Source organism: Talpa occidentalis, unplaced genomic scaffold, assembly GCF_014898055.3.
Source record: "Talpa occidentalis isolate TD23 unplaced genomic scaffold, MPIMG_talOcc4v2.1 talOcc4.8, whole genome shotgun sequence".
Lineage (NCBI taxonomy): Eukaryota > Metazoa > Chordata > Mammalia > Eulipotyphla > Talpidae > Talpa > Talpa occidentalis.
In genome coordinates this window covers 21,574,696-21,646,319 of record NW_023605194.1, presented here as the reverse complement: position 1 = coordinate 21,646,319, position 71,624 = coordinate 21,574,696, and the positions used below count along the sequence as shown (strand labels likewise).

Sequence of the window (71,624 nt, the reverse complement as noted above, 5' to 3'; positions counted from 1 at the left end):
GAGTGTTAATACCACTCTGGCATAACATAGTCCTCTCTACCACACACCCATGAAGAGAGTAAATGACTTTGATAGCTTTGCAAAACCTGCTTCAAAAAAAAAAAAAAACCAAAACTTGTTTCTAAATAAGAGTTCTGTGCTTTTCAGGATGGTCCTTAGGCTTCATGATTCAAAATCAGGAGACTACATAAACAGAGATAAGACAAAAGAGACAGAAGGAAAAGAGGAAGAGAATAAAGTACAAGGACCAAGGTTGTTGAGAGACTTTCAGGACAGGAAAAATGGACAGTGAGGGGTTAAGAGAATGAGAAACTCCAGAGCTGATGAGATGGAAGAATTATTAAGGAAAGGAAGAAGAATTTAAGAATTATTCCTAAAGCTTTTGCATGGCATGCTTTTTTTTTAATTTTTTTTTTAGTTTTTCTTTTTTAAAAAGATTTATTTATTTATACAAGAACTGGGGTACAGTCAGAGGCACGAGAGGGTGAGAGAATTCACCAGAGACAGCGGGGAGCAGAACAGGCCAACGGACCGCAGACACTGCTGAGGGGAGCAGCGGGCAAGGCAGGAGAGGTCTGCCACGTGATGTGGGTTTCTCCCTGGCAGGCCGGGAATCGAACCTGTGCTGCAGAGGCTGAGGACAGCTTCACAGCGCAGCGCTCAACCCACTGCACCACCGGGGAGGCCCATGGCATGCTTTTTAATGTTCTGAGAGGAGGACAAGCTAAATGTTGAGTCAGTTTCAAAATAGCTTTGATTGCTAGACTATTTTTTCAGTTCATTATTACTTTGAGCCTGGGCCATGTGGATGCCCAGCTTATATTTAGGTTACACATGACACCTTCTTCTCCCCACTTGCCACACCTAAACAGTTGCCAAATCCCGTGAGTCCCCCCTCTTCCAGCCTTATCACACTCTCCTTTCCAGCAACATCACACACTCCACATAGACTTCCTCACATCTCAAGCTTTTTTCCTTTGTACTGTGGCTCACTCTTTTTTATAACCAGAATCACTGCCCATTTCCATTGTTTTAAATTCTTTCCATGCTTACAGCCCAATTCAAATTCCATTTTTTCAAGACCTTCTCTGTTGATATTCTACATATTCTACATTCTCTTCTGCCTTTCAACAGGCAATTTTCCTAAATAATAGTAACAGTGATGTGATGGTACCAATAACTGGTGCTTACATTGAATTCATTATGTGAATTGCTTTTAGGCACTGTTCTAGGTGCTTTTCACATATTATTTCATTTAATTCTCTCAACAACAGTATGAGGTAGTACTATGGGAACTAAGACAGAAGGGTGAGTGACTTCCCCCAAGTTACAGTTATAATAGTCACAAATAAGATTTGAGTCCAGGCTGCAAAGTCTGCAGTATTTGCACATTAATACTTCCCTATAAACCTGAATATATCCCTGTCATTCTCTATGTGTACTGGCAATTTTCATTTGTTACTACTTCCCTGTTTGTTGCCTGTGCCCCAATTCAACACTATCAAATAAAAGCTTTTGCTTCTCTCTCTATTGCCAAATTTGCATAGTCACTTACCAGGTCCCACTAGTATCCAAATAGAGGACATCAGCATATGCAGGGGGATTGGACTCACAGAGAGTCCACTTTAGCTTAAAGTTTTCAGGGACACTTAAGCATATGTTTATAAATCTTACCTTTGAATTTCATCTTCTTCCTCATAATGTCTTTGACATGTCAGCTGTAAAGCAAACCACAGGATAGCCATACTTGAGTGAGGCAAAGATTTAATGCTGCTTCTCTAGTTCAAGTGGCTGTACCTAGGACTCGAGTTGTTTTGCCAGTCATTGTGAAGTACACACACAGTGATTTAAGGCAGCTTGGTTTATATTCAGATGCAGCTCTGTTCTAACATCTTGGAGTGAGGAATGGGGTTGCTATTAAAGCAAAGAACAATTCACTTGGTCAGGAATAGGGCTCATGTGAAGAAAACTGCAGCTTTAATTGAGAAATACATAAATCAATTCTTTTTTTTTTTTTTGTGGGACCCTTGCGGTGGCCAGGGAACTAACCAGCGCTGCAGAGGCTATGGGCAGCCTCTCAGCCCAGTGCTCAACCGCTGCACCACCAGGGGAGGCCCAATTCTTTTTAATACTATAAAATATGGAGAGAATTTTTAGATAAAAATGTGTTATAAATTTTAAATGTAGGCTTCCACTTCTGGCCAAGGTTAAGGATTGGTTAACTCTTATTTGATGACCAAGAAAAAAAAAAGGCAAAATATATGAAATGACCATTAGGCAGGAACTGCATATCAGACAAAGAAGGACAGTGGGCCTAAGAAATGTGAAACAAGTGAAGGGGAAGTAAGCACTACAATTGTACCAGCTTACTCAAGAGAGCTTCCAGGCCATATCACAGAGAGGAGGGCCCGGGCAAACTCAATGAATTGAGAATACAAAATCGAGAATGTGATGAGGCCCTGACTACTGGAGTTCTTAGGACCAAGTACAAGAAAGAGAACTGCATGGAGAGGAAATTCTGGAGGTTTGAAGATGGTTCCCTCTTGAGTCATCAGTTCAAGACTGACCAGCACATACATATAAGGGAACTATCTGGGGCCAGAGAAAGATTCATGCAAGGACTGGGAATTGGTGCTCATATAGGGCTGGGAATTGTATCTGTTCTCACCAGCCAGACTTGAAAACCTCAAGATTCATGGCTGAAGGCACTGGGATAGAGTGGGTAGGAGGATATGGCCTCAGCAGTAAGCACTAACTAGTTCTACTCCTGTTTTACAAATCTTAAAAACAAAACCAAAGAATCAAACTGATTCCAAGTGATTTAAGTAAATGATAGAACAACGTTCCAGAATATTTATAGGAATATGGAGCTACACAGCCTCTAATAACAACAAAAAAATATTGAAGTGCCCAGAATTCAATAAAAATTACTAAGCATGCCAAAAAGCAAGAAAAAACCAATCCATTATAAGGAGATAAAAAGTCAATTGAAACTACCACAGAACAGTTATAGATGTTAGATTTAGCAGGAAGGCTATTAAAACATTTTTCAACTATGTTACTTGTGCTTCAAAACTTAAGTAGAGACATGAAAAATATATCTCTTTTAAAATATCAAAATCAACAAACAACTATGAACCAGAGACACTCTATGGGGGATGGGGGGCAGGGAAAGGTGGGATTGGGGTTAAAATAAGGGGGTTGTAATTGTATGGGGAATATAAAAATAAAATTTAAATTAAAAAAATATATCTCTTTTAAAAACAACAATGCCATCTGTTTTTTCATCTAATTACATGGTTAGAAAGAATGTTTTTTAATGGAGGAAAAACAGTATGTTACTTTTACCATAAATATTTTGGCATTATAAATAATTTTTTACTTTACTATTTATTTTGTGTTTTGTGGTGGTTTTGCACTTTATTATGCAGTTTTAACCACATCCAGATAAAAAATTCATAACATAAAATTTACCACCTTAACTATTTCTATTTAACTATTTCTAAATGTACAATTCAAAAGAAAATAAATATACAGTTTAGTAGTGTTAAATATATTCACAATGCTGTCCAGCCGATCTCCAGAGCTTTTTTGTCATGTAAAACTAAAACTCTCGATCCATCAAAATACAACACCCCATTTCCCCCCCTCCTATGAACACGGCTATGCAATTTTCTTCTTGCTTTCAATTCTTTAGATATACACCCAGAAGTGGAATTGCTGTACTATATGATAATTCCATTTAAAATTTTTTGAGGAACCATAATACTGTTTTACATAGTGACTGCATCATTTTTACATCTCTATCAACAGTGCACAAGGGTTCTAATTGCTCCACATATGTTATTTTGATTACCATAGTATAATATAATTTCAAGTCTTGGAGTGTGATACCACTACTTTTTTTGGTCAGGATTACTTTGGTTATGCGGGGGTTTTGGTGCCTTGAAATTCAGTAGCGCTACTTCTATTTCTTTAAAGAATGTCATTCAAGTTATGACAGGAATTGCATTGAAGCTGTGTGGTATGGCTTTGAGTAAGAGGGCCACATTTGGACAATGTGATTTTTCATTGTACAGATCTTTTACCTCCCTTGCTTAGTTTGATCCCAGGTATTGAATTCTTTCAATGTGATTGTAAAAGGGAATGAGTCCTTGATTTCTTTATGTTGTAGTTCATCTCTTGCATACAGGAATACAACAGATTTTTGTATATTGATTTTGTAACCTGCTACTTTGCTATATTGATTTGTTGCTTCTAATAATTTCTTAGTGGGGCCTTCCTGGTGGTGCAGGCGGTTGAGCGCAGCGCTGTGAAGCTGCCTGCAGCCTCCCGGTTCAATTCCCGCTGGCGACGTAGCAACCCACATGGACAGCAGACCGCTCCTGATTACTATAGTAATCAAAACAACATAATATTGGAATAAAAACAGGCACACTGATTGATGGAACAGAACTGCTAGCCCAGAAACAAATCCACACTTACATAAACATTTAATTCATGACAAAGAACTCACGAGTACACACTGGAGAAGGGTATACGGCCAGGGAGCAAGGATCCCCATGGAATATAGTAGAAGATTATGGGTGTTTGGATGGTGGAAGTTCATAGTCTAAGGGAGAAGTAAGTCCACACAGAGTTTTCTTACCTACAGCAACTGTTACAACAGAGGTATTCCATTCAGTAAATAGTTATTATCAAGAATTTGCAAGTGTGAGGCACTAGGTATGTTACAATGAACAAAACAGACACAATCCCTAACTCAGCAGAACTCATGCCCAGTGGGAACTCCCAGTCACATGGGACACAGAAGAAGGGCCCAAATCCAAATGATCAGAAAAGGTCATCCCAAGGTCCTGAAGCTGCTGTCCAATCTTCAAGCCCAATATCACCCAGGCCCAAGAAAAGAGGGTGCTTGAGGCAGGCGAAGCGCATGGGCAAAGGCACGGAGGTATGAAAGAGCAGGGCACGGTCAGAGGATTGGCATCGCCTCCTGGGCTCTGGGTGCCAAAGCCCACCCTTTGACATTTATCTAATGTGTCTTCCTCCCACACGCTCCAGGCTCCAGTCAGTCCACACTTCAGGGTCCAGTCAGATGCACAGTTATCTTCAAGAACAAAACAATTCTGAGGTAGTCTCAGGCCAAGAAGCCTCCTCGCTTCTTCAGACCCCAAGCCCACTGCCCAGACAAGCCTGGAAACCACTTCTCTGCTACTGCCATTAAAAAGGGCCTCCAGGTGGAGCCCTCTCACTCAATTTTCTGCTCTTGCCAGACACACCCATTTTAGGTTCCCACCTAATTTCCTGCCCGCTGACTTTCCTCCCACAATCCCCAGGTCTGGAATGGTAGTCGTCTTTAACCTGAGGAAGAGGATCACAGGAAGCGTGCGCCACACACAGACCCGTCGAGTGGTTTGGTGAGCCCTTGCCTTGATTTAAGCCGTGCAGGGGTCATTCTTAGCTCCGTCCTGGCGCCCCAGCTTCCCTGGAGGCCCAATGTGCTCCCACCCAGAGGACTTCCCCACTTCACTTACCGTGAGTCAGATGAGCCCCACCCCAAGTTAAATATTTCTTTCTACCCAGACAACGTGTTCTCAGAGAACGTGCCCCAGATAATTTGACATCTGGGCATGGAAGAAAATAAATGTTGTCCAAAAAAAAGTCAAGACCCAACTTGCCAATCCCCATTCCCTGCTGTCTACCTGGGAGAGAATCAGAAGGATGTTTCCCTGGTTTCCCTGTGGAAGGGAGGTGACTTTGGAGAACAAGCTGCTGACTCTCCCACAGAAGAACCCCTCAAACCTGTTTGAAGCATGCAATCACCTGGCAATTACTTTCCCTTATCATTTCTCCTCACCACCTCAGGCCTCTCCATTTTTCCAGTCATGTTTAACAACCAGGCTGGAAAATAAGAACCTGGCAGAAATATAAGAGGGAATTGTCATCAGTGCTCCTGACAGTAGGAGTCTTGTGCAACACCTGCTCACCCCTGTGGAGTCCAGCACAGAGCCCTACCAGCTCCAGGCACATTACTTTGTAACACATATAAATGCAGCAAAATTAAGTGATGGACTTCAGCCTACCTGCAGAATGGAAGCTGTGGCAGTATAAGGCCAATTTACCCTAAAGTCCACAGAGATAGTCACTGCTTTCCTGCCTATTTCCACTAAGACTTATGGGTTAAGAAGGTGATTCAATTGCTCTGTCAGACAACATTTCTAGGTCATAACCCTAGCTCTGCCTACTAGTTCTGTAACGATGTGACTGGGTAAGAATTCTCATAATGCAAATCAGACTTAAGGACTTATCCTGCCAATGACTTTCATATCTTCTCTAACGACTCTTCCTCAGCCTGCTGGCCCACCACTCAGAGACTAACACAACTGCACTTGATTAAAAATTAAAGATAGCTATCATTTTTTGCTCCTTTTCCTGCTGTGATATGGGATCTGATTCCTCTTACTTGAGTCTGGCTGGCCTGAGTGACTTGCTTGACCAGTGGAATGTAATGAAAGTGATGTTCTGGGATTTTCAAGACTAGATCATAAGAAGTGTTGCAGCTTCCACCCACCCAGGCCTCTTGGGACAATTGTTCTGGAGTAAGCACATGAGAAATCTGATTACCCTGAGACCACCTGCTGTTAAGAAGCCAGAGCTACTCACTTGGTGGTGCCTTACCCGCCAGCCTCAGATGAGTGAAGAGCCAGCAGGTAGACACAGCCTCAGCTGCCATCTGATAGCGACTTAGTGAAGGAACCCACCTGAGAACCAGCCAACTGATGTCATCAACCCTCAGAACCGTAAAAGGTAAGGATAAAGTATTTGCTCTTAGATACTACGAATTAAAAGCTAACAACTATACCATTAGGTGAGGATATTATTCTGGGGGGAGCTGGGTCAAGGGTATGCAGGAACTCTGTACTATTTGGAAACTCATGTGGTTAGTCTAAATTATGTCTAAATACATTATTTAAAAAACAGAACACTAGTCCATGGATCTGGAGAAGATCCATTTTGAGATTTTGGTTTTTTTTTTTTTTAAGATTTATTTATTTGTCATACAAGACCTGGCCTGGGGTGTAGGCCAGAGGTGTGGGGACACAAGAGGATTCACCAGAGAGAGTGGGGAGCAGAACAGGCAGATCCACTGAAATACACTGCTGAGGGGAGCAGTGGGTGAGACAGGAGAGGTCTGCTGCGCCATGTGGGTTGCTCCCTGGCCAGCTGGGGATTGAACTCATGCTGCAGTGCTGGTGACAGCTTGATAGTACTGTGTCTTTAACTCCTGTGCACCAGGGAGGCCCAAGAAGATCCATTTTGAAAGAACTAAAGACAGTGCAGGTTTCCCTGAGCCGGTCCCACACGCTGACAAGCAGGTGTGTGTCACCGTGGCCCTGAGCACACTTGCTGACTTGAAAGCTCAGGGGAAGGCTCTGCACCACAACCCTCCCCATCAGTGACTCAGCTTCAAGTCTAACTCTTCACTCATCACATTCGGGTCTCCTACCAGGGAAACACCCAGCTTGTCCCTTTGTCTTGTAGGGAAAGAGACTGCCTTAGCTCTTTATTTTTCAAAGACTGACATAACTAAATGAATAGGCATGGAATGTCACTCAGCCAAAGGCGAGAGATTTTCTCTGCTAGAATTTTTTTAAATACCCTTTTCTTTGGTTCAGAAAGAAAAATCTCACAACAAACAAGTGAAATCATGTCCTCACTCTGCTGTGCTTTAGAGATATTCTCCCTCTCCAGCCTTTCAGGGAGACCATGCCCCTCACAGGTGGTATCCCCAGAAAGAGACACCAGCCCACTCCCACAGTATAGCTCTCATCACAGCTGACGTTTCCCCTCTGTTTTGCAGACTAGTAGTTCCAGACAAACAGTTGCTTTGAGCAGAGACCAGGTGGGAAATAGGAAAAAAGAATAGGAAGGAGAGGGATCAAAACAGGGGAGGGAAAAGCACAAGGGACAATGATGATGGTGCACAGGTGAATTGGTGGTGGGAATTTTACGGGACTACACCTGAGAGGAGAAAGCATACATTATACAAAAAGGAAGAATGATGTAAAATATCTATAAAATATAAATTAATAAAAAAAAAGATTTGACAAAGTCACTAGAGCAACCCACAAATAGTTATTGCTAACATCTAATTTATTATTGGTGCACCTATTTTTTCTCAACTATGAACCAGGCACTGTTGAGGTATAGACGAGTGAGACCAAGACAAAAGAGTAGCTATTTCAAGTATCTAGGCTGATGTCCCTGTTTTGCCAATCGCAATATGGTCTTGGAATGACTTCTTACTCTCTCTGAGGAAACAAGAAAAATTCTTCTTACCAACCTCAGGACTTGTGAAAATGAAAAATGAGTGAAGTGCTTTGTCGACCACTGGGCCAGTGAAAGCTATTATTATCGTGTACCATTGTGTGTAAGAGGTCAGAGAAGGAAGAGGACTAGGCAGGAGCTGTCAGGGAGGACTTGATGGAGGACACTGGTCTAAATGGACCTTGGAGGAAGGAAAGCATTGGGAAAGGCAGAAAAGGCATTCTTCCCAGGGGGGACTAAGGGAGGGATTTGTATCCTGTGGGGGAGGGGTGAAAGTAAGGAAACTTGACCTACCCTGTTAGTGGGTTTTGATTGAGGAACCATATGGAAAATAAGTTTAGGGAGATTATGAAGGATCTAGAAAAAACAAAAATGTAGACGAGGTAACGATACTGAGTAAAGGATGCTCACCAACTTCTCACCCACACTGTATCACAGAATATATGCAATCCTTCTAGAGATATTGATTGCTCTGGTTCATACTGCAAAACAACCATAATGAACGACATTGAGCAAAGGAACCTAGGATCAAAATAATAATATACTCAAACAGTTACATTGGTGGATGGTATATACAGAAAGGATGCACATTAGAATTGATACAGTATGCCCTCAGAAAAAAAAATGACATTTATCCAGTTACAATGAAAAGATGCAACAAAACACCTTCCTAATTAGAAGGTACCCTCCTTTTCTTTCCCACACTGGTGTACCCCAGTACTGAGAAGAGGCATAGCATCCATCCTTACACAGTCCTTCACCAAGATTCAGTCCGGCTAAATCCCACAACTCCTGTCTGTCATATTTCTTGGTGATGGTTATCTTTCTACCATTTGTGGATGGGAGTACTCCAGGTAAGCAAATCCTCTTGTAGAGAAAAGTACTTGTACATCATTCATCCAACAAGGGGCTAATATCTAAACTCTACAAAGAATTTGCACAATTCAACAAAAAGAAAACAAACAATCCAATTTTTGAAAATGGGCAGAAGAGGGGGAAAAGTAATTATAATAAATTAAAAATCAAAATCAACAGGCAACTATAAATCAGAGACATTCTGCTGGGGAGGAGGGAGAAGAATCAAAACAGGGGAGGGAAGAACACAAGGGACTATGGTGATGGGACATGGGTGAACTGGTGGTGGGAATTTCATGGGGACTGCACCTGAGAGGAGAAAGCATACACTGTACAAAAATGAAGAATGATGTAAAACGTATATAAAATTTAAAAATAAAATAAAAGATACTTCTCCGAAGAAGACATGCAGATGGCTAACAGGTACATGAAAAAATGTTCCTCATCACTTGTTGCCAGGAAAATATAAATCAAAACCACAATGAGAAACCACTTGGCTCCTGCGAGAACAGCCCATGTCAAAATAGACCAATGACAAGTATTAGAAAGGAGACCCTGGTACACTGTTAGTGGGAACGTAAGCCGATCCAGCCCCTATAGAAAACAGTAGGAAGGTTTCTCAAAAATTAAAAATTAATAAAAATTAAATTAAAAAAATTACAACACAGCAATCCCATTTGTAGGTGTCTACCCTAAGGACATAAAAACCTGAACTGGAAGGGATATCTGCACTCCTATGTTCATCGCAGCACTACTTACAATAACCATGTTATGGAAACAACCTAAGTGCCCACAGACAGAGGAGTGGGTTAAAAAGATCGGGAATAGATACTCAATGGAATAGTAGTCAGCTATAAAAAAGATGAACTCTTGCCTTTTGCAACAATATGGATGGAACCGGAGGGGGTTATGTTAAGTGAAGTAAGTCAAAAGGAGAAAGACAAGTACTGGGTGATTTCACTTACATGTGGAATACAGAGAAACTAAACAACAGAACAGAAAATCTAAACCAAAACAAACCTGAGAAATCTGACTGCAGAACTGAAGCTACAGCGGGAGAGGCTAGAGGGTAAGGGAGTTAACAGGGGAGGGGACCCAATAGACAATGGTGGAGTATTAGGGTGTTCTGGTGGGGACATGTTGTTGTAACATACATCTGAAGGGATATGAACCTCTACCCCTAAATTATGTACAGTGCTGTATACTATTGTTACCTCAATAAGAGTAACACAAAATTTAAAAATATTTTTAAAATTAAATAAATACCCTTATGAGGTAAAGTCCTTGAAACATGAAAGGATCTTTTTTTTTTTTTTGTACAGTTGTTCCTGATGTTTCTTTTGCCTCTTACTCCTTTTGCTAGTCCCTTTTATTTGACCTACACTTCCTCCTCACAAAAAGGAAATACCCCAAGAGTCTGGATGAATGCTAAAGAAATGCTGGGCATGCCAAACGTGAGCAAAGTGCAGTCACAGTGTGGTTCAGGGCCATTTGGAAAGAATCATGCAAGATCTCAAAAGCTGCACTCTCTCCTGGTCTTGCAAAAATAATACAACAATTTTTCACAGAATGATGGCTATTCTTTCTAGTGAAAGTATTGCTTGCAAAACAACTACAAAGCCAAAATAAATAAAATGCTTTCCAAGGGAGAAAAACCTAGGTGATGCCTCAAAACTTGAAGTCTGAGATTGTATCTTATTCTTTTCATGTTCCCATTACCTCACACAACAAGTGTTTGCTGAATAAACAAGTGCATGCAATGAGTAAAATCTAATGATAACAATAAATAATGTATCCTGAGAATAAGAAAAGGTGATTAGCTTCTGGATCCCTCACAAAAAGCAAGTGAAAATGGTCAGTGAAGTGTCTCCGTGGTGGCACAAGGGGTTAAGTCTCAGCAATATGAAGCTATCCGCAGCTACTGCGGTACAGAGTTCAATCCCCAGCCAGGGAGCTGACCCACATGGCACAGCAGGCCTCTCCTGTCTCACCTGCTGCTCACCTTAGCAGTGTATTTCAGTCAGAGTGCCTGTTCTGTTCCCCACTCTGTCTCTGGTGAATCCTCTCACTCCCCCCCTACACATCTCTGGACTATACCCCAGCTCTTGTATGCATAAGTAAATAAATCTTTTCTAAAAATTACTTTAAAAAAAAAGAAAATGGTCAGTGAAGTAATCCTGTGAGTGCCACCATGCCAATGCCCGGAACAAATATATATTCACTTCCCACAATGCAAAGATAACTGTGTTAGCTTCGTAGCCTGGAATGCAAAGCACAGCCATCATTCCTATTCTGAGGGTGCTTACAAATCAATGGAGAAAGCAACACACAAACATATTCAACAGAAATATTTGAAAATAAGTATCTGCAGTTGGCATGAGAAAGATGATATGTCAAAAATTGTGCAGACAAGTTGGAGAGTAGGTGAGGTCACTCAAGAAAGCAGAAATTCCTTGTCATCAAATACTATATATGAAGACTGATTCTCCCTGATCATGCAGAAAGGCTGAAATTAAGACTGGGAATTAGGTTGAGATCAAGAATAAAACTGAAGAGGAAGTGGACATGAAGGTCAATAGTGAGGGTGGGGGCTGAGGAGAAGGAAGCAGAGACTGAAGCAGAGGTTAAGGAAAGACTTGGACGTGGTTGTCTGCATATTCTCTACGTAGAGATGCGCTCATCTATCTGTGCATACATACAGATACATATCTGCCTACACTCTGCCTATAAATAGGCCTACCCCGGTGCGATATCTATGTATATATGCAAGGGGTGGTGAGTGAATTTCATTTAGTATTTTGAGCAGGCAACCCAACTGTTCGGACTCCTAATGTCCTCTTTTGTAAAATGAAATAATGAAAAATCATTCCCCCCAAGTAATCACAATCCCACACATTTTCTATGATCATCCATGTGGTCACAACATGAAGCAGCTCTCCAGGTGCCTGGCACACAGGAGGGATACAGTAAGTTGTGGCTGCTTTCCAAATATATTTGCCTCGTGGGCCCTTCTAGGACAGCTCTGCAGGTTTTCTATTCTGTCCTGGTTTCATTCATTATCCGTGGGTGTTGGTCCTTGTTCCAATTCCACTGATGATCTGCCAGATGACATTGGGTGCATCTCGTGTCTTCTCCGAGCCTGGTAGTATTGCTTACTGCCTCAGCATACCCCCACCCACGAATACCTGAAAACGCCCATGATCAGGGAATATGGCAGACTGGAGTTGTGGGATTCTAGCCACAATGAGTGAAACAGGGATAAAATCCCTGTCCAATACACCTTCCAGGCTGGTTATTAGGATAATGTGTGTGAAAGTACCATGAAATGCATCAAGTGCCCAGCAAATCTAAAGTATATTTAGGTTTAAACATGACACGTCTCACTCCGTAAAATAGTATAGCCGGTGCCCAGACTCCCTGGGATGATTTCACTGCTCTGTGGTGCGTCTGTGGGGGAGTTTGTAGACCAGGGTTGTTTAACAGAGTCCTATAAATTACAATTACAATTTGAGGTTAGACTAGTAGATGGAATCAACTGGTTGACAGTTTTTATCAGGTAACCACACAGGCCAATGTACATACTCTTATTGTTGAAAAAGTGAATCTAACCTCTCACTTCCAGGAATTTGAAATGATTCCAATAGAAAGAGACGAGACCACCTACCATAAGCATGCACTCTCACATGCAACATTTGCATTTGGAGACATAGAAAGTGCCAGGGATTTTTTTTGGCAGGTTGATAGATCTATCCAAGACTCCAGGATAATATCCAGTCAAATGCCCCAGTGGGCAAGGAGAGCTGACTATGATGGTCCTAAATTTCTGTCTCTGCTCTCTCCCCCAATTATGCTGAGAATCAAACAATGGAGTTGATTTTGGATTACTTCACTGACCAAAACAATGGGGTTTTGTTTTCTTTTGTAGTACAAATGTCATTTTTTATTTATTTATTTTTGTTTATTTTTTTTGGTGGGACTCTTGTCGGGGGCTGGGGATCGAACTGGCTCTGCAGAGGCTACGGGCAGCCCTGCAACCCAGCGTTCAACCGCTGCACCACCAGGGGAGGCCCTTTATTTATTTTTTAAGGAATTATTTTATTTATGCACACAAGAACTGGGGTGTAGACCAGAGGTCCTGGGGGTGAGAGGATTCACCAGAGAAAATAGGGAGCAGAACAGGCAGATCTACTGAAGTACACTGCAGAGGGGAGCAGCGGGTGAGACAGGAGAGGTCTGCTGCACCACTGATAGCGCTGTGTCTTTAACTGCTGTGCCACCAGGGAGGCCCCCCAAATGTCACTTTTAAAAACACCTATTATACCATAAATTCTCAGAGAATAGTTTCCAGCCACTTGCATTCCTTTCCTTTGATTCTCATAAAATGTGCAAGCTCTGGGTAGAGCTTGCTGGTGCTTCAGTGGAACCCAAATTCCTCCCTCTTTGATAGAGAACATCCATTCTTTTTCTGATAACTTTCCTTCACATGCTTCAGGAAGCATCTTGGCTGTAGAGAGCTTAATATGCTCAATATGTGCATTAATTCGCTTGGCAAGAAGGTTACCTTGTTTGTTTACAGCAATGCCAACAGCTTACTGGATAGCAATGTCAACTCTCCTAGTTTTGCCATGGTAACACGTGTGGGACATTCCAATTTTGAGGAATGCTGCTCCCTCCATGGCTACAACAGCGCCTTTCTTGTAAATTTGCATGTGTCTGGAACAATTCCATGTTTTCTAAAAGGTCCAGAGAACACATAGCAGGTGCCTTTCTTCTTCCCCTTTGTGTTGATTATTTGGTGAATTGCTGAAAGATGGTGGTTCTGCCCCCACCCCAAGAGTGGAGAGTTAAGTTCTAAAATCAGTTCATATGGCAAAAATCATGAATAATAAAAACTAGCTTGAGAAGTTCTTATATCAGCTATAGAGTAGAATATATGTGCCCACACTTACATGACCCTCTAGAGACATCTCCTTCATACAATCTAGCTAATTCTAATACCTTTAAATACCAGGATCACACACGCTGCAGCAAAATGTTTACATTATGATTGGCACATGGCAAATGACCAAATAAGTGAAGAACAGGTTCACCTCTGCAGTTTCATTTCCCATCTGAGCAGAATCACCCACACTAGTTACATTATTGCTAGTTACATTATTGCTAGTTACATTATTGCTAGTTACATTATTGCTAGTTACATTATTGCTAGTTACATTATTGCTAGTTACATTACTTCTGGTCTTGCCTGTCTCTTGGCAGAGAGGAATGCCTGTTTCCAAAAGTCCTTTTTTCAAAAAATTGACTTTATTGATGCATAATTTGCAAACAATAAAACACATCCATCTTAAGTATATAGTTTGACAAATTTGACAAATATATACACCTATGTGATCATCTCCACATTAAAAAGAGAAAAATTTTGATCACCCCATAAAGTGCTATTGGTGTCTTTGCAGTGAAATCTCACTCCTGACACTAGGTAACTATTGATTCAAAGTTTATTTTTTATAATTTTCTAGAATTTCACATAAACGGAATCATATCATACAATATAGAATTTTCTGTGAAATGATTCATTTAAGCAGTGGTTTAACACATTTTGGAAATAGAAAAGTTGCAGTGGATGGTGAAGACTTTGAATATAACTTAAAGGGAAGAAGGAATGTAGTGTGACAATAAAGGTAGGAAGTTGCTCTCTAAATGTGGGCGAAATTACATAATCCTTTTCTATAGGAGAATCATTCAATAATCGAACTCAAGGGACCCTCAGCAGAAGGATGGTTTGGGATGGCCACTGTGGAAGATGAAGGCTGATAAACACCGTTAAGAAGTACCTAAGAAGTAGAGCTAAGAAGGAGCTAAGAAGTAGAAAAAGTCTGGGAATCAGTATCAACCCTTATTTTCAGTTCTGGTTTTGCCATTGACAAGCCATATGACCTCAGGCAATTCACATGCTAGCTCTGATCCTGGTTTCTTTGTCTATATTAAAGGCATTAGATGATGGACATGATTTCTTTGTAGCTGCATTATTAGATGAATGTTTCTTGAAGGGAGGGATTTTGTCTTTTACTCTGTGATGCACCCCCTTGCAAAATGACAGCATTCAATAAATATTTGTTGAATGAATGAATAATCTAAGCTCTCTTCTAGTGCTGACATCTGATCATTTTGGGCAGAATCACCTGTTATAATGTTGGTTCCTCAGCCTCTGGTACCCCCTAATGAATCTTGGCCCACACCAACCTCTTTTCCATACAACCCCTGTACACCAGGAGACTAAAGGTTAATCTTGTCCACCCATTTAGAGCCTTGGAGACAAGCACTTCTCATTTAGTCAAAAAGTATCTCTAGCCTTCTAGGAGATCCAAGGATGGAGGACAAAATGGGAAATGATCTGACCCTATAATTTGTGGCAGTAAAACTCATGACATATGGGTCTTCTAATGGGTTATTCTTAGTGGACAAATGAGGCTGAAAGGTCAGGTGTGTGACCTTCTAGAGTTACTTGTAAGCATAATTTTTCTTGGCTTAACAACTTTCACTGTGAAGGCTTGGCAGCCTCTATCACATGGCAAAAATCCTTGTCCCAAAGTTTGCAAACTCAAATGCCTTGAGGGGCTGGATAATGAATGAAGTGTGCCAGGAATGTGCCAATATAGAACGTGAGCAGTGTGGTGAACTGGAAGGGCAAGCTTAAACAAACAAACAAAAACTAGTTCAGTTTTAAAACACTTTGCAGGCATAAAATTGCTTGCAGAATTAGACGTCTGGGTTGCCAGTTTACATTTCAGGAACTGCTTCCCGGCTGTACTCACGACGGTGGGAGCCTTTCCAGTGGCAGCTCTTTGAAAAGCCCTGAGCACACACGACTACTTCCTGACTTCATAAATGATTGGAGTGAAGAACTGGGGTTTTTACTGAACTGAAAAACATCTGATGGAGCAAGACCCTTTTATCATATCTTCTGTACCCCACTCCCAGTGAAGTGCCTACCCCATGCCTTGGCTGTTCGCTATTCATTCATTTCCACATTTTGAGCTTGGCCACCTTGAAGCCAACTTGACTTCAGTGTATTTAAAACATTTCAGTTTTCATCTGTCCTCTGTCTCTCTCTCTGTCCCCCACCCCATCCCCTCTCCTCCCTGTGACCTCTCAGTGCAGGAGTGGGGTCATTTTATTCCTTATTCGTCAATCCCTTTTTGATTTTTTGAAACCAGTATCCAGTTTTCTCTTTCTTAACCCTCCAAGTTCATGTTTTTCTTTGTATTATTAAAACTACCCTGTAAACCTATTTACACAAAGGTATTCATGACTTAACATGTTAGTTCTCCAAGAATGTTTAGTTTCAAAGGGGATATAAGGACAATACTGAGTGCACAGGAGTATACTCAGGCAAGAACAAAAGAAAACACTGATACTTGGCCAACTGACCTTCGAAGCGACCTTCAGATCACAGTACCACTTTCATCTTGTCAGTGGAATAAAGACAGTAAAGAGCCAGGTAAATCTGTTGCTATGAAGCAAAAAGAACAAAGACAAATTGGCAGGAAGTTTAGTGGCTATGTGCTTAAGTTCCCACTGCTGTTTTGCTTCTTGCTAGAAGCAAATTGGGTAAATGACTTAACCTATCCACACCTCAGTTTCCCCATCTCTAAGATGGAAATAATAATAATCACATAGGCTGCTGTAACAGTTAAAAAAGTTGATACACCAAATGTCCAGGAAGAGAGTTCAGCACCTGCTAAGAATTCAAAGAGTATTAGCTATTATTGTCTGCACACTGGAATAACATCTATTTCATGGGGTTGGAAAATTAATAGCAGTAACCATGTTAAGGTACTCTGCACAGCACTTGTCACACAATAAATGCTCAACAAATTCCTATGGTTATTAAATTGTGTGATAGGTTGAATAATGGACCCCAAAGATCCAGGTCCTTATCCCTGGAACTTGTGAATGTTATTTCATGGAGCAAAAGTGACTTTGCAAGATCTTGAAATGGGGAGACTTGTCTGCATATTCTATACACCCATGTTCATAGCAACATTATTCACAGTAACTAAAATGTGGAAGCAACCCAAATGCTCATCAGCAAATGAATGAAAAAGCAAATTGTCAGTTTTATTCAGTCTCTAAAGAGGAAGGAAATGATAACATATGCTGCAATATAGATGAACCTTGAAGACATGATCCCCCTGATATAAATGTGACAATACAATCACAAAAAGATAAACATTATATGATTCCACTTACATGAGGTACTTAGAGTAGCCAACATCATAGAGACAGCAAGGAGAACTGCAGTGGCCAGGGACTGGGTGTGGGAGTGGGGGTAGTGGAGGGGTTGGGAGTGGGAGAATGGGAAGGTATTGTTGAATGGGTGCAGAGTTTCAATTTTAAGAAGACAGAAGTTATAGAGAATGGACGGGTGTAATGGTTACATACACTGCAAATGTATTTAATGTCACTGAACTGTATACTTAAAATGGCTAAAGTGGTAAATTATGTGCATTTTACCACAATTTTAGGAAAAAAAGACAGAGGGAGATTAGACAGAGGCAGAGGGAAGCAGATGCAGAGAGAGAAGATTCTAGGCTGCTGACTTTGAAGATGGAGGAAGGGACTGCAATCCAAGAAATGCTGGCAACCCTTAGAACTGGAAGAGACAGGGAAAGGATTCTCCATGGAGCCTCCAACAGGAAACATCCCTGAAAGACTCAGTTTGCATTTCTGATCTCCAGAAATGTAGGAGGATAAATTTCTGTGGTTTAAGTCACTAAGCTTGTCATTTATTCCAGCAGTTACAGAAAATGAATACAGAGTCTCCTTCATAGCTCAGCAGGACCATTAGGGAAGTCAGAGAAACAAGAATCTTTGGAGCAAAACAGAGATATGAACACTCTTTGGGGAAAACACAATTTCATGCCTCTCTTGACCATTGAGGGAATCCAGTTATACTTTCTTTTGCCCTGTGTTTGGAAGGAGGGAAAAGAGCCAATACTCCAAAATTATGGGGTTGACGGAAAAGTCATGATGTATTTTTTCTATGTTTTTCAAGGAAAAATATATCATGACTTTTCCAATAACTCAATCTTTACTGCAATGCAAGAGTCAACAGCCAAACCTGTCATTTTTGAAACTATTTTTTAAAAGCAATAGAGTTTGTTATTTCTCTTCTAAAGCATCGGCAGGGCCAGGGGAGAAGGTCTGGAAAGCGACAGCTAAGATTAGCTTCCAGCCTCTGCACTGAGACCTTGAGTAGCTGTCAACTCTGCAGGGAACAGCAGCAAACCCTCACGCAAATGGCCTATAAAAAAGGCCTTGTCAGGGGCACCTTGACCTGCCAGGGCTTCTCTGGTACTCAGATTCCCAGCGGCCCTCCCAGGGTTACGCTCCCTCGCATGATGTATTTCCCCTGCCTTTTTTAGAGCTGCATTATGCTTGCTCCAGGAAACAGCCTCTTCCTTCTCATAAACACAGCCTTGGGTTCCTGACCAAGCGCCCTGCCACTCCGCAGCTCCTTGTCCATCCATCACACCTTGCTGTCACCCTGGCTGCGATTGTGAAGGACTGGTCCAATTCCAGAGGTGAACCCAGGGTGGGGAGAAGGAAGGGGAAAGCCCTGGGAGCAGCTGAGGGTCACACACACCCCACTTCCAGCCTGCTGATGAACTCCTTGGAAGCTGACTGAGTGGCAAGTGAGCAAGCCTTTCCAGTGACTCAGTGAGTGTGATGGAAAAGTCTTGATAAGATCACCACCAGAGCGTGGCTTGGTGTTTCCTGGGCTGAGTGTGCAGTGCCCAGAGCTAGGAGAGAAGAGAGATCTATGAAGAGACTGGATTCTGAAAGGAGTATGTATCCATGCAAGAGAAGGGGAGCGGTAGTGAAAAGCCCTGTTCTTAGTGTGTAAGCAAAGTGAATATGGATAACGGTGGAATTTGAAGGTTCATCATGACCTACCCCCTAGCACATGCTCCATTGGCTTGGCAGTACACCTGGAATTCCCAATGGTAGCTTGAAAAAAAGCTGATAATTCTTGTTTGCTGTGTGTTGGGCACTATTCTCAGAGCCTCATTTAATTTTTGCCAACATCCCATCACATAAATGCCATTATTGTCTCATTTTACAGATAAGGAAATTGTACCATAGAAACATTAAGAAAGTTATCAAAGGTCACAGAGCTGGCAAGTGGTAGAATCTAGACTGAGACCAGACAGTAGCTGAGTGTCCACACCTGGAGCCACTGTGCATCCTGCAGATGAACGGTTGGAGTCACGTGGTCTTCTCCCTCCCATTGACCCGCCTCTAAAGTTGGACCCTTTCTTCATGGTCCAAGCCAAGGACACAGAGGGTGCCTTCTAGAGTGAGGGAAATATTCTTTATCAGGATCTGGTGGTGGCTACATGGGCATATAATATGTAAAAACTCGTCAAAGTGCACACTTCATGGTTGTGTACTTCCCTATGTAGAATTTCACACACTGAGGGGAAAGTTCTACAAAGCAGCAAAGGGAAAACACAGATGCTGTCTCGCAGGTGAAAGCATCAGGATTTTTCAACGCTGACAAGGAAGCAGTCCACCATGGAGCGATATTTTCCAAATTCTGGAGAAAGATTATTTTTCAAACAAGAATTCTACACCAAACAACCAATCTCTCAAATATGAGAGTAGAAAAAAGGTCACTTTAAGATAGTCAAGGTCTCAAAACATTGACCTCCCATGTACCCTTCCTTTTCAAAAAACCTGTTAATACTAGTGCCTCTATAAAATAAAGTGATAATCAAAAGGAGAACCTGGCCTACAGGAAACCAGTAAGCCAACCTAGGAGAGGGGTGAAGAGAACCCTAAGAGAGTGATGAAGATAGAACAGTTGGCCCCCATTGAAGAGGACACCAGTTTCAGAATGGAACAGCAGGATTCAAGGACTAGATGTTCTGGGGTCTGTCAGCACCAGGATTCCCTCCACCTTTGCACCATCTTTTTCATTCTAGTGCAGAGTGTCCAGGTAAGCCTGGTCCAGGTTTTTGTCTATACTTGCTTACCCTGATCATGCGTAGAGGAAATTCTAGACCTCCCTTCCATGCCATCTAAGTGCTTCCATGCCAGCTGAAGATGTCCCTTTTTTCCTACTGATGACCTCTTGGATCTATTCTTGAGCATTTGAGGAGTCTAGAGGTTCTTAGAAGCAAGGCATAGGGAGCAGGCCACGCCCTCTGCCTGAGTATCTACTGAACATGGGTCTCTATAACCCACCGCCCTCCTGCTAGATGTTCTGGTAGCAGAGGCCTGGATGTCAGGACTTACTGTGGTCCTGCCCACTGACTTCTCTAAGTGCTGAGGCGAATCCTCAGAAAAGCTGTGGGACTATCATCCAGGGACTCTGTTTGCTTTCCCTTCTCCTGAGAGCCTTCATCTAGAAGCAGCAATAGTGTCCTTCTCTACACAGGTAGATTCTTTTCCCCCAATTCAGCAAATAGCTGTTTAGGAGTATACACATAGGTTGAAAAGCTCTAAGGAAAGAGTTAATATTATCTCGGGAAAATGAAGGCATCCACTGGGGAGGGCCCACAGGGACTTTTAAGAACCCACAATGCATTATTTCTTTGCCAGGATGGCAGGTTCATAAGTATTTATATTGGTGGTGGTGGTGGTGCTAATATTAAAACTGAACATACATATTTTGGACATTTCTTTCTGGAAGTTTAGTACACACTCATACATACATAATAACCTTCGAATTTTTTAAAATCCATAATCAAAATATCCAGTGTTAATATTTTTAAGTCTGCCCTGTCTTTTTTCCTGTGCATTTGACATAATTGAAATCATACTATGCATATATCTTTGACGTGCAGTTTCAAGTATTTAACATAAGCATCCTGTGTTGTTAAATTCTTTGCATATTTGTTATTTTAGGGATCATTATAATATTGCATTGAAATCCTTCCCTGGTTCAAAGAGCACAGATCTTGGGAATAATATGGACTGAATCTTTGTGCTAGTGGAAGATTGATCTGAAAATCTCATGAGGCAATTCAAGTGTCCTCTGCCACTGCCTCACCCTGAGCAAACCCCACCCTCCTTGAAGGCCCAGATCAGCTCACACCTCCTCCATGAAGTCCTCCTCCAGCGAAATCTTCTTTAACCTGCCAGGGTTATCTATTCTGCCTCTTTTTATAGCTATTTGTGTTTATTTCTTTTCTCCCCTGTACACTATCAGTTCTTGGCTACAGACACCTGTCTCTAGAGGGCCTGGAAAATACTAAGTGCTCCATAAGCAATAAGTAAATAAATTTGCAAGACTGTTTTTTTTTGTCTTTGCTTTAGTATCCTGCATTACCAATAGTGTTTATCTATATAATTAAGTAACTTATGGGCTTTCGCCCAAATTGAAGGTTCTTAAATGGAAACATATTCTGTTTGTCCATAATTGCCACATTCAGAAATCAGGAACATGACCACCCTTCAGTCCCTGATAACAGATTTGATATTTGCATTGAAGACTGGATTAAGGAATGTTTGAGCTCTAAAAATAGTAATTTGTGTTTACTGGGGGCCTATTATGTACCAGACATCAGTTGAAGCAGTTCACGTGCATCTGTGATTTAATTCTCACAGGAACACTGACATAAAATCTACTTAGTTTCCTCATTTTATACCTGAAGAAAAAGAGTCCCTTGCACAGGTTCAGCTCAGATCTGAGCCTCAAATTCCTCACTTCTGGGCAAGCCTACCTCCTCAGAAATAAAAGTATAAGAGCTAAATCTTGTCTCCAACTTTTAATTCCAGATTGCAAAGATAGTTTTCCATCAAATGGCTAATTTGTGAATACATGTTTTTATTGATAAATACAAAAGAACAGAAGATGGTGTTTAAAAACAAGATTAAGAAATCCAAATTTTCATCACCTAACAAATACCACTAATTTGGAATACTCTCTTCCAGCCTCTCCCCACATGTATAGCTTCCAAGAGAATAAACACGCAGACAGTTGTGTATGTGCTTTAAGCAGAGGAGTCTGTTTAGTGGCAAAGACAGGAGTGGCACCAAAGACAAGCATCAACTCCCCCACAGCTTTGCCTGTGGCTCATCTCCCATCAGATGAAAACCTGGAAATATGACAAAGATAAAGCGTAATTAACAAGGAGTTGATTTCCTGCACACTCAGGCATAGCTTGCGTACAGCAGGAGATTCCTCCATGAGAACAGGGGGCAGAAGTTAACAGCACTGGCTTGTGCTTTGAGTGTCATCTGTTTTGTCTACAGCTGCTGAATGTGCAGCAAAATATAAATATAATTTGCTAGAAAATGTTTAACTTAGCTGCATTCTTAATTCTTAATTGTTTCATTATTGGACGTCCAATAACTTTCAATAACTTTTCTGGGAAAGAGAACAGGCAAATCCCTCTTCCCACCCCCACCTCTGCCTTTTCCCCTCCTCTCTTTCCTTCTTCCCTTCCCCCTCCCCTCCCCTCCCCTCCCCTCCCCTCCCTTCCCCTCTCCTTTCCTCTTTCTCATAGAATAATGACCCACAAAGGTGCACACATCTTTACCTGAGAAAATTTGCACTGTGATTAAGAATACAGACCTTGTTGTGAAAAGATTATCTTGGATTACCCAGGTGAACCCAACCTAATCACATGAACTCTCAATCGCAGCCACCCTTTCCCAGCTATCGAAGAGATGCAGCAAGATGGCAACTGAAGAGAGCTTAGCCCGTCACTGGCTTTGAAGATTGGGGGCTATTAGCCAAGGAATGTGGGCAAACTCTAGAAACTGGAAAAGAAAAGAAGATGGATTCTCCCCTAGACCCTTCTGAGAGGCTAAAGCTCTGATTTTAGGCTGGTGAGATCCATGTAAGATAATAAGTATGTGATTTTTTTTTTTAAATATTTATTTGTTTGTTTGTTTATTTATACATACATACAAGCACTGGGTACAGTCAGAAGCACGGGAGAGTGAGAGAATTCACCAGAGCCAGAGCAGGGAGCAGAACAGGCAGAAGGACCGAAGTACACTGCTGAGGGGAGCAGCGGGCGGCAGGAGAGGTCTGCACGCCATGTGGGACCCTCCTCCAGTGGCCGGGGAGCAGCCGGGGAATGAACCTGTGCTGCAGAGGCTGCGGGCAGCTTCGCAACCCAGCACTCAACCGCTGCGCCACCGGGGAGGCCCGTGATTTTTTTTTTAAGATTTATTTATGCATACAAGAGCTGGGGTGAGAGGATTCAGCAGAGACAGAGCAGGGAACAGAACAGGCAGACTGACTGAAATACACTGCTGAGGGGAGCAGCGGGTGAGGCAGGAGAGGTCTGCTGCGCCATGTGGGTAGCTCCCTGGCCGGCCAGGGATCGAACTCATGCTGCAGTGGCTGCGGACAGCTTGATAGGCTGTGTCTTAACCCCTTGCACCACCAGGGAGGTGCAAGTATGTGATTTTTTTTAAGTCACTAAGTTAGTGGTAATTTGCAGCAGCAATAGAAAACTAATTCTAATTCCTTCCTCTTCCCTTCCTTTCCCCCACCCCTCTTCTCCCTCTCTCACCTCTCCCTCTCCCTTTTCTCCCTTTTTCTTCCTTACTGACTAGCACATGTGACTCTGCTGTGCTTGATTTTCCAGTCCCCTGTGTGCCCTTGAACTACTCAAGCAGAGACCACTTGCCAGGCTCAGTCACTGCAGCATGTTCCCTGAGTTTCAACCTCCAGGTTCTCAAGTCAGCTCACTTCAAAAAGAAAACAAAACAAAACAAAAAAAGCAACAGAATCTCCAGGTATCCATCTTTGCACAGGCTAAAGGAACTGCTCACAGAAATTTGGCCTTACTGCTGAATCCCCCATAATTAGAACCTGGGAGCGGGGTGAGGGAGACTCCTAAGAGAGGTAGTGAGTGCTTGGTACAGTGTTGGTGCATAGTGACAGCTCAATAGACATGTGTGAAGTGATCGCTTGATAGGTGAATGGTCATTCAGAAACTTGTATATTTTCTCCAAATCATATGATGCTGTTTGCAACCATTTGCTGCTACTGAGTCTATGAATCTTGCCACAACCTTTCACCAAGGAGAGGAGTGAGTGAACTGAACCCCTAGGATTAAGCTAAGGTTGAAATTGTCCCAGGACTCTGTTTAGCCAACAAGGCCTTGTGTAAATGTTGTTATGCTGTGCCTGGTGATACACATAGGAAGCTTCCTTAATCATTCATTCAATCAAAATTTAGAAGCTCTGCCATATTTTAAAGATGTAAGGTAACAGGACAGAGTCACTGCCATCCCAGCATCAACAACCTAGAAATGACTGTTGGCTGCCTTACAGTGTGGGGGACAGTCTCTTACACGCAAAGACGTCATATGAATCTTAGAGCAATGATCTGGAGAAATAGGTATAATCTAGATCATTTCACAGATGAGGAAACTGAAGCTTGGAAAATTAAATAACTTATACAAATAACAAATAAGTGGTCTGTTCCAGTCTTGGAATCTAGACTCATCAGTTCCAAAGGCATGCACTAATAGCCCTTCACATGGTAGAGTAACTTATATTTCACAAAGCACTTTTATCCTACAATATCTCACTCCTTAGATACGTTTACAAAATAGGTATTGCCATACTCATTTTGCCAAAAAGGAAACTGAAATTCCATTTATTTGACCAAATCACAAAGTTCTCAAGTGAGAGAAACAGACCTAAAACCCAAATCTTCTGACTCTAGACCCTATTCCCTTTCTATTCCTCCTTATTTTTATTAAACTCTGAATCCCCAGCTGTTGCTGAAGAGAGTATGAACTAAGACCCTGATGGAGACATGCATGAGAATTGAGGGGGGCAAGTAGTATTGCTAGAACTGAAGTTCATGCAAGGTAAAAATTTATTAGTTAGCTCTATGTTTACCCTCTGCTGTTAATTATAATCACTTACTTGATCGGGGGCCAGCAATTTCATAACTCTCTTCAAGTGTCATGTTGGATGTATTTTGCAGCACATTTCTCACATTTGGAACAAGCCCTGCTTTGTTCAACACTTTAACATTACAGTGGTACTCATTTAAGCTCATGCTCTAACTTGTTCCCTTTTACAAATAGAAAAGAGAGGTCCCCAACTAATCAATATGCCACAAGTTCTTCCTCCCTTCCAACAAGACTTCTTGAACCTTTAGTGATTATACACAATCAAATTGGGTTTGGGTCAAAAGAGCTTTGATGCTTATCAGGGTTACTTAAGATTGGTAGTGAGGAGAGAAGTTATTTGAAAATTCCCTGAGGACAAAGCTTACATCTTTACCCTTTTCAGAATCTTCCAGAGCATCTAGGACAAGTGTCAGAGCCAGAGCTCCAGCCCTGGCCTGGTCCATGGCATTCATTGAAAGAATGAATGATTGAGTGGGCCTCCCCGGTGGCGCAGCGGTTGTGCGCTGGGTTGCGAAGCTGCCCGCGGCCTCTGCGGCACCGGTTCGATCCCCGGCTGCTCCCCGGCCACCGGAGGAGGGTCTCACATGGCGCGCAGACCTCTCCTGCCGCCCGCTGCTCCCCTCAGCAGTGTACTTCGGTCCTTCTGCCTGCTCTGCTCCCTGCTCTGGCTCTGGTGAATTCTCTCACCCTCCCGCGCTTCTGACTGTACCCAGTGCATGTATAAACAAAACAAACAAACAAATAAATAAATCATAAATAAAAATACATGCCTCTTTAAAAAAAAAAAAAAAAAAAAAGAATGAATGATTGAGAGCGCGAGTAAGTGAGTGAAAACTCCAAAGGGGACAGTGTGGGAAGACACTGTAAAGGATCTCAGAACCCAGGAGCACCTGAAAGCAAAAACGCAGTAGAGAGAGAGCTGATGGCAAGGTTTATAGGTTGTCACCGACCATGTGCTGTGTCCTGAACCAGTCATCAGCAAGGACCAAGATGAATTCAGCATTTCAACATAGTGGGCTACAGCACTTGCCTCTGCCACTTAGCAATGTGGCTTTCAGCAAACTTTCTCTTTTCATGAGTTATATACAAGATTAAGGTGGGGATGGGACTGGATATTTTCTGAAGTTTTTCCAAAGCCTCTCCCGTGCATTTGGATCCTTCATCAGGATGTCCGGTTCCAGCTCCATCCAGTGTTCTCCCATGCCCACCCCCAGCTGTGCCCACCACATTCACAGGCACCCCTCAAAGTAGTGTCTGCAGAAGAGCTTCTGCCCAACCCCCTGCTTTCCCACCCCAGCCCCCTGCTCTCCCAGGGGATCTTTCACCACCCAAGCAGCCCCCTGAAGTGCTGAGGCTCATCAGAGAAGTGTAGACAATGATTTTTGCACTTTTGTGTGAAAACAACGCTCTGAGAATTAAGTTCAAAATGCAGCTTTCTGGGTCCACCCAAAGAATAAATCTTAAAAGGTGCCCTAGAATCTACCTGTACACACGCCTAGAAGATTCTGTGCAGATGAACCAAACACCACTCTCTGAAATAAAGTGAAGTAGCTTGTGACCTTAGGTCAGTGGTTCCTTACCTGGCTGTTTATGGATTCCCAAGGGATCTATCTGACACTAGAATCCAGGGACCCATGAACTTGAAGAGGGAAAAGTACATGTTTGTGTTTTATTAGTTCTAATGACAATTTGATATTTGAATGTAGGCAGCAAGACCAGTGGTATTAGTAGTGCCTGTGACTTTGTTGTCAGTAGGGATCACTAATATTATCACACACTATGCTGTAGGGAAACTTGCAGTCCCATTGACACTCATTTCTACATTGAAATTGCAGTTGTCATTAGACCTGCAGTTGTCATTAGACCTGTCAATGGATTAAAAAGCACATATCTTCACAACAGTATGTTTTAAGTTTCAATAACTATTTCAATATCTATCTGTGCATTTTATTTTATGTATTTAAAATATTATTCAGAAAGGGGCTCTAAGGGGTGATTAGACTGTCAAGGGGTCTTTGGCACAGAAACACAAAGTTAAAAAAAAAAAAAAAACTTCCTGATCTAGGTAAATATAGCCATGCCAAAGGATCACAAGTTCTGGTACACTTCCGCTCCTTTCCCCTCTATTATCCCTCCCCAAAAACCGACCCTTCAGCCAGGAAGAAAGTCTCACAGGAATGACTGAGTTCTCTGGGCTGAAGCAGGAGTGCCTCTGAGCAATCACTGTGTCCTGAGAGTGACCCAGCAAAGGGCATGGACAGACTGGGTAGCCCCGAAGCCTCCCTGGCCTGGAGAACCCTTGCTTTTGTTTTCTCAATCAAATGGATCCACCGTCCCTAGTTCAAACCTCACCATATGATATAAATATTGGCTTGAAGGGGTAAGGAAACCACACTCTAGACAAGAAGAGACTTCTTGGAACAGGTCCCAGCAGAAAGAGAAACTCAGAGAGGTGGGGAGCTACCACTGTCTGCCAGAGCCGGCACCCTTATCTTCACTCAACTTCATCTATGAGATGGCCCAAGAGTTAGTGAGATGGGCATTTCCTTTTGGAAAGAGAAAGAAAAGGGGCCACACAAGCAGGTCCAGCGATTGCCCTGGGTCACAGGGTGGTGTTATCTGGGCAGTGCCCACTAACTGTAGGTCTCCTGTGCTCCACAGACTCCTAAGTAGCTGCTGAAAGCACTATCCAGTTTACAAATGAGGAAGGAGTCTGGAATACAAGCATCCTGGCCCCTGGCACCATCTACACTGGTTGCTGTCAGCTAAGAGCTCCTGGGGGGCTGCAGGGTTTATCTGTGCACCCACAGCGGAAAGGAACAGCATTCCTGCGCTTGTGACTCAAAGAAAATTAATGACGAGGCTAGACGCGTCCTGAGGACTCCCTACCCGCCTTCCTAACACCCAGGGCGGGATTTCTAGGCTGGGGGGAATGCCCACCTTCTGGCTTTGGTCAAGACCGGGATTTCTTAGAAGGTTAGGGGGCCAATCAACCATCATAAATCTTGAAGAGCCTTCACCGTTTTACAAGGGAGTACGCGGGGGCTGCTCCTCTCCCGCTCCCCTCTATTTACAACGCCAAACTCTCCGTGTTAATGGACCTGGGATAATGGTGTTTACTTAAGCGCGATAAAGCGCTCAGCTTCCTGGGGGAGAGGCTGTAAAATGTCCTGGAGGTAGAGATGGAGGGGGACGCCTTAGAAGCGGGTGCTGGAAAGGGCGGGCGGGTGGGGGGAGAGGGCACAAGGTTCTCTTCCAGGCCCGGGCCCCCGCCCGACCACTCCCTGGGTCGGGTAGAGCAGCTCAGGCCTCCAGGGCGAGGATGGTTCCCACATAAATCACCAGTGCTGGAGTCTCGGGAAAAGGCGCATTTTTCATTGCTGGCTGCAGGGTAACTCCCGACAGCGAACGAGAAACAGAAGTTGTCTTTAGATAAACCGTTTACCGGAGCGAGCGTCCTGGCAATGCGGCCCACGGAGCACAGGGCAGCCGGGTCCTGGCGCTGCGCCGGCCAGCCCGGCACCTCGCAGAAGCCGTCGAGAAAAGCCCAGACCTCCGGAAGGCTAGCGCCAAGCCCTCCCGCCGCGGGAGAGAAAGAGAAGCAAGAGGAAAGGAAATGGAGAGTTTAGGGGCCTGGGGAGATTGGAAAGTGGTACAGGACGAAGACCCTGGACTGCAAAGACGGGTGGAGCCCAACTCAACATCTATCAGCTGTGTGATCTCAAGCAAGTGACTGTACCTTTCTGAGCTTCAGGAACTTCTGCTACAAAATGGATATGAAAAGTACTACCTTCCAGATCTGCATTCAAATTTAACAAATTAAGTCAAATGTGAAACGTGATTTGTAAAGCCAACGGTTTTTTTTTTTAAGATTTATTTATTTATGCATACAAGAACTGGGGTACAGGCCAGAGGAGTGGGGGGTGAGAGGATTCACCAGAGACAGAGTGGGGAACAGAACAGGCAGAATACACTGCTGAAATACACTGAAATACTGAAATACACTGCTGAGGGGAGCAGCCGGTGAGTCAGGAGAGGTCTGCTGCACCATGTGGGTAGCTCCCTGGCTGGGGATCAAATCCGTGCTGCAGTGGCTGCGGATATCTTCATAGGTTGCTCTTAACCCCTTGCGCCTCGAGGGAGGCCCTGTAAAGCCAACGCTTTTAATCAGAGTTTCATGGAGCCTACTACCCGGCTCCTTGAAGCCCTTGGAATTGTTGGCTAAGGGCTGCATGTGCCTGTGGGTATCCTTCCATGAAGGGGTGTTCAAAGCTTACATCAGGATTCCAAACAGTGTTTGAACACCAAAACGTTGAGAACCACCAAGCTAGCTCTGTAGCCTGACTGCATGGTAGAGAGAGTTCTGGCTCTGGCCCTTAGTGAGCTGTGAGACCTTGTCCAGGTTACCGATTTTTCTGCTTGCTTTTCTGTAAAACGCGGTAATAATTCCTAGGATTGTTATAGTGAGCAAAAACGCTTGGCATGGTGTCTGGCACAAAGTAAATGCTAGCTAAATGTGAAGCATGTTTATGCACCAGACTAAGGCGCTTGACTCCAAAGCTAGAATTCCAGGTCTTGTCTGTTCCGCCCGAAGGCTGCCAAGAAACCCTCCTTGGCTCTGGGCGCTAGCGCCGGCCACTTTGCCAGCAGGCAGCCTTTCCACTGTGCAAGGTCGGTGCGCAGGCCGCGTTTTGCTCCAGGGTGCACACCTTGGGCCGCGTGCGGCGGGGGTCCCCCATCTGAGATGCTGCGCGCCCGTTGGGCGGCCGTCTTTTGAAAACAGTCTAACCTCGCCGGCCGCCAGGCGCCCGGGGCTCAACCATAATCCGGATTTGGAGGCCGGAGCACTAAACTAGCCGCCACCGACAGGGGGAATCAAAGCGGCCGCCATCCTGGTAGCTCCAGGTCTTGTTTACTTGTTGACTTGTGCGCACCCAAGCGGGACGACCTCGGGTTTGGAATGGCCTTGAGAGAGGTAGAGGTAGGGGCCCCCGGGAGCAGCCACCTCCAGCCTCCACCCCACCGGAGGCCAAAGCTTCCTATCGCAGCAGACACGTTTCCTTCCCTCCTAAGGTCAGAGGTCAAACCCTGCAGAGGTCTGCGCCTCCTGCGCTCCAGACCCACCCCCACGCGGCTGCCCGAAGCCCAGCTTCCAGCCGCGCCTCCTCCCCCCGCCCGGATCGCTATCCATTAGTATAATCCCCTATCCAAACACTGTGGCCGGGATGGCCAGACATTGGTGTAAACAGACCCGGGGGGACAATTCTAACGATATAAATAAAATAACCATTAATAGCGCAAATTGTTCGACGAGCAAGAGGCCGCGCTCCCGGGACTCCAGCCTCGCTGGGGTTTGTGTACACAGCGTGGACACCACGCATCCGTCAGGTAAACCCAAGTTTCTTGTCCCGGCCAAAATCTAAATTCAGTGCAGGTGAGGTCCCCGCAGTCGCGTCAAAGGGGACTGAGCGCCTGACACGCACGCACGGGCGTCCACACGCACTCGGGCACTCGGCTCGGGACAGACGCACAAGCCCTGGACGCGGCCAGGCGGGAGCCCCAGTTAACGTAACCGCCCCAGCCCGCTCCAGACACCGAGGAATCCGGGTTTACTGGGCCCTTCTCCAAACGCTCTCATGCCCTAAGTGTTCAACCGTGGCCCTTTAGGGCCACCCGGGCCCCATCTGCACCCTCGGTGCGCCCAGGGACACGGAGCTCGCTCTCAGAAACGGGAGAAGTTGGCTTTCGCTTGTCCCAAAGTTAATAAAAATAAACTAACATTTATCCAGCGTTTATTGTGTCAGGAGCTGCACTAAGTGCTTCACGGTGGTAATCTCCTTTAATCTTCAGAGTCACCTATGAGGCAGGTACTTTTTGTATTCCCAGTTCTACAGATCAGAAATGCAGGGCGCAGAGAATTAAGGATTTTGCTTGGAGACAGGATTTGAACACATAGCCGCCTCAGGGAAGCCCTTCCTGCACCTCCAGCACCGGACATGCCCTCAGATTCCAAGGTGGCATTTTTTCTGAGGTCTGAGCCCAGCTCCAGGGCGTCCTGTACCTGCCAGGCTGCCCCAATTTGGTTTCCAGAGGGAAGTTCCTACTGGGTGGAGGGTGGGGACAGACCAACCTCCCGCAGGTCCAGGACAAAGTGGGAGGGGAGCCACCTTAAAAGCCCTGTGGCCAGTTCCCAGTTAAGCAGGAGTGGGGGTTTGCTATGCTTCCCCATAGCAAGGGTGGGTTGCTCTGGAGTTGAGGCCAGGGATGAAATGCTCCCAATGCAGGCCTCCGGGATAAGCTGGTCAACTCAGGGGGGCCATGGGTAAAGGGGTGACCTTGGAGTCCTTTCTGGAATCCAGCTGGTTAGGACAATGTCTCCAGACCAACCAGGCCAGAAGCTGCTGCATCTAGCAGATGGGCCTGGAAGTCTTGTATCTTGCTCCATGGCCTTGGGCAAGTCATTTCATTTCTGTAGACCTCAATATCCATAGCTTGAAAATGGGATGGAGGGGGGTAGAAACAATAAAATCTGCCACTTATGGATGTTGTAAGGTTGGAGAAGAGACTACCCATGTGCACTGGTTTATTCCCAGTGGGATGCTCATTGTCATGATTAATATTAACTGTATGTCAGGTGTCCCAGAAGGCAAGAGACTGAAGGCCCCTCTTCTTTTTGAAGAGAAAGTAAAAAAGAATGGAGATGGAGGGGGAGGGAGAGAGAAGAGAAAGCAGCTTCCAAGGGGGGAGCGGGGAGATCTCTGAAGCAAAAGTGGGGGGCTCAATCCCCCAAGTCTGTTTATCACAAGGCAGCTTCCAGTCAATCCTGTCACCTGGATGCTTGATTCTCCAGGTCTGGGCCCTGCCAGAAGACCTGGGGAGAGAGGGGGCTGTGCAGTAAGAATACCAAGTGGACATTTGATAAGCATTTGATACTGCAGAGCAGGCAGTACCTCATAGCACTCAGCCAGGTGGAGGGGAGTGGAGTCAGAGAGGGCACTGAATGCGGAAGGCAAGGACAGTGACAACCTGGGGAAAGTTACCTCACCTCTCTGAACTACAGCTTCCTCCTCTAAGGTGATTACTTTAGTACAGTCAGAGACTAGAGCTGTTATAAGAAGAAACTCTAACAAATGTGGACACTTAGGATTTACAACAAGCCTGGCACTGCTCCGATCCCCATACCTATAAATCAGTTCATTCTTCCAGCCTACAGAGGTCCCTTGTCCGTGGTCTGTTTATGTGGGAGTTGGGAAGAGGAGGGGCTCATGATCTCTGAGCCATCCTGTGTAGGAAAGGCTTGCAGGAAAGCCGCACACAGTAGCTAATATGATCTGTGTTACCTTGGCTGGTGGGAGTCTTGCTGCTGTTGTTATCAGGGGTGTTGTTTCTATTATCCTGGTCGCCCACTCCCAAACCCAAGAGGCAGGCATCATTATCTTCTCTTGATGGAAAAGGAAATGGTCTCAGAGAGGGTAAGTGACTTGCTTGAAGTCACACAGCCAATCAGAGACAGAGCGAAAAGATTAAGAACCATGAGAATTCAGGGGCCAGACGTTCTCTCGCCCCCCCAGCAGAAAATAAAGGAAAGGGGGGTGCTGGGCGTTTCTCCCAGAGGCCGGGTGGGGTGGCAGAAGGACGCCCACCAACAGGGTAGGTCCGGAGACAGCTGATTTATTTACATTCCAGCACGGACACTAATTGGCCAGATCTTTATCTAAACACGATAACAATGACATGAGACTTCGGGGATTTGTTTACTGCAGCTAAAAATGATGCATTTGTGGGAGCGGGAAGCTCCGGCTGCTGCGGCTACAGGGTGGGGAGTTGGGAGCACGGGAATTGCAGAGAAGCTGTTGGTGCGTTCTCTAGTAGTTTCTACAGCTCCAGTGATTGAGAACAATTCTCCTTGTTTAGAGACAATGTGCCCCCCCCCACACCCTGATCATTCAATAAGCATGAGGGGGGGAAGAGGCACTTGGGAATCCAGCTCCCTGAACTGTGCTCTGCGGAGGGCGGTTTAGAGTTTCCCTCTGTGCTTAATGACTGCCCTGAACTCCCACCCCAGCCACCAGTGCAAGAACTTTACTACAGGCTCCTGGGCTAAGGGCTGTGTTCCTTCCTTCATTTCTTTTTTTTTTTTTTTAATAGAGGCATGTTTTTTTATTTGTTTGTTTGTTTGCTTTGTTTATACATGCACTGGGTACAGTCAGAAGCACGGGAGGGTGAGAGAATTCACCAGAGCCAGAGCGGGGAACAGAGCAGGCAGAAGGACCGAAGTACACTGCTGAGGGGAGCAGCGGGCGGCAGGAGAGGTCTGCGCGCCATGGGGGACCCTCCTCTGGTGGCCAGGGAGCAGCCGGGGATCGAACCTGCACTGAGGAGGCTGCAGCCAGCTTCGCAACCCAGCGCTCAACCTCTGCGCCACCGGGGAGGCCCTCCTTCATTTCTTTAATACTGACTGCAGGCCTGTGAAGTCCAAATCATTAGTAGCTCCGTTTATGGGTAAGAAAACCTCTGCTTAGTGCAATTGAACTGGCTCGGGGTTACAAGACTGCAAAGGATGAGGATGGATTCCAACCCTCAGCGGTGGACTCTGAGTCAATGCTTGGGCCCAAGACAGAGGCATGAGGTGTGACTGTAATTTAGAGAAAGTTGTCTTTGCCAGGCCCCACCCCAAACCCAGCCTCTTCACGCTGTGCCCACTCCCGTGGAGAAGGGTGCCCTAGGTGCCAGCTCTTACCCATGCTTGCACCCGTCCTGGCTGACTCGTGACAAGTGTCAAACATTCACATGTGCTGCATCCTTGCTCATTCAGTGTGGGCACACTATGCACGACAATGCGTGTGCGCACACACACATACACACACACACACCACCAGCTCTTCTACACTAATGAGGGAGGGAACATGTGGAGTTTTTAAAAGTCTAAATTGGAGAATAAGTTCAATGTGGTTTTATTACTTTCAAGGACACACACAGTCATTATAACTCTGGTAATAAAATCTATTCCCTCTCTGACTGCAGCTTAGACAGGTCCTTAGGGGACCACTTCGTACAAGACTAATTGTAATGATCCCATAAATTGCCCATATAGAAATAGTGCTTCTGATCGTCATGGAAGCCAGTTTTCATCCTGGATCATATAAACATTTTTCTCCAAATCTCATGTCACTATGAGTAATCACATTATTGTGAGAAAAGAGGAGGGAAGGAGATTAAGAATGAGTGCTCGGCTCCCTGGTGGCGCAGGGGTTAACATCTCAATGCTATCCCCAGCCACTGCTACACGAGTTCCATCCCTGCCAGGGCACTAACCCACAAGGTGTGGCAGACTTCCCCTGTCAGGCCCGCTGCTCCCCTCAGTTGTGTATTTAAGTATATCTGCCTGTTCTGCTCCCCACTCTGTCTCTGGTGAATCTTCTCCACCCCCACCCTCTGGTTACATCCCGTTCTTGTATGCATAAATAAAAATAAATCTTTTTTAAAAAAAGAATGAATGCTGGCCTGGGCCTCCTGTTATGACCACACTCTCCGAAAGATCAGAGCCCTAATGTGGAGTCTAATCTATGGGGTATCCTGAGTGCCTCCTCCCTCAGGCCTGCACACACTGATGTGTTCACACAGGGAAGCATCTTCATTATCGTTGGAGGAGAAAGATAAGTCCACAGAAATATATGTATCAGGTCTGAGGCTGTCTGCTGGAAACCCGTATTTATCGGAGCTAGGCAACTGCCATCAGCCTCAGATGGGAGGTAAGAGTGGAGGGTGGAGCCAGACTCACAGGGGAGAAGGTCTCAGGTCTTGTCGCCTCTCTGGGGACCAGTGACCCAATAGTTGCACTGGCCCCATATCCAGCAGCTCAGAAACAGCTACTGAATGCTCTGTCCTTAGTACTGGTGGCTGATGTGAGCTGGGATTCCCCACTCTCCTTTCCCAGATTTGGCCCCTGCATTTTAAGGCAGTCCCTGAAATACCTCTGGGTGAGGTGATCGCCAAGGTTAAATAGTCCCCTAATCAAAGTGGGGCTGGCAGAAAAGAAAAAAAAAAAAAAAAAAAAAAAGGACAGGACAGTCAGTTCAGACTGCTCTGCCCTGTGTGTAGGCAACCACCAAGTCTGGGAGGCCCCCACCCCCAAACTCTCTAGGGATACCTAGAGCCCAGGCCTGCTGGCTGCCTTCAGCTCCTCCATGATCCTCTCTGGACTGCCACAATAGAAGGAAATGGAGGCTCCACAGGATCTGCCTGAAGGGGGGATTTCCAAGAGAAGGGTGGCCAAGCCCATCACCTGGAGCTCCACAGATGGGTCTAGATCTACTGGGGAGGCTCCTGGGGGGGTGGGGAGTTGGGAGGCAGGAGATGTTCTTACAGGCTGGAGCTGGGTGCCAAGAAGCAGCCCTGTCACATGCCCAAGGATGCTTAGGTATTTTCGTGAGCAGCTCCAGAAACAGAAAGCACAGGGGCGGTGGCATGAGAACCAGGGAATGGGACTCAGCAGGGGGGCCCTGCTCAACGAGTCTGCACCCACCCTGTGGCAGCCTGTTTCCCTCTTCCCTCCCAATCAAGTACCTACAGGGTCCTGGGACAAGAAGTTGAAGAGAATTGGAAGGGAGGAGCGAGAAAGGAAGGAGAAAGGGAATGAAGATGGGGTGGGGGAGGAAGGAGTTAAGAAAGAATGAAGCAGGTGACTAGGCCCGAGACCACCTGGGATAGCAGGCCTGGGGGACCTGGAGGATGGGAAGGGGGAAGGCAGTGGGGGGAGGGTAATGGGCAAAGGGGGGACTGGGGAAGGCAGGGGTGGAGGAGTTAGAAATGGGCCCTGGGAAAGAAGGGGCCGAAAAGGAGCCTGGGCCGGCTCCTGGGGGGTGGGGTGGAGAGAAGATGAAAATATGAGGACGGCCACGGAGGTTCTGGAGTGCAGCACTTGGAGGCTCTCCGGGGTTGCAGGGTGGATGGCGCCACGAGAGGTAAGGACGTTCTCTTGGGTTTGGAGCGCGGGAAGTCGAGCGGGTTTGTAAACGAGCGAGCAGGTACGAGACCCGGCAGTCAGGTCTCCTCGCTGCGGCGGCCACTGGACAGAGACGCGCGCTCCTGGCCCCAAGCAGTGCGCTTCCAGCCCCCACACTCCCGGCCCCAACAAAGTGCGCGGGCTTCGGGATGCGGCGCCCACGCAGGCTGGGCAAAGTGAGGTCTGGCAGCTCTCAAGGTTCGCAGCCTCGACCCGCCGAATGTGCGACCTCCAGCCTGACTTCTCTGCTGAGCTACCGCGAAATGCAGATGCCGCGAATGCAGATGCTGGATCTGGCTTCTTTGGTGAGCCTCGCCATCCAGTCCCCGCGGCTGTGCGCTCCGTGCGCCGAGCCCTCGGGTCCTTACCGGCCGGGTCCCTGGCGAGTTCTGCAAGGCCAGCCACCCAAGGGCCCCTCTGTCCCCCCAATATCCCCGCAAGACCAGGCAACCTGGGACTGTTGCCAGGGCAGTAGCTGTTGGGTGCCCCGGGAGCTTCAGGGGGCGCGTGGGCAGCTAGGCCCGCAAACCCCATAGGCCACCGGGGAAGCGAAGTGGTTTCAAAGCTTGGGAATCGCCTTCCCGACGCCCACCAAAGACCGGGACCTCTCGACAGGACCAGGGAGGGGAAATAGGGCGTTACTCAAGCGACAAGTCCCAGTCAAACATTTCTTTCCAAGTGAGAAAGATCTTTTTTGTTTTCAAACGGGTTGAAGTTACTCGCTCCAACATGACGCCCGGGCAGAGTTGGGAAAAGATTTCTCCGTCCGAGGCTTCCGAAGTCCCACAGCTTACCGTAGAGCAGTCAGGGTTGAGAAGATCGTGCTTGGTGGAGTCACGAAGAATTTCTGCTTCTTGGAACAAGTTAATCACTTTCTTCCACCCCCACCCTCACAGCCCAGGAATCCGCACCGAGCAGGCAGGAGCTCAGTTTTAAGCGAACTGATTTGCAAAAATGGCAGCTGTTCTTCTTGAAGTCACATTATAGTTTAAAAGTTCTATAGGCATTGAAATTTCACTACAGAAAGCTGAATTCACACTAAAAAAAAAAAAGTTGAGGAATGCGTTCAGAATTCCAATTTAATCCCCAAGTTAAAATTGCTTACTGCACTCCCAAATAGCACACACAAGTAGCGAGCGTGTATGTATACAGGTGCCCTTCATTTAAGCTTTTGTTTGAAAAGTATTTCATTTTCATTCGACAAAGGTACAATTAGACTTTCTGGCTTGTCTGTTTTGTTGGCAGAATAGAGGTGGTTTTGGTGATGAAAGATGTATTTACATTGTTATCTAAAATTTTTGGAGGGAGCAGATACGCAAAGATAAGACTAGAAGGTCCTCTCCCTGAGAAATCGAAAGTCATTTCCTCAGCAAGGGCCTGTAATTGACAAAGAACTCTATCCATAGCGGAACTGGGGCTGATTTTCTCCCAGGGAAGGGAAGCGGAGGGTTTTTTAGAAAACTCTGTTCCAAACAAAATCTGGCATTTATACAAACATATGCAAAGTGAAAAGCTTAAAACAATCTTTCAAAATCTTTCTTATAAAACAACAAAAAAAACTCATGAAAAATTCCTCTCAATTTAATGTTTTCTGGGACTGACCCACCTAGTTAACATTTCTTTAAAAGTGTAAAGTTTAGTCACCCTTTCCACAAAACGCTACTACCTCTAGATTGCTAAAATATTTTACATAGTTTTCTAACATCCCTCAGCCAAAAAACCAAACCAAAATACATATACATCACCACCATTACCAACAGCAAAATAACAAAACCTATTTAGTGCTGCTGCTGAAAAAATTTTTCTTCCCCCACTTTTTTTTTTGGGGGGGGGGTGTAAGATATCACTGAAGATGTAATTTATAGGAGAGCAGTAAAAAATGGAAAAAAAATTCACCTGAAATGTTCTATCGTTTTGGTGTGTGATTTCATCCCAGGATGGTTTTTCAAACTTTAATAGAAAATCAGTTTTGATTGTGGTGTTATATCTAGATTAGAAAGCCACAGACAACTTTCAACTTCTTTGTGGCCTTGGTTACATAATTAAATGGCTATTTGAATAGTTGAGAGGTAACATCATAAACAATGGCATATATAACTAAAATGATGGCTTATCTGCCTATATTTACATGTGTATTAAGCGGTTTTGTGCAGACAATGCTAAATTATGGTGACAATTTGCAATTTTTAAAGAATCGTCACATTTTTATTGGATAATGTATTTATTATAGTGAATAGCACATGGCTTTTCTCCAGAAAAAGTATAACTTTATTTATCATTTATGCATCTACATAACCCTTCTCCCTCACAAAATACGCCACCATTTATTTTACTGTGATATTTACTCATACGTGGGAGGAGGAGGAGGGGTTACATAAATATATAATGTGGCAAAAGCTAAGGAGGCAGGTACACTCGATTAAAATAAAACGAAACGCTTCCATGGATGCAATGATATTTACTTTATCTGACAGTAATTAGCTAAACTGCCTGGAACGAAAACCTATTATTAGTTGAGCACAGCTCGAGGATTTCAAAGATCCTCTTCTCAGACAAGAGAATCTAAATGTCCCAGAACGCGATAGTAACTGGATACACGTTGGAAGCAGATTTACGTTCAGATAAGTGACTTCCAAGAATCGACCGATGCTGTGGTGGAACTACCGCGCTAGCGTTTCCCTCCCCGACAGCTCGAACAAGCTCAGGGTGGTTGGGGTGGAAGTTTGCGGGTGCGCCCAGGGCAGGTTGCCCAGATGGGATTGATCTAGCTGGGATCCTTGCTGGGAAGAACCTCTTCGGGGCGGGGTGAGGGGGTGGGGGTTTGGGGGGAAGGGTGGGGAACCAGACAGACCAAAGGGACCTTGAACAACCAAGAAAGGACAGCTGGAGAGGACCCGAGCCTCCAGGCCAGGCATGAGACTAAAATCAGCTCTAGATTGCAGGTAGTAAATCTCCCGCGCTAGATCAGCCTTGCGCACGATTGGTAATGTGAGGAGCAAAGAGGGACAAGGCACAGAAACACCCGCTGGACCCCTTCACCTGGGCTCTCCTAGCTCGGCGTCCTCACCGGTCTTTTGCTCGCGGGCCTGAGCTGCGTTTTGGGCCGGCCTACCCCGGAGCAACCTTGTCAAGGGCAACCGGAGAGAACCGCTTAGGCCTGGCTCAAAAATACCAGGAGGGGTGGTAGTGGCAGCGGGCTGGGGGTAGGTCACACCGAGTGCGCCTTCTCTGAGGGCTCTGAGAGAGGGCGACCAGGTGGACTCCCGGGGCAGCAGCGGGTGAGTGGGCGTGTCCCGGTGTTCCGGGAGCCCAGACCACTGGTTCTAAAATGGGAGATTTTGGGGATGGGCTTAGGGAAGGCCTAGGAGCTCAGCGCCGCGGAGAAGCAAGAAACGCAGGCTCCTCTTGGAAGCTCGGGAGAGAGGTAGTTTCTGTAACTGTTGTCTTTTTTTCTGAATCTGAAAATCACGGAAAAATTGGGGGCCAGAAATATTTATTCCTCCTGAAGATCTTGCCTTGGGGGTGGGGAGGAGGGTCTGGGGGCACAGTTTCCTTCTTTTATGCCTTGCCACCGCGACGCACACATTCCAGGACCCCTACCCCGCAGTGCGGAACACTCACCCCCACCTCTTTCTGGATCTTTGTGGCCAAGCTCTCCGGATCCGCCGCAAAACCAGGCGCATTCTTCTCTCTGCAGTGTGGTGGCCTGGTTTGAAGACATGGGCCCCGCCTGGGGCGTCGGTAATCTCAGGATTCAAAGCAGAAATGCCCCAGACTCCCCAGAGACTGAAGGATGGTCGCCCCGACTCAAGATCCTGCCCACAGTGGTTCTCCCCTACCGCTTGCGGGCGGCCACCACCACCCTAAGTACTCGCGGGCGCACGTGGCCTGCGCCGCATCTTCGCTCCCCGGGCGGCCCCCTGGGCAGTCTCCCCGCACCATTTCCGCTCCCTCCTGAACAGCCCCGCCTCTCCCCCTCCCGGCCACTTTTTTTCCTCTCTCTCTTCACGGCATTAAGCACCCATTTCTCCCACTGTTGCGCGTGCCAGCACCGCAGCTCTCCACTCCCGCGTGTCTGCCACCACCCGGGGGCGGTGTCCACAGTCACGGTACCTTCCACTCTCCCCTCCCATCTGGAGCGGGTCTCCCCAGTTCCACCATCTTGGCCGCACAAAAATATTTCGGGAAGTTAGCACCAGGTGATGGGCACCGTTGTTTGGTCGGAACTAGTGTTTTGAAGGTCGGTGCCACAAACAGGTCTTCTGCTGGTTTCCCGGTTACACCTGTTGCCCCTCAATAGACTAGGGATGGTGGTGGCGTGAGGCATGTTGTGTCTGGGGAACATGACCCCCCCACCCGTACGGAGTTTCTGGAATATAAAAGACCCCATGGATTCTCGGGGAACGCATGCAGGAACTCAGGAGGGTGGGTTGGAGAAATTAGAAAGATGTTGGGGGAAGTCAAGGCCTGGACCCAGGTGCCCCATTTCAATAGGCGGAAAAAAACCTCCATGACTGAGTCACCTCCGTTGTTAGGACAAATCCTGCTCCCAAAACTGTACGAAAACACCCAATGTGTGCAACACTCCAGCCCCGTCATCACCGATGCAGTCAACAAACACTGCTTGACCTCTGATGCAGAATAGCAGTGGGTGATATGTATGGAGCATGTCACATGTGCAGGGCCCTGCCCTAAGCTCCTAGCATGTTTTGCCTCATTTATCCCTGGCAACAACCTGAAGAAGGTATTACTGTCTCCCTTTTGTAGACAAAGAAACTGAGGCTTACAAAAGCCCATGGCCACATATTAACCAGGCCACGATTGGAACCAAGAGCTGTCAGACCACAAAGCTCATTTATAACCTCACCGGCCTGTCTCTCACATACCTGCTTAGTGCAGCTGCTTCTAGGCTACAGGGGCAAAAGCAACCGGGATCCTGCCCTAGTATAGAGTGGCGAGGAGTCTACCTGGAGAGGCCAGGCAGTCAGTATAGCTGTAGAACTAGCTGGGAAATGATAGGGACTCGAATGTCCTTTCACTAACACGCGCTGCAATTTCAGGCTCGGGAGAGATGCCTTCCGGCTGGGCGGTCAAGGGAGTGCTTCCTTGGAGGTGGAGGTATTTGAGCAGAGCCTTGAAGAAAGCTTTCGCCTGCATGGAGAGAGGTGGGGAACACGTTTCGAGTGGAGGGAACAGCTTGAGCAAAATCAACAGGGCGAAACGGACACGTCGCCCGACCGAGCCTATGTAAAACATTCCAACTCCTGGAGGATCCAGCGCCCGGTATTTACAAGCCAGGAAGTTTTCCTGCCCCCGCAACAGCTGGAAAAACCGCTCTCCTGGGCTCTCCTTCCCGGCCATTGGCTCGCAGACAGGAAGCCTCCCAGGGCTGGCTCAGGCCGGGCCGGGGCGGCCAGCGGAGGGGTCCTCGGTGGTCCGGGCGCGCGGGGCACGGCAGCCTCGTCCACGGCGCCTTGGCCGTGGCCCCGCGGTCCTCGTCCTGGGCTATTTCTGGCCGCGCCGCTGCACCCGCTCGGAGGATGCGGGGGGCGTGGCCCGCGGGAGCCAGAGCCAATAGGGAAGGAGGCCGGGCGGGAGCCCCGCCCCCGGCGTGACGCACGACCCGCGGACACAGGCTCCGCGGCCCCGGCCCCAGTCCCTGCAGTGGCTGTAACAAAACCCAGACCCCCGGGTCCGGGCCAATGGAGGCGATTTAGACTGGAGCGGGACCGCGTCTGTCAAAGCCCTCGGCGGCTGCAGCGGCGGAGTCCAGAAGGAGAGCTGGAGGCCAGGCGCTGCCTCCCGCCCCCGCCGGGATTTATTGAGTATTTGGACTGGACAATTAAGTGGCCCTGATGATGTTACCAAGCCCGGTCACCTCCACCCCTTTCTCAGTCAAAGACATTTTGAATCTGGAGCAGCAGCAGCAACAGCACTTCCACGGCGCGCACTTGCAGGCGGACTTGGAGCACCACTTCCACGCGGCGCCCTGCATGCTGGCCGCCGCCGAGGGCACGCAATTTTCTGACCGAGGGGAGGAGGAAGAGGAGGAACAGGGAGAGAAATTGTCCTATTTGGACTCACTAGCTGCAGCCGATGACCACGGGGACTCGGGACTCTGTCCCCAGAGCTATGTTAACACGGTCCTGCGAGACTCCTGCAGTGGGCCCAAGGAACATGAGGAGGACCCCGAGGTCGTGAGGGACCGGAGCCAAAGTGAGTAGCGGGGGGAGAGGAAACGCACCCCTACACCTGGAGAAATGGCGGAGCGCCCGCAAAACAGCCCTCAAACTTTGCCGGCGGGCTGTCGCCCCTTTAACCTGTGGCTGGGGTCCTGCTTCCGTCCTGGTCAACAACAGCTCCGCCAAGCGCAGGTGCCTGCCAGGGAGCCGGGGTGGAGGGAGCAGGACGAGGTGACCCCTGACAACTACTCCCCCCGAACGGGGGAGACGCTGCAGCCTCCGAGGGAAGGGGAAATAGTTATTGCTGCTGCTGGTGATCAGGCACAGGGGCTTAGCTGCTGGATCCCTACAACTCGCAGTATTTTTTTGCTCTTCCCAAGAGCTAGAGGGACAGGAGCCGGAACCTTTTCCACTTTCTTCCTAGCATGACTTCTCTGAGACCAGGGCGGCCATCCCCTCTTCTCTGAGGGGGAAAAAAAAAAAAAAGGTGCAAGCTGGTTGTCCGCAAGCTGGTTGTCGCCGGCGTCCGCAGGGCTCAGGAACTTTGGTAGAGACCAGCTGGGCGGTTTCCTCACTTCTTTGCTTGGAGCTCAGCTTCCTCGCACTTTGGTGGCCGTCAGAGTGGGAGGGGGTTGTCGTAAAGTGCGAGGGACACAGCCCGTTCCCTGCGAGCGCGGTACTCACACCCCCGAGGCGCCAGCCTTTAACAAAAATCGTAACGTTTTGCTTTGTGTCCCAGGCGTGAGGCTGAAGGCCAAGTGAAAAATGCGCCGAACTTAGGTCCGATGTCCTCGCCACTCACATCCAACGGGAAGTGAATTGAGAAGGGAAATCAGATAACTGAATAAGGCTCCAGGGGAAGTGTTTGTTTCTGAGGGGACAAAGGCAAAGAATTTTTCTCCTAGAGGTGGTTCGATGTAGTGGAAGTCAAGGCCTGATCTCTGACAGCTCCCCGGGGCCTAACATCGACCTGAAACTGTCCAAATTTGTCAGTCAGTCCATCAGATTTCTTTTTCTTTCTAAGGTAACACAGTCATCATCATCACACTGACATTTAGCTGTGGGTGTGCAGTCTTTTAAAAGCAAAAAATAGTCCCTAAGCAATACAGTTACATTCAGCCGTTTCCGAACAGAAAGATTTTTTGCGCAACCCACCAGGCATACCGGTCCCCAAATACCCACACGCTTCACACCTTCAGCCATCAGTGGCCGAGTGGAAGGCAAACGAGCTTGCAAATACTGTAGTTACTTTGTAGCTGCAAACTTTCATCCTGAAAATAGTCATTACACGCCAAGCCGAGCCGCGCGTTTAATGCAGGGTAATCTCCACTCTCGCAGATGCTCAAGTTGTAAATAAAGCGCACTAACTACCCCTCCCCATGGACCGCGCCCCTGCCCGCCGCGGGCGACCTCAGGGTACTTGGGGTGTCGCAGGGTCCCATGGCTCCAGGAACCACGTTGAAGTTTCCAAAATGCCCAGGCGTTTACTACCGCAGCCACCGCTCCCCGCAGTCACCGACCGAGGCCAAGGTTCTTCGGGGCCAGAGGCGCGTTGAGGCCGGGAACAGTGACGGGACGCTGTTGTTTTGCTTCTTCCGCAGAAAGCTGTCAGCTGAAGAAGCCTCTGGAGGTGGCGGGAGACTGTAAGGCGGCCGAGGAGAGCGAGAAGCCGAAGCCGCGCAGTCGCCGGAAGCCCCGGGTCCTCTTCTCCCAAGCCCAGGTCTTCGAGCTGGAGCGCAGGTTCAAGCAGCAGCGGTACCTGTCGGCGCCCGAGCGCGAGCACCTCGCCAGCAGCCTGAAGCTCACGTCCACGCAGGTGAAGATCTGGTTCCAGAATCGCAGGTACAAGTGCAAGAGACAGCGGCAGGACAAGTCCCTGGAGCTGGGCGCACACGCGCCCCCGCCCCCGCCGCGCCGCGTGGCCGTGCCGGTGCTGGTGCGGGACGGCAAGCCGTGCGTCGCGCCGGGCGCGCAGCCCTACGGGGCGCCCTACAGCGTGGGCGCGGGCGCCTACTCCTACAACAGCTTCCCGGCCTACGGCTACGGGAACTCGGCCGCGGCCGCCGCGGCTGCGGCCGCCGCTGCTGCAGCCGCCGCGGCCTACAGCGGCAGCTACGGCTGCGCGTACCCGGCGGCCAGCGCCGGCGGCGGCAGCAGCGGGGCCTCGGCGGCGGCAGCAGCCATGCAGCCGGCCTGCAGCGCGGCCGGAGGTGGCCCCTTTATGAACGTGAGCAACCTGGGCGGCTTCGGCGGGGGTGGCGGGGCGCAGCCGTTGCACCAGGGTGCCTCGGCCGGGGCCGCGTGCGCGCAGGGCACCTTGCAGGGCATTCGGGCCTGGTAGGGACGGGGCGGGTCCTGCGGCTGGCGCCCCGCTGCAGCCCGGCGCCGCGGGACTGGTGGATGCTCGAGAAAGGCTGGATCCAAGAGCCAAGTCCCCTCGTTAAAAAAAATAAAGAACCCAGGTCCTGATCCCCAGCGTCCCGGAGCACAGCTCGAGCGAGGAGCTCTGGGGCTCTCGAGCACAGCTCTGGGTTGAGGAGGAGGCCGGGGTCCAGCTGCGGAGACTGTCTCTGAGACAGGGAAATGCCTGCTCGGCGCTGGGGAGGACTGTGGCCCCGACCCTGGCCCCGGGGGACGTGCGAGACGCTGGAACTCTGGCTGCTGTTTCGTTTCCCAGAGTGACGCGGCTTCTCTACTGCGGCCTCCGCGAAGCGTTGGCAGAGCACCCAAGGACAAAAATTAAAAGAAAGAAAGAAAGAAAGAAAAACCATGAAGGAGAAAAAAATGGGGGTTGTGGCTTGAGAAATCGCTAGACCCTACCCACCCCCTGCCCCCTTCGCGGGCCCGGAGCACGACACCACTGTGGGTTTTTCTTTTCCCAACCGCCTGCTCTCTGCAGCAGACACCTTGGCCGGGGGCGCCGGGTTGTCAGGGGGCGCGGTGCCCTTTTTCTCTGCGAGAAAACCAGCGGAGCAAGAACAAAAGTTGTGGGGTGGGGGGACTGAACAAATCCGGGACCTGGTGGCCCACCGGAGGTGCTACCGGGTTTCCTTTCTGTTTCATATTCTGTATTCAGCACAAATAATATATATAACTATATCCACACGCCGTGTACACACCCGCTGTCATACACCACAGGAGTCAATAAACAAGGTGCAATATTTCCAAACCATTGGCCGCCTGCAGACTCTGTTTAGGTCCCCCCAAGTAAGGTGGGATCCTTCAAACATCGGAGAGGGAAGGAAAAGTTGCTTAGGGGAAAGCGGTCTTTCCTGGACCATCACAGGCCTGGTCTCCCCTGAGCCAGGCCCGGGGCTGCCAGTCCCTTCTCTCCATGGCTTTGTTCATTAATTTCTCTTTACTTTACTAGGGCGGACAGGTCCGAGGCGCAGAGACTTTCGAGATCCCGAGCTTTACCTTCCCTTGCTCGCTCCACCCCTCCCCGCACCACCGAGCTGAACCCCGAAGCTGGGCGGGCCGCGTTTGGGCCTGCGTTAGCTCAAGGCTGAGACTGCCCCACCTCGAGGGTCTCCCGGCCACAGCAAACCTCGCCCCCGGGCCCAACCCTGGGCGGCGCTAAGGCGGCTCCTTTCTCGGCCGCCGCCCGAGCTTCCAGCGCGCCCGGGGGCGCGGCGCTGCGCCCCGCCGCGGCGGAGCCTCCCCCTCGGCCGCCCTCCCTTCTCCCCCGGCGGCCGCGGCTTTATGCGGCCCCTGTCACTCGCGGAGAATGCCTGTGCGGGGCCGGCGCTGCCACACGGCCGATTGTGAGCGTGCCAAGGCGGGTGAATGGGGAGGCCTCAGCGCGCCGTGCCATTGTGGGGCCGGGCCTCGCTGAAAGGCGGCTCCGGGCCGGGAAGGTGCGGAAAGAATGGCTTTTTATTGGAGTCCCGAACAAAAGGTGTGGTAGGAAGGCGAAGTCCCCTGCGCGAACAAAAACCCCAGCGCGTCGGGATTGACGTCCCCCCCGAGCTCCCTATTGCTTCCCAGAGCGGGGGCTTTGTGCAGCAGTCTGCTCCACAGAGGGACGGAGCAATGCGCTGGGGTTTTGTTCCCCACTTTTTGTGCGCTGGGGGAGGGGGCGGCCCGGGGACACGGGGGCTGGGCGGGCGGCAGGGAGGGGCGCGCTGATTAGGCCGGGCGGGCGGCGGCGCGGAGACGGGCAGCGGGAGGCGGCGGCGTGAATGCAGGGTCATTATTGCTACAAGTTTAGCAATTTCGCCCTGGCAGGAGGGGGCGGGGGCCGCTCGGCCGCTGCTGGGCCGCCCGGCTGCGGAGCTGCAGAGACCTGCAGGAGCGGGAAGAAAAAGGAGGCGAGGCAGGGAGGGCGGCAGGGGAGGGAATCCTCCAAAGCCGGCTGACCGCCCAGGATGAGGCTTGGACACATCCAAAAGGGCCTAGCGGGAGGCCAGAGAGGCGGCGCTGGGGGGCAAAGACTCGCCCTCCCCTCGCCTCTCTGGAGGCCGGAGGAGCCTGGAGGCTGGCGTGAGTGCTCCAGACTGCGGTTTTCCCTTAGCTCCTCACCGCCGGTTTCCTGTTCTCCCAAGCTTCCCAGCCCCCCTCCTAGCAAACCCTCTCTTCTGGGGCTGTAATACTCCTGGACTTGCTTAGGCCAAGGACTGGAGCGGGGCTGGTGGTGGGATTCTCGCTTCCTAACGTGTGCCTCACTGCCTGCAGCCGCTGAAGACATACCCATTCATTCTTTCACCGAGTCTTTCATTCAACCATATTTACTGAGCACCTACTAATATATGCTCGCCTGCTCTTTTCTAGGTGCTTGGGGGAGAGTGTCTGCAGGTTTATGTAATTTATTTTCGTGCTTGTGTGTGGGAGGGTGTGGGCCACGAATAACGCACAAATGAATAATTTCTAAAAAGGAAATATAAGCAAGGAGGGGGGCTTTTGAAGTAGGTGACCAGGGGAAGCCACGTGGAGGTTACATTTAAGCTAATGCCACAATGACAAAAAGGAAATCAGTCCAAACAGCACTTCGCTGTTGCAGCCTCCTTGCCTCTGCATGGGGAATGCCCTCTCACCCCCAGCTCTCTGGTGAACTCTTGCTCCTCCTTCAAGGCCAAGCTTCTTTCCTGAACCACCCAAATGGAGGTAATCACTCCTCATATGTGCCAGAGTCTTAGGTACTTTCCAGTATCACAACATAGTGTCTGCAATGATTTATTTATCCCTCTCCCTCCACCTGAGGTCATAGTGAGGTTGCGGGGGAACCAGGTTGGCTTCCTTTCCCTCTGGGAGATAGCACAGTAGGAGCTTACTGGGCGAGGCTGCTTTTGGGATGCTCCAGGGCCATGTTGATGAACCTGGTGGTGTAACATGTGAGCCTAGATGCTGGCTGAAAAGGGAGATGCCCAGGGGGACTCTTGGCCCACCTGGGTGAAGTCAGGGCACCTGAAATGACCCATGGAAGAGGTGCCACCCTTTCTGATCCCATAGGAAGGTCCCACCATCCCACCTTGTCCCTTGGGGACACTATCCTCAAGGAATTGTTGTTCCTTGCCCTACAGATCAAAACTTAGGATGAGAACTTTGTGAAGACCTTGCTACTAGGACACAAAGTTTAGGGGTTTGGGGGGAGGGACACAGGGTTAGGGGAGTGAGGACTCAGGCTTAGTGGAGGTGGAAAGCTGGGATGTATAAGAAAAACCCAGGACTTGCCTCTGGGACCCAATTTGACTTCACCTACATTCACTGGGAATATGGTGGTGAGAAAGACACCGCCCTGCACTTGGGAGCACTCAGTTCCAGGGCTGGATGCCTAGCCCCTGCGTGCTAAGAATCCAAGGCTCTAGGAGCTGACACCCTCGCTCTGAGGGTTTCCTCTGTAAGCAGCTCCTTTGATCCCAACCTACTCTGTATCCTGCTGGGTCATGACCTCAGTGCTCCCAACACCAGGTCCCTGCCTTCCTTCTGTCCATCCTTACTCCTCCTTCACTCTGCATCCTCTCCTGTTCTGGAAAAGAGACATCTGACCCTCAAGGAGGAAACAGAGCTGTTTCTGTGGATTGGCTTCCGAGCAGTTTGCGTGTCTTGAGATACGTAGTCAGCCTGGACCACCCCCTTGCTGCTCCTACCCTTCCCCAGAGTCTGCAGTTTCTGGGTATAAATAGCTCCCATCTCTTCTCTGAGGGATTTCCGGACAGCTCTTTGCTGGGTACCAAGGCTCTGATCATTGGAGGGTGAAAAACCCTTGGCCGACACAGCCACCTCTTCAGGGCACTTGAGCCCACTCTCCAGGGCAAAGATCCCTTCCCAGATCCAGGCTGCTGCGTCACTGGATTGCCCTGCGGACCAGGAGGAGTGGCAAAATCAAGGCAGAATTTCCAATGGCCTGTAAGATGAGCAGGTGAAGGAAGTTATCCCTCTGGCTTCAAGTTTCTGAGTTTTAAGGCAGAGAGGACAGTATTATTTCAGAAGTCACTTCTGGCTCAAACCTTCCTTGCGACCCTGAATGAGTGGATAATCCCTCCCACCAAGTGACTGGCACGACATTGGAATCAAGAGGTGGGTAGGTTTCACAGGTGGAGTAGGTGGCACAGGTTCTAGAAGACAGACATTTTCTTTTTAAAAAAGAATTTAAATGTTGGGCTTACATTTTTTGCTCTTACCTATGTGCACATGCTCCACTTGTTATCTGGAAACATTTCTTTGTGCAGTCTAATTTTGAGGGGTTAAGAGACTGGACTCCGAAGTCAGGTTGCCCCACTCTCACCTCAGCGCCCCTGCACCGGCGGTGGAGACTAACTAGAGTAAGTTAGTCGCACTCGGAACCTCAGTTTCCTCGTCTTTAAAACGGGCGCGCTTATTGCACCTCTCTCACGGGTTTCTTTTTTTAAACCTACAGCAAAGCGCACAGATATTAAGTGTCCCGCTCACTGAATGCTTATACATACAGACACTCGTGCACCAGTCACCGAGGCTTTGAAAATTCAATGAGATGAATCGTGTGAGGGCGGCTTAGCGCAAAGGCTGGCGCACAAGTGCATCTTGCTACTGGCCATACTAAGAAGCCTACGAGTCTATTCTGCCCGTGAGACACTCCCAGGCCTGCTGGGTTTGGGGGGCTCTGGGGAGCAGAGGGGCCCACGGGCGGGTGGAAACCCCAGTCGCGTGGGCGGGCGCGCGTCACCCAGAGGCGGGTCGGAGCCGGGGCTGGCAAGCCCGGAGCAGGCAGGGCGGGCGGGGCCTGCCCGGCTCCCAGCGCTTCGCTGAGGCTGGGATGGGCCTCGGTTGAATCAGGGGCATTCGACCGAGGACGTGAAAGGAGGTTCAGGGGAGCCTGCGGCCCCCTGTAGCCCAGCACCACGGGGAACAGAGTCGGTGGCTGCGCGGGGCTGCCCGCTGTCGGGGTGCGCGGGAGCGACCCGCCTGCTCTCCCCCCGGGGGTGGGGCCTGGGGCAGGCGCCTCCCGGGGGAACTGCGCGATCGGGTGGTTCCCGGCCTCCCGCGCAGCCCGCACCCCCTTCGTCTGCGTGCGGGACCCTGAGGACTGTCCCGGCGCCATGTCCCACCCGAGCCCTGGAAGCGCAGAGGAGGCTCCGGACCAGGTTCCGGGCCCGGCAGCCGCCCGGCGCGGCGCACAGCGGAAGGATCCTCCGCCCGGCGCAGGTGCTGGACACCCGGCGCCGCCTCCCGGCCCGGCCCGGCCCGGCCCGAGGCGGCCTGAGCCCGCTGAGCAGGGAGCGCCCTGGCGAGCCCCGGGAGAGCCTGGTCAGCCCCGGAGAAGAGCCCAGACTGGAAGAGGCAGCCGTCCTGACCGTCCACGACCGGCCGCCAAGGTAGGAGGCTGGGGGAGGGTTTGTTGAGTCCACGGGCCTGGAAGGAAGTTAAGGCACCTGGGGCAGGAGGCGCTGATTTCAAAACGACAATTATTTTATTGAAAGGACACCCCTCGCCCCAACCTAGACTGCAGGTGACATTAATAACAGCAAAGTTTTCTAAAGGAGGGTTTTAGGAATTTGATTGAAGCAGGAATTTGATTGAAGTAGGAAATGCGCAAAAAGACGTATGCACGACTCACTTTTGAAAGCTTTGTAAACTAGACACTCCCATGAGATCAGTTCTCAGACAGGGAAACAGAACATGATCACGCCCTGCTCCCGAATGCCGCCCACCCCCCTCCGGCCAGTCCCCTCAGGCTCCCTTCTTGCCACTACTGCCACATCAAGGGTAACCAGTCTCCCCGATTCTGTGATTCTGTGTCGATCAGTATGGCCTGTTTGGAACTCTAGGTAAGCGGAATGGAATGTGTAGTGTGCGCTCTGCGTGCCTGGCTTCTTTCCTGGGTGAGGTCTCCATGGTGCTGTGTGGAGTTGTAGATCGTTTTCATCATGTTGGATATTCCATTTTGTGAATCTAGCCCAATTGATTTATCCACTCTGCTGTTGATAGGCATTTAGATACGTTCTAGTTTGGGGCTGTTGTGAATAGTACTCCAGAGAATTTTCAGCAGTGTTGGAATGTTCTCTGTTTGTGCTGTTCAATATGGTAGCCAGCAGCCACAGGTGGGGATGGACCACTTGAGAGGTGGATGGTGTGACTGAGGTATTGAATTTTTATCTTTCTAAAATGATCATTTTAAATGTAAAGAACCGCCTTTGAATGACACAGTTCTAGCATGTCTTTGATGGCTGTGATAGACGTTTCTGTGTTTCTATTCAGTATGTATACCTAGGGGTACTGTTACAATGTCATGGGGTAAAAAAAACACCAGCTTTAATAGATTCTGCCAAGCAGTTTCCCAAAGTTGGCTATACCAGTTTACCAGCAGAAGCACTATATGTTCCCCAATATTTAGTGCTTTCATTTTATTTCTCCTTCATTTTGGCTATTCTGGTGAGCATATAGTAAAAAGAGACTTTTGTTCACTTTTAAATAAGATTATGAAAATTGCCTCTTAACTGAGGAGGACAAGACATGGAGGATTTCTTGGGGACTAAGAGATGATCTCGGGGCCTAATGCAGACCTTTATAATCATACTACCCCTACAGTTAGCACTCACACCCAATCAGCAGCACCAGAGTTAGTAGGTCATTAGGAAAGGGACCTTGCGTTTGGAGGTGACCTGCTCCCACAGTTCTTGTTATGCCTTCTTAAAATCAGTGCCCCTCCTACCTTACTGTTACTTGTTGGAATACTCCACCAGGAGAAATGGTGAGAATACCTGGCAGGCTGTAGTCTCGCAGAGAAGCCAGGCTTTGTGCTCACTACTGCTTCAGTTTGCAGCATGGCTCTGCCTTACATAAAATGGTATTAATAATCCTTGGTGCCATCTCGCTTGCTTTCTGAGAAGCAAAGTCAACCCTGGAGAGACAGCAGAGGGCTTCCTATTGTGTGTCAGGCTGTATGTGTATGTATGTGTCTTGGTATTCCTTATTTACACATATGAAACTGAGGCTCAGAGAGGTTAAGTCACTCCCCTTGAGCTACACAGCTAGCAAAATGTAGCAGAAACCCCAAAAGAACTTTCTACCCAATGCCCCTTGGAGCATTGCTGACATTTTCTACCTGCTTTCCCTGGGTAAACAGAACCCTGGATGGTGCAGAGAAATTCTGGGTCAAATTAGATGCCGTCTGGCTAAGCTCCCTTTGTATGGACCCAAAATGATCATTGACCACTGGTGTGTGGTCAGTTAAACAGAGGAGGTATTTGTTATGTTGTAATAACTGTGGAATTCACTTTGTGTGACACATAAGTTCTAGGAAAGTATGTGCAGAGAACTTTTGCCTGTGGGGGAGAATAACTGAGTATATTTCTAATTCATCCTAGGAATTTGTTGCTTTAAAGTCTCCCAAAGTGGATTATTTTGTAAAGTATCCTTGTGAGATATAAATAATAACCCAAAGTATACATGGTATGTTTAGAATTTTTTAAAAAGATTTATTTATTTATTTATACAAGAATCCGGGTACAGGCCAGATGCGCAGGAGGGTGAGAGGATTCACCAGAGACAGAGTGGGGAACAGAACAGGCAGACTGACGAAATACACTGCTGAGGGGAGCAGCGGGCGTGACAGGAGAGGTCTGCGGCGCCATGTGGAACCCTCGCCGGCCAGCCAGATTGAACCGGTGCTGCAGAGGCTGAATACAGCTTCACAGTGCTGTGCTCAACCGCCTGCACCACAAGGAGAGGCCCTATATTTAGGATTTTAAGTAATAAACAGGAATGAAGAATAACTCAGAATTAAAAGAATCGTTGATATTTTACACATATTTCCTCTTTCATTAAGAAAGGTTATCATGCAAGCTTTACCTGGGCCATATTGATAGTGAGCTGTCTGGGAGGTTCAGATTAGTTTTCTACCCAGATGATAAGTAACTAGAGACTTATTGCTTCCAGTGGCTACTGGAGGGTTTAGGCTTAGTTTGGGTGCACATCATAAGTCCCTGATCACTTGGTGAGCCTCTCACAGAATGGGCTAAGAGTCAGGGCCTCCCTGGTGGTACAAGGGCTTAAACACAGCACTATGAAGCTATCCACAGCCACTGCAGCCGGCCAGCCCGGGAGGTACTCGCATGGTGCAGCAGACCTCTCCTGTCTTGCCCGCTGCTCCCCTCAGCAGTGTATTTCAGTCAGTCTGCCTGTTCTGGTCCCCTCTCTGTCTCTGGTGAATCCTCTCACCCCCCACATCTCTGGCCTGTACCCCAGTGCTTGTATGTATAAATAAATAAATTTTTAAAAAAAGTCAACTGGAATATTAGATGACTTTAAGTCTATTATGGCCCTGAGAGTCTTTAAATTTATTACATGCCCATAGATTCTGCTATAGATTTTCTACTCCCCTGGTGGAAGGGCTTTAGAAATCACAAGTGTCCAATTGTTTTCTCATGCTAACTCCTGTCTGCAGCATCTGGGACAAGTGACTGTCCCATATCTCCTGACCACAACTCAGGAGAGAATCACCCCCCTCTCTACCCTGCAAGTATAAGGAAGTTCTGCCTTATGTTTGTGGCCTCTGCCTCCTGAAACTCCCAGCAGCTCCTCTTCCTGTTCCCACAGATGTCTACTCCTTCTGCAGGTCAGGTTTGTAAATATCTGAAGCCAGCTATTGATTCCCATGGCAACCTTCCCTTCTCCAGGTGAAATGGTCTTTTTGTTTGTTTAAAAGATTTATGTATGCATACAAGAGCTTTGGTATAGGCCAGAGATGGGCGGGGGTGCGGGGGGTGGGGGCTGGTAAGAGGATTCACTAGAGACAGAGTGGGGATCAGAACAGGCAGACTGACTGAAATACACTGCTGAGGGGAGCAGAGGGCGAGACAGGAGAGGTCTGCTGCGCCGTGTGGGTTGCTCTCTGGCCGGCCTGTGACCCTTTGTGCCACCCGGGAGGCCCAATGGTCTGTTTTTTTACTGTTCTCAGCTGTCTGAGAATACCCACTGAAGAGTGGGTATTCTCTAGCTCAGCCAGTTCTTGGTGCCTGGGTTGTTCTGGTATATTCCTCATAGCAGTTCCCCTAGTCCCACAGCCTCCATCTTCCCAAGTGCCCTTCTGAGCAGGCTGAAGTCCACTGGGGCAATCTCCTTCATGGGTTCCACTCTCCTCAATTTATGTTATTATTCCTTTGTCCTCAGAGGAGTACGTATCCATTCTCTCTAAAAGTGACACTTCCTCTTAAAACCTACATATAATTTCTTTCCTACTTCTAGAAATGATGCTTCTAATTTTGAGTTCTGAGGTCCCTCCACCCTATTTAATATTTTCCACCTTTCTTCCTGTCAAACATGTAGCCATCTCCCCACTTTCTCCCTTCTTGACACTGGTGACCCTTCCTAAGATTTCTTTCCTCCCCTTTTGGGGTCAGATTTATGAATACTTGTTTTCACCTGTTATTTTCCTTTCCCTCAGCCCAGATGGTGCTTACTTCCCAAGTGCACAATATTGATGCCCAGTTGGAAGTTAGCCTTTGTCGTCAGCTGCTTCAGCTCTTTCTGATGCCTAAATCCCTTCTCCAGCTCTCTTGAGGAGTTAAAGTCCTGCCATTCTCCCTAGTGATCTGACACACTCATTCTTTGAGGCTAAATAGCTTCTCCTTAGGCTTTGTATTTTATTACCTTTCATCAACATTTGATATAATGACTTCTTTATCTGGGAAGTCTTTGATGATTTTAACACTCTGTGCTTTCCTGGTCATTTTCTTCCATAAGGAGTGGAGGTTCTCTTCCATCTTCTGCCCCACTTAATGGAGCTCTCCACATCTCAGTGATGTTCCTACACTCTTGCTTGTCTTTGCACACACAATGTCAGCTATCACTTTTATATTAAGTTCATCAATGTTCATCAATGTTCCTACAAACTACTTGCATCTTGACCTCTTCCAAAGCATCCACCTTTCCTTCTTGTCTTTCTTTTGGTTGGACCCACTCAGTCAACAGTGGTTTCTCTGAGAGCCTCTGTTCACATGGAGCGGAAAGGAGAGAACTAAAACTGACTGATACTGGAACTAATACTGGAACTATCCTGAAAAGTGTCATGATCTCCATTTTATGGGTTAATAAATCAAATTTTGAGACTGTAAAACCTTGCTCAAGGATGCCCAGCTCCTAAGTGGTGGCATCCAGAGTTCAAATCAAGGTCTGTTTGACACTGAAGCCCAAGTCTTTTACTATAATGGCCTCTTTTTTTTTTTTTTTTTTTTTATAGAGGCATGTTTTTTTTATTTATTTATTTGTTTGTTTCTTTGTTTATACATGCACTGGGTACAGTCAGAAGCACGGGAGGGTGAGAGAATTCACCAGAGCCAGAGCGGGGAGCAGAGCAGGCAGAAGGACCAAAGTACACTGCTGAGGGGAGCAGCGGGCGGCAGGAGAGGTCTGCGCGCCATGTGGGACCCTCCTCTGGTGGCTGGGGAGCAGCCGGGGATCGAACCGGCGCCGCAGAGGTCGCCGGCAGCTTCGCAACCCAGCGCTCAACCACTGCGCCACCGGGGAGGCCCTATAATGGCCTCTTAACTTACTGACTTGTTGCCTTGGCTTGGCTGCCTCACTGATAAAGCCCGTCCTCATAATGGCACCAGATTTATTTTCTCCAGATGCCTCTTCATCAGTGGTACCGATGTTCTCAGCCATACAATGTCTCTTCCCTAACTGTAGCATGAAATTTACTCTTTTTTAAAAAAGATTTATTTATTTATGCATAAAAGAACTGGGGTACAGGCCAGAGATATGTGTGTGTGTGCGGGGGGTGGTGAGAGGATTCACCAGAGACAGAGTGGGGAGCAGAACAGGCGGATTGACTGAAATACACTGCTGAGGGGAGCAGCAGGTGAGTCAAGAGAGGTCTGCTGTGCCATGTGGGTAGCTCCCTGGCCAGGGATTGCACTCATGCTGCAGTGGCTGCAGATAGCTTCATAGATTGCATCTTACCCCCTTGTGCCACCAGGGAGGCCCCGAATTTACTCTTAAGACCACAAGGAAACCCTCATTGCTGTGCCCAGTCAACGAAATTTCTCATTGTTTTTTAGTGGTCTACATAATCTCCTTACTGTTCCTCTCTCCCTTTCCCTTTATCTGCTATCCCGTTCCTGGAGGAACCTCTCAACAGTTGCAATCAACCTGTCTGAGCTGTAAGTCCAATGCCTCCCAATGAGGACGTCTTCCCCAGTAGCTCACAGCAGCCAGTCACGGTCTCTTCATGTAGATGCAGTGGCCTCATCTGCACAATTTAGCTCTTGATCTACGTAATTTATTTATTGTCTCATTATTTCCATCCTCAATGAGAAACCAAGCTGATTGAAAGTAAGGCTCGCGCTTTTTGCTTCTTTTGTATTGCCTACAGCGATAGATATAAATGAAATAATTTGGGTGAAAATACTTAGAAAAGTATAAAGTGCAATATAAGTGAATTATAGTATTCTTAAAATTAATGTCATGAACATTGGTAAAGCCTGGTTGACCTGGACACAGATTCAGCAGTCAGCAGAAACTTAAGGGATTCAATAAATCCCTTAACAACACCTTCCTGTCCTCTCAGACTGAACATATAAAAGAAAAGGCACCTACAATGCCCACTAGATCACTGATCTCTTAAAGACAAGGAATGTTTGTTTTGCTGTCCTTTTTTTTGCACTTTGGCACAGTGCTTAGAACATGCTGGATGGGATGGAGGTTGGGCCTGTGGCAGCCATTGTGCTTTGCAGTTTGACCTCAGAGCGCAGAACTTGCATTCTTTTCAGGCCCAGATTCTATAACACTTGTTTATGTCCCTCACATTTCACTGGATTTATAGTGGTTTCAGTTATGTGCTATAGATTTTAAGGCTCTGTAAGAAAATCAGTAAATTATTTTGGATTAGATGGGATAATGCAGAAAAACCAACATCGCTGCATATGCTCACAGATAACAGGTTGGACAGTGTGTCTCGAGGTCATGTCCATTTTCAGAAGCACTAACCATAGCTGGCGTGACTGTCATAACTTTGAATCTTAGTGGACATGTCAAAGCTCAAAGAGTGTGGAAAAACAACCTCCATGTTATAAATGGCAGTGGATTTCTGGTGGGTTGTGCAGACTGAAAGCCTGTAAGAATCAAAAGAAGAACTTGGTTCACTAATAACAGATAAAGCCATTGCTAATGTGTCTCTGCTCACTCTTGGGAATAACCTGAGCAGACCTGAGCCATCAGTGAAGAGACATTATGAGAGATGTGAGGTTTATTCCAGAGTGTATTTCCGAAAGAACTGAATGTCTGACCTTAGAAGTCTCCATGTGCTGTGTGCTCAAAAGACAGGGTATGGGGAAGGCTTCTGCTGGGTGGTGAGATACAATAACAACGCTACTGGTTCCAGACCTCACCATTCAGACCTACTCAGAGCTTTGGCCACACAGCATGTGTACCTTGAATTCAGTAGACTTTTGTAGAATAGAAAGTAGATTTTTCTGCACTATTAATATTATATCAACTTACTATGAGTGATAATTGAAAACTGATTCAAAGACATTTGACGGTCACAAAGTTAGCTTTTTTTAATGGAAAGTAAGCTTTCCATAAAAATAATTAGTGGTTACAGTTTATAATCTGACATGACCCCCATCAGCATTTTTTAAAAAAGATTTATTTATTTTTATATAAGAACTTGGATACAGGTCAGAGGCGCGGAAGGATGAGAGGATTCACCAGAGACAGAGTGGGGAGCAGAACAGGGAGATGGACTGAAATACACTGCTGAGGGGAGCAGCAGGCTAGACAGGAGAGGTCTGCCGCTCCATGTGGGTTTCTCCCTGGCTGGCCGGGAATCGAACCCACGCTGCAGAAGCTGCGGATAGCTTCACAATGCTGTGCTCAACCCACTGTGCCACTGAGGAGGCCCCCATCAGCATTTATGAAAAGCAACTTTCCAACAGTTCACTTGAAGTGCTTTTTAATAATATGAGACTGCAAATATAAACCATGTTTAAAAGCTCATTATGTTAAATTTTTTATGTACTTTGTGGGAACTGGTTTTTAAATTTTACATTATGGGTCCATCTAAGTATTTGGTTAATCATTACCTTATTTTTTTTTTTAAAGATTTATTTATTTATTTATTTATACAAGCACTGGGTACAGTCAGAAACGCGGGAGAGTGAGAGAATTCACCAGAGCCAGAGCAGGGAGCAGAGCAGGCAGAAGGACGAAGTACACTGCTGAGGGGAGCAGCGGGCAGCAGGAGAGGTCTGCAGCCATGTGGGACCCTCGCCCTGCGGCCGGCGATCGAACCGGCGCTGCAGAGGCCGCGGGCAGCTTCGAAACCCAGCGCTCAATTCAATATTTTTAATTTTGTTTCAATTAAACAAACTCTAATGTTTGACCAAAAGAGAGAGAGAGGGAGAGAGAGAGAGAGAATATGCCGGATTTTTGACTCATGTTTGATGAAAGTATGAACAACTGGAGGGCAGATGGTTTGGGGCAGATGCTGACCGTGTCCTACATTTCCACTTCCTGTGGGATTCTCTTCCTGCTTTCCCCCATGGAATGAGAGAATGTGAGAGCTAGCTGGAAGGGATTGTCCCAACTTCCTCATTTTAAAGATATGAAAATGATTCCAGAGAGAACACCTTTTCTCAGGTCAACTTACCTCTTAATGGTCTTCTCACAGCCGGCACAATCCAGTGTTTCCCCCTCTGTATTTCACTGTGTCCCTCCATCAGTGTTCTGCCCTGCACCTACCCTCAGCCTTTCTTCCCCTCTAGTAAGTTTTATTTCCCACATTATCTCTCCCAGCTCTGCACTCTTCATGCCCCAATTTGTGTTTAATGTTGTACACAGTGCTCTTGGGAACGGAAACACAAAATACCTCCGAGGTTGTGAGCATGCACACTTTAATAAAGGGTGACTGTTTGGAAAGAGCACAACCTCCAACAGCAGGTTATAACTCAGAATCTCCTCAGGGACTTTCTCCCTAGCTCAGATACTCTTTCAGAAAATCCTTAAGTAACATAGTAGGATTTTTACAATAAACCATAGTGCAAGTGCTTAAAGTGCCAGGCAGAGTAATAGAATTTCTAGAAGGCTCATGGGGACTCTCCAACCGCAAGTCATGGTAGCTCTGTTTTACAGAAGAATAAAATGATGCTCCATGAGTGAAACAAGTTGCAAAATTTCACACAGTATCAGAGCAGGGGATTGAACTGATCTATTTCCTGTCTATACAAAAAAAACTCTGAGGCTCACTGATCAACTGTTGGTTGCTTCACTTGAATGTCTGCTTCCTCTTCTGGGACTGCTCTCATCTAAGGTGAGGTCTCTTATCTAAGAACTGCCCCCCACGCCTTGACTGATCCCAACTGTTGAGCATGAACTGGGCAGCAGTGCCCTGCCTGCGCCCCCTAGTGTTCACAGGGGGTGCACCACTCTTTCAGGCAGTCACTGAGGACTTCTGCCAGCACCCCCTGGTGTTGGCCAGGAACCCCAACATCCTATGGATTCAGCCTTCAGAGGTGCATTCATGTTTCAGACTCCCCTGGGATGTTCCTTGAGGAAGGACCTGGATTGTCAGCGTCCTCCATTCTTGCCAGTCTTTAAGGAAGACCCACCCATGCATGACAGACCAAAATCAGATAAGAGAGGGACTTGGCAATAGCCCCAAATTCCTCTTTGGAGAGTCAGCAAGGGCATCTGACTCAGAGTCTATATAACTGATGCCTATTCTTAGCTCCCACAGTCCTTTGTCCATCGCCACACCTATGTCTGGTATTGTGCTCAGTTCCCAAATTTACTTATTTTATATCCCCTTGAGTAGGGGATCGTAGTCTCTTTGAGCAAGTGTCCTCACCTGAAAACAGAATCCCTGCTTTTTCATCACATGGGGATATGTCAGGATCAAGCCATAGAGCAAATGCAAAATGAACATGTGGTTTGAGGTAGCTGGCCCTCCTCTCCCACTGTCCCCTTGCGAGTCCGGAACCGTGTGCAGTTCAAGCTTCCAGGATGGCTCACCATCTTTTTTTTTTTAATTTATTTATGCATACAAGAACTGGGGTACAGGCCAGAGGTGCAGGGGATGAGAGGATTCACCAGAGATAGAGTGGGGAACAGAACAGACAGACTGAAATTCACTGGTGAGGGGATCAGCGGGTGATACAGGAGAGGTCTGTTGCGCAGGGTGGCTCACCATCTTGCAGCGTTGCTCTGGGTAAATAGGCCTACTCTGATGGGACGCTGGGTTATATGGGACCTTTGGATAGATGCGAAAAATGCATCACTTCCCCCAAGTGGACAGGACTTGTTGCAGGTGCTTGGCATGATGGGTAGACATGGCGTCTCTTAGGCTGGGCATCCTTGTCTAGTGAACAACCGCACAACCAACTGTGGAGGCTTTGGGTTCACTTACATCTGTGAACCCTTCTCTCTACTTCCTGAATCACGTGGCCCTAAACGGACATGCTGACCGCCTCTACTGGACACCAAGACAATCACTCTTTAGGGGAAAATTCAGTAATAAGTAGGCGACCTGGTCTCTAACCCGGGTGGGGGTGGGGGTGGGGGCAAAGTCCAGCCCTCTGACTGGGTTTGCTTGCCTTCCTCAGGCACAGGGACAAAGGTGATTCTAATCATTTCCCTACAGCCTGAGGAAGAATTCCTCCCTTCACCGCTGGCAGTTCCTACAGTGGACTTAATCCTTAAGTCACTAGAAGTACAGAGGAAGACTTAAGTTGGGGACAGTGATGAATGTGAGACTTGCACTGCGAGGGCAAGTGAGAACAAATAACCCAGTGATGAAAGACAACACACTGCTGAGTAGTGGGCCCGAGGGGTGTGTCACGCTGGTTTTCTTCTGTTTGCCCCACGCTCCCCTCCCTCCCCTCCCCTCCCCTGCCCTCCCCTCCCCTGTCCTGCCCTGCCCTGCCCTCCCTAGCCTCGTCCCTTCTTTATTTTCCTCCCTCTTCTCTCTGCCTCCGCTGTCATTCTGCCTTTGCCCCTCTCCTTTTCCCTTTTTCTTTCTTTCCTCGTTTTTCCTTTTATCCGCTACTGATTTATAATATGGAAATAAAGAATATTGTATAGTTTCATATATTCTATTTTTTTAAGATTGATTTATTTATGCACACAAGAGCTGGGGCACAGGCCAGAGATGCGGGAGGGTGAGAGGACTCACCAGAGACAGAGCAGGGAACAGAACAGGCAGACGGGCTGAAATACACTGCTGAGGGGAGCAGCAGGCGTGTCAGGAGAGGTCTGCCGTGCCATGTGGGTAGCTCCCTGGCTGGGGATTGAACTCTTGCTGAAGAGGCTGCAGAGGCTGCAGATAGCTTCATAGTGCGGTGCTTAACCCCCTGCGCCACCAGGGAGGCCCAGTTTCATGTATTCTATTTATATTTAAAAAGTAAAACTACCAGTTGTAAAATAGCCTACTATGTTTATATCATAAAATGGCCACTATGTTAAATTTTTTCTATTTGTAGATAAGCCACGGTGCTTTGTTTGTGCATCAGTGACCTCTGGTAGTGAAAAGTGCCCCCCGACACGCGCAGAGTTTATATAGTGCTTAGGAGGAGAGGGAAGCCAGCACAGAGGAACTCTTCCGATTAACATCAAGGGGAAATCCTCAGGATACCAGAGCAGGGACGGTTTAGGATCGTGGTGGAGTGTTGAAGGGGGATCCTCTAATCCAAATTCCATGCTTGGTTTCCAGTCTCTCCCTCCCATTTCCTCCTGCCCTCACCCCTGAGTGTTCTAAAGAAGGCAGATAGAGCAGTTCCGTTGCCCCCAGACATAAAGTAGAGGAACAGAGAAATGACATGATTTCTCCAAAGTCCCACAGCCTGCTTAGGGTAGAGTCTTGAGTGGAACCTATTTGTCGAACACAACAAAGGGTGCATCATGTGAGGACATTATAGGAGCTACAGGAATTCGAACTGCTTACTAAGACCCAGTTACCACTGAAATGGAATTATGACCTCCAGGGAGAAGACAGATCATTTAACCAACACTCATTTACCAGGTGGACAAAATCGGATTCAAACAAGGTCTATAGATTACATGTCAAATCCACGTTCACACACAATAGGTCAGGCTAATGGAGGCCAGGGAGGCGGCCATGCACACTAGGATGATCTGCTTTCCTCTCAGCACTCAGCACCGCCAGCTCGCCCAAGCAGCTGCCCCCACCCTCGCCCTCTGAGTCCCTCCTGCAATAAGCCTCATGATTTCTTCTTGGGTCTGCTGTGATCTGCAATTAGCAGGCAGTCTCGCTGTCTGGCTTTGAGTTTATTAAGTCTTGAATTCCCAGAGCACTTTGTTGTTCTTTTAATGACAACACTCCCTTTCTGTTCTGTTGAAAAAGCACTTATGGTGTATTTACTAGAGGCAAGCGCGTGTGGGGCACCGGGAATACAGATAGAGCGGCCAGCGGGGGTCCTGTCCCTCCCTTGGTCGTGATGTCATAGGGGGGCATTTGTAAGAATGGTCCCCTCCTTCTGAGATGGAGGTCGGAAGCCATCCTCTAGATGTTGCACAGGTTACTTTTGGCTCAACCAGAAGGAGTAAGGACAGGTTTTTGGGAGGAGGTGAGTCAACTTTCGAGGCACAATTAGGAGTTAGCCAGGCGAGTGAAGAAAATTAAAATTAGTTCTGTAAAAGGAAAGGTGGGAAGCTGGGGGCAGAGGAGATTAAGAGCAAGCTAGGGGTGGCTTGTGCCCACTTGTGCCACGGCGAGGCTTTCCTCGTTGAAACCATCTCTGTGTTGGAGGAGAATCAGGGAGTGATGCAAAGATTTTGTTTTGACTCTTGGAAGAATTCCCTTTGACTTTATTTTTTTTATAAAGGCATGTTTTTATTTATTTATTTGTTTGTTTGTTTGTTTTGTTTATACATGCACTGGGTACAGTCAGAAGCGCGGGAGGGTGAGAGAATTCACCAGAGCCAGAGCAGGGTGCAGAGCAGGCAGAAGGACCGCGGTACACTGCTGAGGGGAGCAGCGGGCGGCAGGAGAGGTCTGCGCGCCATTCCCTTTGACTTTAAAACTCAAATTGGAATAACAAGACACTGTGCAGAGAAGAAAGATGTCTGTGATTTGGCTACACTGTCTATTAAATTTTTCTGTAAATCTAAAAATGTCCTAAAAATAAAGTGTGTTAATTGAAAAAAAAATTATGCTGGGCCATTTAATTTCTTTATGGGGTGAGAGAGGATCGCTGAGCACATGGAGTCCATGGTGGGCACTCTGTGGAGCCTTGGCTCCCTGCCCATCCACTCCTGCTTCCCCTTGGTCCTCCCACCATCACCCTGCTCAGGCCAGCCTGGTTTGGTCATCCTTGACCCCTCTGTCTTCTTCACCCCACATCTAGACTAGCACCCTGATTCTATAGGTCGTACTTCAAACGCCCTGGGATCCATTCAGTGTGCTCCATCTCCTTGCCCTCCCCTCTGGGATGGGCCACCGCCATCTTTCTCCTGATCTGGCTTCTTTAAGCGGAACGTCCCACCTGAATGGAGGCTGTTCAGGTGCCATCACAGAGCTCCAGCGCCTGGGTGGCTTAAATGACAGAAATTAATGTTAAATTAATTAATGCTAAATTAATGTTAAATTAATTAATCACAATTCTGGCGGCCAGAAGCCCGTGCCCCTGGTGTTGGCAGGGTTGGTTTCTCCTCCTGGGCTTGGCAGGGCCTTCGTCTCCCCGCATCCTCACCTGGCCTTCCCCAGGCGTGTGTGCGTCTGTCCTAATCGCCTCTGCGTGAAAGGACACCAGTCGGATTGGATTAGGGCCCGCGCTGATTACCTCCCTTCCCCTAAGTTCCCCCTTCAAGGGCTCTTTCTCCAAATACAGTCACACTCTGAGGCACAGGGTAAGCCTTTAGCCTATGAAGCTGGGGAGGGCGCACAGTTCAGTCCACAGCACCGCTTCTCCTGTAGCCGTTCTTCACGCGGCCACCCAGATGAGCTGCGGAAAGCGTCAGTCCGACTGAGCTACCTGCATGAAGCCTTCCGTGGCTTCCCCGTGTATGTACTTGGGATGAAATCCAGACTCTTCCCCATGGCTCGGCAGGCGTGGTTGGACCCGCAGGAGCTCCTGCAGCTGCTGTGCCTCCCCCTGCCTGGGACGCTGCAGGGTTCCTGATTGTCAAGGACTGAGCACGGGTGTGCTCCGCCCACTCACTGCCTTCCTGGCCCCCACCTGTGCTCAGAGATGTCATCCCTGATGCCCCCTCTCAGGCAAATGCCCACTGTGCCACCAGCTCCTTTATGTGGCAGCTGTTCCCGTATTTTAATTCCTATCATGTCCTTTTGTTTACTTGTTCTGTTTGTCGCCTGCACCGGTCTGCACATTTCCTGAGGGTAGAGACCAGTTTCTGTCTCCTCATCTGTGTACTTGCTCTGAGCGCAATGTCCAGTGCAGAGAAAGCACATCTCAGTGTTTACCAAAACAGTGACAGGGTGAGTGGGGGCTTGGACTTATCCTGCAGTTCTGCACAGAGGCTGGGGAGGACTGTTAGCAGGGAGATGGCAGGGTCAGATGCATACTTTGGAGAAGTTACTCTGGCTGCTGTGGGGAGAGTGGTTTAAGGGGTCGATCCTGGAGCCAGGGAAGCGAACGGGTGGACTACTGCAGTGTCCAAGAGCGGAGCAGTGAGATGCTGAATGGAAGTCACAGAAATGGGAAAGAAAAGAGAAAGCACTTGTAGGATGTGTAGCCTATCGGATGTAAGAGGTGCAGGCATGGGGAGACTCCAGGGTGACTCCAGTTTCTTGGACTGAGTGAGGATGTGAATGGGGATGTCTTTCATGCAGACTGGAAGAGGATAGAGGGAACAGGTTGATGGAGGCTGTTGGTGGATAAATTAGGAGGACGTGTATCTCCACACTATAAGGAGCCCATTTAAGATAGGGACTGTGTTGAAATTCTCATTTTAAAAATGCCTTGCTGGGCCTCCTTGATGCTGTAAGGGGTTGTCTTAGCACTATGAAGCTGTCCACAGCCACTGCAACATGAGTTCTATCCCTGGCCAGGGAGCTGACCCACATGGTGCAGCAGACTTCTCCTGTCTCGCCCGCTGCTCCCCTCAGCAGTGTATTTCAGTCAGTCCTCCTGTTCTGCTCCCCACTCTGTCTCTGGTGAATCCTCTCACCCCCCACCCCCCGCACCTCTAGCCTGTACCCCAGCTCTTGTATGCATAAATAAATTAAATAAATCTGAAATAAATAAATAAACAAACAAATAAATAAATAAATGCCTTGCACACAGTAGGCCCTTAGCTATCCCCACTGGGGACAGTACATGCAGGCCCCAAGTCACATGTGCCATGTCAGTTGTCAGATCCTCACACCTGTCTACCAGGCCTACCATCCTGGGCATGCTGGTTCTCTGAATTCCCATGTCATTCAGAACCTCCAGCCCTGTTCCATTTTTTGATGCCCTCTCATCCTTCACTTGTTTTCAGCCCTGGCAGACACAAAGCAATCCCAAAATACACCAGCCAACTGGCAAGCAATGAGTGATTAGCTGCCTGGCTCTCCAAGGCTGGAATGAGGCAGCCTCTCTAAGTGCAGTAGCCCTAGCCCTGAGTGCCTGCCACTCCAGATGGAGGTGGTCTGGGGCTGTGTGGTCTGGGGCTGTGTGGGCCGGGCAGCACGAACAGCCTGCATGGCCTCAGCTGGGCATAGGCAAGAGAGTGCATTTCTCTGCAGTCAATCGAAAGTAGCAAATGGAGGTAAATGAGATGCCCTGGATTAAGTAAGAGGATGAGTGATTCTTTCTGCCAGGGGAAGGCTTTCTGCAGGAGATAGGCCAGGCAGCCACACTCTTCTTACTCCTCACCTGGGATGAGATACCGTCTTCACGGGATTATCCTCATTTCTTCTTTCTTTGTTTTATTTCTGCCAAACATCCTACAGCTCTGTGATTTTCTGAACTTCAGTTTCCTCATCAATGCAGTGTGAGTCCTCAACCACACCTCTGAGGGTTGTTGTAAGAACCTCACTGAGCTACAGAACACAAAGGCAGGACAGGCATGTGAAGGGCACTCTCTCAGCTGGGTGACCAGCTCCTACTAGAAGCAAATCTCTCCCAGAAGCACCAGGACCCTAGGGAGATGCAGCAGCTTGCAGATGCCTGTGTTTTACAGTGTGGTGGTAAATATGTGTTCATCAAACCCTGCTAGGCTATGTTCATCAAGAATAAAGGATACAGGGCCTCCCTGGTGGCACAGCGGTTGAGCACTGGGCTGCCAAGCTGCCCGCAGCCTCTGCAGTGCCGTTTTGATCCCTGGCCACCGGCAAGGGTCCCACATGGTGCGCAGACCTCTCCTGCCGTGCCCGCTGCTCCCCTCAGCAGTGTATTTCGTCAGTCTGGCTGTTGTGCTCCCTGCTCTGGCTCTGGTGAATTCTCTCACCCTCCCGTGCTTCTGACGGTACCCAGTGCTTGTATAAATAAATAAATAAATCTTAAAAAAAAAAAGAATAAAGGATACAGGAGAGATTCACTGGCATTTAATCAAACACTCACTGTTACAATGAGGACTTCAGCAATTTTTTTTTTTTCTATTTCTGGTCCCCTTAGGACCAGAGCATTGTTGTTAGCATAATTTATGTATTAGATAGGTTTTCACTAGGGAGGAAAAAATGGCTTGTTAATAAACTTAGTTAGAAATGAGTTGTCATCATTACAGTTGTGGCGTAGAAAATAAGCAGAGTGGCTGAAGTAGTTTATGCTCCATCCCCAAGCTCACATGATAGGAAAAAAGAATCTTTTCTGGATGGTATCTCACCCGATCCTGTGCCCAAGCTTAATGTCAAAGGATTTGATTTGTCCAAAGTGTTAAGGTAAACCTCATCCTGCTTCTAGATGGGGGCATCCCTCTAGAAAAAAACTTCTATGCAAGGCCTGGTAGAGCCCCTGAAAGGTCAGAGACCAGACCAGCTTTCAGAATGGGTTACTTTTATGCGCCTTGCTAATAGAGTATGTGTAGTGTGGCAGAATTTAATCTGAAATATGTGTGCAATGAACTTGGGCAGGGAGTGGTGAGCCCTGGACAGCTGGTAATGTTTGGGAGCTGCCTGTGTCACTGGAGGGGAAGCCACCTAATGGTTTGTGCGTAATTAAATTTGTACAGGTCAGTTTGCAATTGCTGCTGATAATGTGTGTTAGGGTGGAGCACTTCATTTCCCTGATTTCATCTAACCCTCAGAACAAATCTGTGAGGTGGACAGTATTGTTATTCCCGTTATTAAACAAGGAAAGAGGAGACCCAGACATCTAACACACTGCCCAGGCTCACACAGCTACTTCGTGGAACAGGATTTGAACCCAGGACTGGCCATCCCCAGCATTGGCTGAATCCAGAGCCCTCGCAGGCAGTCCCTGCATGGTCCTTCCTGACTGTGTTTGAAGGTTTGGGTTAGAATAACTTTCCCCTTCAAACAGGGCCAGTCTGTGTATCCCGGTGCTTCTGTCACAGACCCTGGCAACAGGCTCCTCTGGGCCCTTTCTTCTCGCAGTTTCTTTTCTCCTGTTTTCCTCCCTTATCCTTCGTATAGACTCTCAGGACCTCAGAGTCTGCACATTCAATCCCCGGCTAGGAGGATACATAGTCACACAGATCCCAGAGGTAGCTCCTCAATGTCACTTGAATGTGGCCTAGATTGGGCACAGATTCCCGGCCCCTCGGGAGCATTCGTTTGACCCGCCTGACTCTGCCTTCTCGTCACCTCAAGCGCTTGGCCTGCTTCTGCCCCTGGGGTCACTCAGGTGGGGCTCAGCCCATGTCACAGGACAGCCTGCCGGGTACGTTCATGGGGACTCGCGTCAGGAAGGAGCCAGGGGTGTCAACTGATGAGAGGTAGGTTGTGGGGTCTCTCCAGTGTTTGCAGGTCTCCACATTGGAAGACGCTGGTGTCGCGGGTATTTATTCTGTCCTCAGGGCAGAGAGGTGCTTCCTGAGCAGCTTTCCCCAGTTCTAGAGGAAGCTGCTGAAACCTTTTCCCCTTTATGATTATTTTTATTGCAGTATAACTTATACAATTATTTACAGTTATTTTGGGTCATTTTTTAAAGGACATATCATTTATATCCATAAAATTCACCCTTTTAAAATATACAAATCAGGAGGCCCTCCCTGGTGCCACAAAGGGGTAAGCACCTCACTATGAAGCAATCCGCAGCCTCTGCAGCACGAGTTCGATCCTCAGCTGGCCAGGGAGCAACCCACATGGCGAGGCAGGCCTCTCCTGACTTGCCCGCTGCTCCCCTCAGCAGTGTACTTTGGTCAATCTGCCTGTTCTGTTCCCCAATCTGTCTCTGGTGAATCCTCTCACCACCCCACCTCTCTGGGCTGTACCCAGCTCTTGTATGCATAAATAAATAAATCTTAAAAAAATAAAATAAAATATACAAATTGATGATTTTTAGTATATTCATAGAGTAATGCAACCATTGCATAATCCCAGAATATTTTCATCACTCCCAAAAGAAACCCCACACCCATTAGCAGTCACTCCCACTCCCTCTTCCCCCACCCTGGCCACCACCAGTCTGCTTTCTGTCTATGCACTTGCCACTGTGGACATTTCAGTTAAGTGGAATCACATGGCCTGTATGATCCTTTATGGCTGGCCTTTCACACGAACCTTTCCAGGTTCATCCATGCACCAGAATTTCATTCCATTTCATGGTCAAGTAATATTCCACTGTGTGTGTGTTAGGGGGAAAGGATGTTCTGAGCTAATCCCATACAGGCTTTGTGGACCCCATCCCCACTCCAGACCAAAGTCATCAAGACATTGGGAAAGACAAATCCTGTCAACACCAAAGGGAAGGTGGCTGGGACCTGAGGGTGGAGTTAAGCAGCCAGGTTGGTATAAAAAACCAAACACATGGGCCTTGGGGTGGCTCGCTCTGTCACTCGCCTCCTGGCTTCAGGGCTCCTGGCTTGCGGCCAGCTCTCAGAGTGCCATTTTGGGATTCCTGATCGGCGCATTGGGTAGGACGCATTTAAAACTTTGTCTCCCACTTTTCTCCCTGAGCTGTACATTTCCTCATTTGCCCTTCCCTTGTAAATAAACCTTTTATTAACCTTTCGTGTGTGCCTGCAGTAGAGCATTGATAAGTCCTTTTAAGCGCGCGGGTGAGGACCCACAGTCAGGCACCCCGTTTTGTATCAGGGCTGCCCTATAACATGTGCAGACCGCGTTGTGCCTGTCCATTCTGTGGGTACTTGGGTCACTTCCACCATTTAGTGATTATGAATGACCCTGCTGTGAAGCTGGTGACCACGCTGTTGTGTGGACATGTTTTCATTCTCTGGAGGATATATAGCCTAGGAGCAGAATTGCTGTTGCACAGCTTTTAAGTATAGATTTTAAGGCATTTCCTGTCAAGTCCTTTTCACACAGGAAGGTTTCAGCCTGGGCTTGGGATTCTGGTGAGCTCTCAGGAGACTGTCTCACCAACAGGGAGGTGGGTTCTCAGGAAGCTGGCAAGCCAGAACTCCACTGGCTGTTCTTTTCTCCTCTCTTCCATGCCTTGAGAGCTCAATGAATTCTTTTTTTTTAAAAAAGATTTATTTATTTATGCATACAAGAACTGCGGTACAGGACAGAGGTGTGGGGGGTGAGAGGGTTCACCAGAGATGGAGTGGGGAGCAGAACAGGCAGATTGACTGAAATACACTGCTGAGGGGAGCAGTGGGCGAGTCAGGAGAGGTCTGCCGTGCCATGTGGGTAGCTCCCTGGCCCGGGATCAAATTTATGCTGCAGTGGCTACAGATAGCTTCATAGATTGCATCTTAACCCCTTGCACCATTGGGGAGGCCCCTCGGTGGATTCTTCAGTTCAACAAAATTTTCTATTTGAGAACAATTCAGTGGGCTGGGTCAGAGGAAGTCGAGGCAGGGAAGTTCATTTTGATGTTGATGATAAGATATCTCCTGATTTTGAACTGTTTGAGTGTTTCAGCGTGGGGAGAGTGAGGAAGTGTTGCATTTTAGACTTGGGAAGATCACAGCCTTAAATGTAAAGGCCCAATCCTGCATTTTTATGGAAGAAAAGGAGCATCTCTCTGTGGCTTAGACCACAGCCATAGGAAACCCTTACTGCTGAGGCCACAGAGCCCAAGGCTCCAGGGCAGCATCAGAGACACAGAGATGACAGACGGGACTGGACTCTGGTCCCCTTTGAGCATCTGTGACGTGGCCTTCAAGGATACCCAAGTGGAGGGCGAGGTTGCCCTGGGCTACATCAGACACTAAAGATCAGGGGTCTTCACGCTTCCTACCATGTGTCATGGAAAGACGTAGTAACTGCAGGGACTGCCCAGAGAACTCTTCCTCCTCTTCTGTCCATGTCACATGAGCTCCTCTCCTCACTGAGCCTGGTTTCCTGAGCTGTGCAGTGAGGAGTGTGAGCCCTTCCCTGCCTGAGTCGCTGGGTTGTTATCAGGACCAAACCCAATGAGATAACGAGGAAGGAGGCATTCCTTAAAATGCAAACAACCTGTTGGGTGATGATTTGCTATGGGCCTTGACTCAACTCGATTGAACTCATTCACCCATTGGTGCCACAGATACTAATAAGTGCCTGGTTATACTTGGACCGCAGCCACCTCATAAAGTAACTCCCATTACATCTCACTACTCATTGCATAATTTTATTTGTCCTCCATCATTATCTAACTTCAAAGATGTTAGGTAGGTCTAACATCTAACATCTAATACTTGGGTCTCCTTCCTGAAATTTTAGCCTTTTCAGTAACCACCTTGTCAGGTCTGTTTTCAACTCACTTATGTTTTGATCGAGGTCTCAGGGTCAGAACCACATGCAGCACGCACCAGGGTCTGCTGCAAACCTACAAACTGCTCTCTGGTTTACTACTTCATTTTTTTTTAAAGATTTGTTTATTTATGCATACAAGAACTGGGGTACAGTCCTGAGCTGTGGGGTGTGTGTGAGAGGATCCACCAGAGACAGAGTGGGGAGCAGAACAGGCAGACTGACTGAAGTACACTGCTGAGGGGAGCAGCGGGTGAGTCAGGAGAGGTCTGCTGCGCCATGAGGGTAGCTCCCTGGCCAGGGATGGAAGTCATGCTGCAGTGGCTGTGGATAGCTTCATAGGTTGTGTCATTTTTTTTTTTTTTAAAGAGGCATGTATTATTTATTTGTTTGTTTGTTTGTTTGTTTGTTTACACATGCACTGGGTACAGTCAGAAGCGCGGGAGGGTGAGAGAATTCACCAGAGCCAGAGCTGGGAGCAGAGCAGGCAGAAGGACAGAAGCACGCTGCTGAGGGGAGCAGCGGGCGGCAGGAGAGGTCTGCGTGCCATGTGGGACCCTCCTCCGGTGGCCGGGGAGCAGCCGGGCATCGAACCGGCGCCACAGAGGCTGCGGGCAGCTTCGCAACCCAGCGCTCAACTGCTGCGCCACCGGGGAGGCCCCATATAGGTTGTGTCTTAATCCCTTGCGCCATCAGAGAGGCCTCTCTGGCTTACTTCTAATGCATTTTCCAACAGTACTCAGCAGGTGCCTTCAGACTTCAGTAAAGATTTAGGAACTTGAGGCAACTTCTTCAAAGCGTTTACTTAAATGTTGAGTCTTTCCACTGCCCATATGCCAGGCTCACCCCTTAAGGTCCTAATGACTTGTAATGATACAAGTGTAAGAAAAGATACTTGGAAAGTTAGAGGCACAACCTCAATGTCCACGAGTGGATGAGTGAGTAAACAATGTGGCATAGGAGGGGAGAAATCAAATACTGTACAAAAATGAACAATGATTTTAGAAAATAAAAAATAAATTAATAACAAACCAATGTAGCATAAACATACAATGAAATATTATTCATCCTTTAAAATGAAGGAAATTCTGATACATGTCAGGACAGATAAACCTGGAAAATACTATGTATGCTAGTGAAATAAACTAGTCACAAAAGGA

The 71,624-nt window shown here is 47.8% G+C and overlaps 1 protein-coding gene and 1 pseudogene across 1 annotated transcript; both read left to right on the top strand.

Annotated features, from left to right (window-relative positions):
- Positions 1-41,761: 41,761 nt before the first annotated feature.
- Positions 41,762-44,610, top strand: NKX2-3 (NK2 homeobox 3). Its single transcript, XM_037497563.1, has 2 exons — positions 41,762-42,303; positions 43,871-44,610. Exons 1-2 carry the CDS (start codon positions 41,943-41,945, stop codon positions 44,608-44,610), a joined length of 1,101 nt encoding a protein of 366 aa, XP_037353460.1. The 5' UTR covers positions 41,762-41,942.
- Positions 44,611-45,996: 1,386 nt separating this feature from the next.
- LOC119234196 (GTP-binding protein SAR1b-like) lies at positions 45,997-63,820 on the top strand (annotated as a pseudogene).
- Positions 63,821-71,624: the final 7,804 nt, after the last annotated feature.

Coding starts and splice junctions, on each gene's coding strand:
- NKX2-3 (XM_037497563.1), top strand. CDS start 41,943: ATGATGTTACCAAGCCCGGTCACCTCCACCCCTTTCTCAGTCAAAGAC. Junction 42,304..43,870: donor CGTGAGGGACCGGAGCCAAA/GTGAGTAGCGGG, acceptor CTTCTTCCGCAG/AAAGCTGTCAGCTGAAGAAG.